The 71,845-nt window shown below is 35.5% G+C and overlaps 5 protein-coding genes and 1 long non-coding RNA gene across 22 annotated transcripts; 1 reads left to right on the top strand and 5 right to left on the bottom strand.

The window, feature by feature from the left end:
* Positions 1–6,209: 6,209 nt before the first annotated feature.
* LOC147547623 (uncharacterized) lies at positions 6,210–8,867 on the bottom strand. The gene is made up of 3 exons (XM_086665896.1): positions 8,763–8,867; positions 6,660–6,730; positions 6,210–6,462 (listed from the first exon to the last, which is right to left on the bottom strand). Exons 1-3 carry the CDS (start codon positions 8,865–8,867, stop codon positions 6,210–6,212), a joined length of 429 nt encoding a protein of 142 aa, XP_086522022.1.
* Positions 8,868–14,985: 6,118 nt separating this feature from the next.
* On the bottom strand, positions 14,986–16,026 carry LOC147547622 (uncharacterized). Its single transcript, XM_086665882.1, has one exon. It carries the CDS (start codon positions 16,024–16,026, stop codon positions 14,986–14,988), a length of 1,041 nt encoding a protein of 346 aa, XP_086522008.1.
* Positions 16,027–20,339: 4,313 nt separating this feature from the next.
* On the bottom strand, positions 20,340–26,722 carry LOC147547621 (uncharacterized). 17 transcript variants are annotated; one of them, XM_086670451.1, is made up of 10 exons: positions 23,573–26,722; positions 23,385–23,444; positions 22,532–22,713; positions 22,217–22,446; positions 22,011–22,130; positions 21,646–21,681; positions 21,359–21,599; positions 21,106–21,254; positions 20,872–20,990; positions 20,340–20,793 (listed from the first exon to the last, which is right to left on the bottom strand). In XM_086670451.1, the coding sequence occupies exon 1, from the start codon at positions 26,698–26,700 to the stop codon at positions 23,638–23,640; it is 3,063 nt and encodes a 1,020-aa protein (XP_086526577.1). In that variant the 5' UTR covers positions 26,701–26,722; the 3' UTR covers positions 20,340–20,793; positions 20,872–20,990; positions 21,106–21,254; positions 21,359–21,599; positions 21,646–21,681; positions 22,011–22,130; positions 22,217–22,446; positions 22,532–22,713; positions 23,385–23,444; positions 23,573–23,637. The 17 variants fall into 17 exon arrangements, with proteins under 17 accessions (XP_086526577.1, XP_086526578.1, XP_086526582.1 ...); XM_086670452.1 differs by having other exon boundaries at positions 22,067–22,130; XM_086670456.1 differs by having other exon boundaries at positions 21,359–21,538; positions 21,638–21,681; positions 22,011–22,066.
* A 692-nt stretch (positions 26,723–27,414) lies between these two features.
* Positions 27,415–39,271, bottom strand: RST1 (ARM repeat superfamily protein). The gene is made up of 24 exons (XM_086666691.1): positions 38,364–39,271; positions 38,164–38,247; positions 37,377–37,653; positions 36,988–37,229; positions 36,413–36,590; positions 36,125–36,312; positions 35,945–36,045; positions 35,660–35,735; positions 35,055–35,186; positions 34,880–34,961; positions 34,498–34,570; positions 34,027–34,195; positions 33,725–33,855; positions 33,542–33,633; positions 33,075–33,169; positions 32,740–32,955; positions 32,493–32,570; positions 31,159–31,341; positions 30,179–31,072; positions 29,804–30,100; positions 28,703–29,365; positions 28,449–28,596; positions 28,222–28,340; positions 27,415–28,049 (listed from the first exon to the last, which is right to left on the bottom strand). Exons 1-24 carry the CDS (start codon positions 39,042–39,044, stop codon positions 27,672–27,674), a joined length of 5,577 nt encoding a protein of 1,858 aa, XP_086522817.1. The 5' UTR covers positions 39,045–39,271; the 3' UTR covers positions 27,415–27,671.
* A 4,519-nt stretch (positions 39,272–43,790) lies between these two features.
* Positions 43,791–45,023, bottom strand: LOC147547619 (uncharacterized). The gene is made up of 2 exons (XR_015237692.1): positions 44,944–45,023; positions 43,791–44,637 (listed from the first exon to the last, which is right to left on the bottom strand). It is a non-coding gene; the product is annotated as an uncharacterized LOC147547619 (long non-coding RNA).
* A 17,222-nt stretch (positions 45,024–62,245) lies between these two features.
* LOC147547618 (pescadillo-like protein) lies at positions 62,246–66,704 on the top strand. The gene is made up of 13 exons (XM_086667498.1): positions 62,246–62,406; positions 62,516–62,601; positions 62,983–63,231; positions 63,317–63,442; positions 63,643–63,727; positions 63,814–63,924; positions 64,239–64,332; positions 64,485–64,753; positions 65,226–65,333; positions 65,434–65,555; positions 65,642–65,861; positions 65,973–66,161; positions 66,372–66,704. Exons 1-13 carry the CDS (start codon positions 62,383–62,385, stop codon positions 66,453–66,455), a joined length of 1,767 nt encoding a protein of 588 aa, XP_086523624.1. The 5' UTR covers positions 62,246–62,382; the 3' UTR covers positions 66,456–66,704.
* The last annotated feature ends 5,141 nt before the right edge of the window (positions 66,705–71,845 follow it).

Here is a 71,845-nt window from a genome sequence, read left to right as displayed (position 1 = left end):
AATTGTCACAATATGGTCGTGGTCGCTTGTTTCTTTGTTTATCCGATCCATCAACACGATTGTGATTATATGAGTTTGAACCAACGGCAAGGGCAGCAGTATTTGAGTCAATATTCATGAGAGTAACAAGGTTTTGTTGAACTTCTTCCTGTTTGATAAGTGAATGAATACGAAGGATAGATGGGAAGGGTTCGATCAACAAAATTTGACTCCGAATAGAGGAGAATCTATCATTGAGACCTTGAAGAAATTCCATAGCTCTATCTTGGTTGGTTCTCTCAATCAAGGAACGAGCATGGCCACATATACAAGGTTCAGTTATTAACAAAGAATTGAGTTCATCTTAAAGAGCCTTGAGATTTGTGAAGTATGTAGAAACATCCGAATCTACACATCACAGAAAGTGTGTCCACAAAATTTGATTGTATGCATTCATCCATTCGTCATACACAAATTGATCTAAAAATTAATACATCCATTAATATTCATTTGTTCATAAATATTAAAGTATCTTAATGTTAAAAAATAAAATCTATTAATATTCAAATAGCTTAGTGTTGTTCAAAAAAATCAAAAGATTTTAGATTTAGGACGATGAGTTGGGAAATACCATGTTGTATCAGGATAATCCAAATTTTGGGTAAGAAAATCCTAGATGGATGCTACCACTGCTCTCTGTTCTCATTGTCCCGACAAAATAAGGAAGGGTTCCCTTCTTAGTAACCTGCATGGAGAGTTTTAAGATTTCAAGTGAACCCCTTCTCCTTCATTAAAATATTTAAAAGATAGAAAGTGACAGATTTATGGAGTAACCTCGATAGTTTTAGGTTTCACCTAAGACCATTTTCCTTCATCTAAGACTAAGGAGGGTTTTCGACGACGAAGAAAATTCTTTCTTCGCTGAAACAGTGAGTGGGAGAGAGAAAGAAAAAGAGAAAAAGAAAGAAAGGGATAGCAAGAGAGAGAGAAAGAGAGAAAGAGAGAGAGAGAGAGATGATGGTGGTCAGCAAAGAAATTGTGAGTTTGTCGGTTTATGTAAATATATTTTACAGATATAATTAGATTTTAAATTTAGGTTTGCATTTCTCAAAAGAAATTGCAACAATAGTGTTAGGGGCACCTGAATTTGAAAAAATGATCCATGGGTATAAGGCCCAAAATAATGTTAAAAAATGGTTTAGGGTCCAATCTTCTCAACAAATGGGTTTTTAGTCCTTTTGCAATTTGGACATAAAGGCCCTTGCTATATAAAACCAAATCCCGTCCATATCCTCGTACAGATTTCACCCTTATTTTTAATTGGGGTCGGACCAAAATTGAAACGACATTTTTGTTGCGTGATTGGGGGGATTAAATAGGAAATAACGGATATGTCCAAATCAATTTTCTCTATCTTCTTTACAGATTTGGAAATCAAATCAATTTTTTCTCTCTTACTATGTAATTTTTTTTCGATTCAAATCAATTTTCTCTCACTTAACTTTCAGATTTAGAAAGAGTATATTTTCTGGGATCAATTTAGCGTGATTTGGGGGTTAATATACAAAACGTATATATAACTTTCTCTCACTTAACTTTTAGATTTGGAAAGATTATATTTTTCTGGGATCAATTTAGCGTGATTTGGGGGTTAATATACATAACGTATATTTCATTTTCTCTCATTTAATTTTCGTTTTTACTTATACATAACCGAACATCCCTTACAAATTATGAAACATGTTCATAAATTAGGTACAATTTACGAAAATTACAGCAGCATTTATTTTCGTTTTTACTCATACATAACCACACATCAAATACAAATTATGAAACAAGTTCGTAATATGTGTTATTTTATTACGAGGAAACCATCATTTGCCATGTATACAACGTAATTTATCTAATATTTCACATTATTTATACCAGAACTTAATGTTTTTCACACAGGTACACTGCAGTATCTTCTCAACTATCTGAGTCATTCAACAAACAGCAGTTACACGCTTTAAATCATTCTTGACAAACGAACTGAATCTTCTCTGATGGAAATCGAAACAACTGATCGACTTCAGTAAATATTTTATCCCAACCATCAGATTTTAGTATCGTGGTCTTACTTAGGTTGGATGATACTGTAGGAAATTCCACCAGTAACAACAAAACTACAAAAGGAAAACATATACATTAGTCAACAAAACATATAATTTACTACAAACGACATGTATAATATAGTAAATTATGTATAATGTTTTATAAAATTCATCATGTGTTGGAGACAACAGAACTTTAGTTAACAAGGCTACTGTTATGTAAAAACAATATATGTAAAGTGCAATAAATTACATATAATTTTTGGAACACTACACACTGCTTACCTTCTGTTACAAAAAAATTGTACGGAATCTTCACTGGTTCAATGTGTAAAGCGCAATAAAGTACATATCATTGTTTGAACAATACACATTGTTTACATTCTGTTAAAACAATATTGTACAGAATGTTCTCTTGTTAAAATCTGTCATGTTCAATAAAGTACACATAATTTCGTATAAATTCACATCGTTTACATTCGTTACAAAAAAACGTACGGAAATCGAGAAATGTGTCATGTTAAAATGTGTCATGTTAAAATGGTATCGTTACCGGACATGATATCAAGAAATGTTCTAAACATCAAGATCTGTAACCTAAATCTAATGAAGATACAAACATAACATAATCGAAGATAATGAATTAGTAAACAAGGCTTAACATTAACATCATAAATCGGTTATGAAGATCTTAGAGAGAGGAAATCATGAATAATGATGAATATTTGAAAAAGATGATACAAAGATGAAATCGATTACAATGAAAATCATAAATATCTCTAAAGAAGATGATGAAAAACATTAAAAAGAAGGATTAAACTTGTTACTTTCACCTCATAAGCAATTGTAGATCCTAACAATGGTACGAGCCTGAATCTTTGATGATGGAAATCGAAATAAACAATGGAGTTTTTAGTTGGTCTAAGTAAGACGAAGCAGATTTCCGTTTTGGAGAAGAATGAAGATAAAGTTTCTTTTAATATGAACGTGATTGGAGAAAGAAGGTGAGAGATAAAAATGGAAAACGGATATTTGGGGATTTTGAAGGAAAATCAATTTTTGTTTATATAGAAGGTTAGATTTGGTATTATGATTTAATATAAATTCGAGGGGTTTGTGTTTTCTCTAGAGATGAATACAAATGGACTAGATATCCATTTATGTTAATATTTTGGTTTATAAACCTATTTTAGGATTAGAAAGGATTAAATCTGTGTTTAATTGTAGATTTTTGGACCATAAGCCCAAAAATTATTTGAAAAATTAGTGTTTGAAGCATCAAAAGTTAAATAAAACTGTTGTTTGGGGCATCTTAAGTTTTTTTACTAACGAAATACTTAACTAACGTTAATGGTTGTTTGACGTCGTTACTTTTATACGGTAAAGTTAGTCCATGTCCCAAACTGAAAAAAAAAAAAACATCTTCATGCCGCAAACTCATCATCCGGTACTTATGTTTGCGCCTTTCACAAAATAACTCTAATAAGTAAGAAGAAAATGAAGCTATCCACACTACACAATATTGAACAAAATGATTGAAGATAAACTAAAAAATCATCTGGAACAAACAAAAAAAATATAAAGAAAATACCAAATTAGTCAAGAGTGAGTAACATCTTGATCTACATAAAAAAATAACCACTAAATCCTAAAATAAGTAGTACTAAATACTTTCAAGGAAAGTAACTGTCATCATAATTTTTCTTTCTTTCTGATTAATAATTGGTTGTCCAAGTGGTCCAATGTGTTGACATAAACTCCAAAATTCTGGAGGTCTCGGGTCTGATTCCCAGAGGAGGTGGTTTCCATGGTTTATTGTTTATTGGACTTAGGTTATAAAAGGTATAAACATTGTTGTTGGACTTTAGGTCACAGTTTAGTTGGGCTATAGGCCTGTTCTTTGTAAAAGTTTGAATTCGGCAGTTGTCGTGTTGATCACATCTTTGATGTATCAATGTCATTGTAATGACTATTGTAGATCACTAGGGTATAGCCCGTGCCCGTAGGGCACGAAATTTTCTATATTTATGGTATACAAAATTATCAAATATTTTGGTCTTTTACCGATATTGAAGTAATAAAAATAATAACTGAGATTATATTGAGTTGTTTGAAGGGAGAAAAGAGGAAAGAAAGAAAAATAGTGAGAGAGTTTATAGGGAGTGGGTAGTTATTTTGACGGTTAAATATCTATCTTTTCTAAGACTCTTTAAAAGGAAGAGTCATGATTTACAAAAGAAAATTGGACGACCGAGATTTATAAACCAAAGTTATGACATGGCACAAAAACCTATGTCATTTGTTATATAGATAGTCAATTTCCAAAAAACAAACTTTTTTCTTTCTGATTATAGGAGAAAATATTTAGACGTGGTTAGAAACAGAAATGAAACAAATTGAAATAAAAACAAAAAAGTATTGGAGTTAGAACTAAAAACCGTAAAAGATAAAATTAAGAGATTTATTGGGAACAACAAAAAGAAGTTAGGAATAGAACACAGAGATTTACTTTGAGAAAATCAAGGAAAATATATTCTATGAATTATATTTCTTTTTTACTCTTGTGATGCTATGCCTAATTCAAAAGGTTATGAAAATTCTCATATTGATACTGTTACTACAAATCTTGGGTTAGGTTTGGACACGAGGAACCTTGGTATGATGGATTTTTTTTTGTCTTCTCCGTACTCTTGAAGAGCAAATCAATTGTTTGAGGAATTACAATATGTGATGGATAGAAGGGAAGAAGATAGTGATCCCAATAGGCAATAGAGACTCGTTCGTTATATCAGACGGAATAATTTTGATAGAAGAAGGGCACTCTGAGTTAGAAGTACAAGAAGGTATTGTAGAAAAATCAAGGTGAGATTCAACAAAATAATTTTACGTAGGGTTTTGAAAAAGAAGAATACTAGACGGATAGAAGAGATGGAGGTGAACTTCACTGGGTGCTTATAGTTATAGAGAGGTCAGGTCAATAGTCATTGATCCGAGTAAAAAAAAAACTACGCCCCCTTATAGATTTTCGAGCAGGTGCTTTAAGCATTCCCATACGTGGAAAGTGGGAAGAAATAGAGTTCAATGGGTGGTTCCTAACTGCTTCTCTAAAAACGTGGAACGTATTAGATAAGCAAAGTTTAGATTAAATCAAACGAGCATGAACATTTAAGAGATAAATCAACATCTGAGATCAGAAAAGGTCATTGCGTTATATGTTATATTATATATATACATATATGTCTATATAATAAAACAGGTGGATGGGTGCTGACTGGGACAAACCAAAAGATAAATCAAGCCGTCCGTTCCACATCAACATTAGTATAGACCGTCGGGTCAAGCAAAATCGTTTATGTGGCACCCGGACGCCTGTAGTCTCTGTTACTCCTTCCTCTCCTTTCTCCACGCTGATTTCATGTTTGCTCACAGACGCATCTTCTCGACGCATCTTCTCGGTTCACTGGAAACACCTCCTCTCCCTCACTAAAAGCCACTTTGAGATTATATTTCCTCCATCTCTTTTCTTCAACCATTTTTGTTGGATCGACCAATTTAGGGTTTGTGTGTTTTTATTTTGACTAACAATTTAGGGTTTGTTAACACAATCCATCGTCTCTCTTTTCTTCACCTATTTTATATTGGACCGACAAATTTAGGGTTTGTTAAGGTATGTTAGATTTCGCCTTTTCTATTGAAATCAATGAAGACGTGCTCATCCAGGGTCACATTAATTTGAGATTCCATTAGTCGTGAAATTATGCTCAATAGATTGGATGCTTCATTCGATTCCAGTAAATTAAGGTATTTTCTTTCTTTTCACTTTTCACTTTAATTTGTTGTTCAGTTTGATCCACCTCAATTGAATTCTATAGGTATTTCTTATTTGGGTTATTTCCCTAGTAGCCCCTAACTTTGTGACCAGCTTCCTGCCTAGCCCCTAACTTTATCAAAAATTCTCAGATGACCCCTTTTTCAGTTACCGTTATAACACCGTTAACCAGTCATCAACTCTCTCTCCTACATCTCTTCCTCTTTCTCTACTACCTCATCTTCTCGCCACTCATCATCTTCTCCGGCTAAGGTCGTCGGCCGGCCAATTTTCCGGTCGGCGACCTTCAAACATTAAATTTTTTTTTTTTAATGTAATATCGAAGCTTCTTGTTCAACTTGAATGTCACTTGATACAATCCCATCAAATTGTTTTACAGCAGCAAATTTGGAGTTCCATTTCTGAAGATGTAGGCCATCTGTTAGAGGTAAATTAGGTTGATCTTCTTCGGGGACGTAAAGGCTAACGACAAAAGAGGAATCGGAGACATGAGTTAGTAATGGAGCTATCATCTCTACGTCCTTTTCAGAAGTTTTATTCCCTTGAAAGTAATCGAGTAACCTGTGTAAGAATTTTGTTTAAGTTATGTAGTAAGATAAACTCTCTTAGAGTACAAAATATTTATTTAAATTAAAATGATAAAAAGAATTTAAATGAATGTAAAGTTTTTTTGAAGGTGATTGAATTACTTACTGTTCAAATCCTTTTTTAGTGGACTCAACAAAAGTGAAATTTTTATTGGAGAAGTGTTGACAAACATGGAATTGGAATTGTTCAATCGACGAATTTCAAAACCCCTTCCAGCAAGAATGACTTCGAACTTTGGACACTGCATATGAAAGCAAGTAAGATGGACATCATATTCATACATATTACTTGCTCAGACATGATTAAGAGTTGAAAGGAGAACGAATAGACACACGAACAATCTCAAGAAATTAGTTTCAACCATTTTGATAGATAATGATCGATTGAGAGCGAATGAATATCGGTAGAATTGTAACAACTGGGTGTCTCTATTTATAGATCAAACATTGAGGATTTACAACATATTTGAGATATTCTGAACCTACGATAGATTATATAAAATAACTTTTGAATTTATACATTTGCTTGTTTTTCTTACAAAATTTTCTATAAAATGAAACCTAATCTAAATTTAACCACCAAAAAAATTGAGACAAAATAAGAATGAGATAGAATGGCCAGCGTTTTGGGGAAAGCAAAATAGTTTCCAGGGTGTGAAGACTTGGTCAAAATTGGTCAATTTTGTTTGACAATTTTATTTTGTAAGTTATTATAACTTAACAAAAACAGAAAAATCTATTACTTAGTGTTTGCCCAAAGAAAGCCCAATTAACAAAAACAAAAGGAGAGATCTCCTTTAATACTTAATATAGAAAATTGAGTAACAAAAAAACCTACTATATTAGAGCGAGTTATTTGAACTTTGTCTACACTATTATGCAAAATTAGAGTCGTGATTGGATGAGCTCAAACTTGTACCCGGATGTATGAGCTCGAGTCATCAATAGCGAGAATGAGGTGAGAATCTGTGAGATCTTTTTCTCACTCGAAGTATGAAAACTGGATGACAACTCACGTTCATTAATTTTATCCAAATTTTAAGACTATTAAATATAATCCATTGAAACTCAACTGTTCACGGGAATTGCTAATGCAACGTCTGATTTCTTTCACGACTGGTTTGTTTCTTATTTTTCCCGACTTTATTGCAATAACCAAATAAAGCCCAAATTATTTACATAATTTCCACCCAAGTAAATCCATGTCACACTTTTTGTTTATATTTTGCAAAAAAATGGGTGTAGTTTTAACCAAAACAACATGATCGCCTGGTTTTTCTCCAAATTATTCGACATGTTCAGAGGAAAGAGACACTCTTTTAGTCTTTTTCCTTTTCCCTTCATTTGAAAAACAATTATGTATTTTCCTTCTTCTCTCTTGCTGATCAGAAACCAGTCGCCAACAACAATCAGCCATTGGCCGGTCAATTGGTTTCACGTAAAATTTTTCTTTCTTTTTCTTACTCCTCCCCCTTCTCCTTCCACTACCACTTCTACCATAGACCGAACACCATTACCAGCTACCACCATCATCCACTTGTTTCTCTCTCACTTAAAAGGAAGGGCCACCAATTTGGATTCAACTCGTTTTAGCCTCCATAAGTGATGCAGGCGCATCTGGGCCGGGCCCGCGAACCCGCACATCCATGGCCTAATCGGCCAAGCTAGTAGTTTAGAAAGAGTCCTAGTTTAGAAGGATTCATAATGAATCTAGGTTTAGGAAGTTTCATTATTTTAGTATTTCTATTATTTAGGAAAGTCCAGTTTGAGTCTATCTAGGAAAGTTTAATATCCTACAAAAGGATGTCCAGTCTGTCTTTATATTTTCATATTGAAGAGAAAAACCCCTTGAAGTTTAATAAAGTTTAGTTTATTTACAGTTATTTACCGTTATTCGTTTATTTATATTGTTCTTCTTTTAATTCCGCTGCGACTACATCATGTGGTATTCAGAGCCACCAAAATTTTGGGCTAGTGATTCTGGAAAAAAATTTCCAGACTAGTTAAATCCGTATCAATCGTATTCTATTCGTCAAGATGATTATATTCAATCAGATTATACTCATCAAGGGATAACGAATCGATGTTTATGTGCATCATGTTTGTATGAGAATAAGAATTCGTACGATTATCATTGGAATTCGGGAGAAACCGTACGAGAAAACTCATCACAACCTCCACGCTCTTATTATCCGACCAAAACCGAACCATCACCACCACCTCCGTACTCTTATACACCACCTTCGTACTCGTATACACCACCACCGTACTCACCATCGTATTCACCACCTCTACCATCTTCGGCAACACCACCGCCACAACCGTCGCCTTTTTCAGAAAAGCTTCAATTAAACTATTATACACCACAACCGGCTCCATGTCAATACAAACCGTCACCACCACCAGTGTTTTATACACCATCACCTCCATCTTTTTCTTTTCCTACACCATATTTCCCATCACCTCCATCTTCTTATTATTCTACATCTAAACAAGTTACTACAACTTTCGAAGAACGGGAAAACATTGAAAGAGACCTCTTCCCCGTGCCACAGTTGGAACAGTCCATCCACAACACAGTTCAACAACTTTCAGAGCTCAACAACAAATTATATTTCTTTTTTACTCCCACATTATACAAAGATGATGAACTCATTTCCCCTAATGATCCCTACTATTGTATGAATTATATTTCTTTTTTACTCTTATGATGCTATATTGCTATGCCTGATTCAAAAAATCATGAAAATTCTCATATTGATAATATTGGGTTAGGGTTTGGGCATGAGGAACCTTGGTATGATGATTTTTATTTTGTCTTTTCCTTACTCTTTAAGAGCAAATCAATTGTTTCAGGACCCCAAAGAGACTGGTTCATTATATCAGACGAGATAATTTTGATCGAAGAAGATCACTGTGATTCAGAAGCACAAGAAGGTATTGTAGAAAAATGAAGGTGAGATTCAAGAAAATAATTCTAACATTAGTAGGGTAATAGACTAATAGTAATTTTACAAAGGGTTTTGAAAAAGAAGAATATTTTGAAGAATAAGATAGAAGACATGGAGGTGAACTTTTACGCAGTTAGTTGACTCGGTGCTGTTAGAGAGGTCGGGTCAATAATCATAGCATTTCGAGCACGTGTTTTAAGCATCCCCATACGTGGAAAGTGGGAAGAAATAGAGTTTTTTTTTTTTGATGAAAGGGAGGAAATAGAGTTTAATGGCTAGTCTCTAACTACTTCTCTAAAAACGTGCAACGTATTAAATAAGCAAAGTTCAGATTAAATCAAACGAACTTGAATATTTAAGAGATATATCAACATCTGAGATAAAAAAAGGTCATTACGTTATATGTTATATAATATGTCATGATGCATTATATCACAACATAATAATAATATATGTAAAGGGACTACTGACTACATAATTCAATATAAACTTGTGTTTATTTAATCTTGATTTATGTAGCTACTAAATAAGAATGTTCTATTCTAGTTTTACGCATCGAACAAAATCCAAACCTCATGAACTCCCTTTTCAGTATCGAAAGAATTATACTGTGCCACAGTATATTTAGTCTTGGTAGGATCCTTAGCCCGACTTCGGTCAATATAACGTAACCACTTAGAACCAAAATCTGCTAGAGTAGCATGTAATATTGAAGCTTCTTGTTCAACTTGATTGTCACTTGATACAATCCCATCAAATTGTTTTACAGCAGCAAATTTGGACTTCCATGTCTGAAGATGTAGGCCGTCTGTTAGAGGTAAATTAGGTTGATCTTCTTCGGGGACGTAAAGGCTAACGACGAGACATGGGTTAGTAATGGAGCTGTCATCTCCACGTCCTTTTCAGAAGTGTTATCCCCTTGAAAGTAATCTAGTAACCTGTGTAAGAATTTTGTTTAAGTTAGATAAACTCTCTTAGATTACAATATATTTATTTAAATTAAAATAATAAAAAGAATTTAAATGAATGTAAAGTTTTTTGAAGGTTATTGAATTACTTACTGTTGAAATCCTGCTTTAGTGGACTCAACAAAAGTGGAATTTATTGGAGAAGTGATCACAAACATGGAGCTGGAAGTGTTGAATCCACGAATTTCAAAACCCTTTCCGGCCCAAATGCGGGTGAACTTTGGACACTGTAAACTAGTACAAATCGGTGGGACATCAGAGGCTGTATTATTACTTGCCCAGACATGGTTAAGAGCTGAAATGAGACCGAATAGACACACGAAAAATCTCAAGAATGTAGTTTTAACCATTTTGATAGATAATGGTCGATGAAGAAACTAGTCACTTCCCTCCTAAATTATTTATGGTGACAATAGATTGAGAGCGAATGAATTATCGATAGAATTGCAACAACTGGGTGCCTCTATTTATAGATCAAACATTGAGGATTTACAACATATTTGAGATATTCTGAACCTATGGCAGATTATATAAAATATCTTTTGGTTTTTATACATTTACTTGTTTTCTATAAGAACTAAACCTAATCTAAATTTAACCATCAAAAAGATTGAGACGAAATAAGAATGGAATAGAATACCTATATTTGTAAAAATATCTACAAAATTAAAAAGTTTGTCAAAATAAAAGTATATATTTTCATTGATTGATCAGAAATTTCTATGGACTTGTACTTAATGAAAAAAGAACAATCTATTACTTAATGTTTGCCCAAAGAAAGTTTAACAAAAATAAAAGGAGAGATATCTATTAATACTTAATCTAGAAATTGAGTAATAGAAACCAACTATATTAGAGCAAGTTATTTGACCTTTGTCTACACTATTATTCAAATTTAGATCCGTGATTGGATGAGCTCGAACTTGTACCCGGATGTATGAGCTCGAGTCATCAACAATGAGAATGAGGTGAGAATCCGTGAGATAAACTTTTTCTCGCTCGAAGGATGAGAACTGGATGACCACTTATGTCCATTAATTTTCTCATTTCAGGCTATTAAATATAATCCATTAAAACTCAACTGGTCACAAAAATCGCTAATGAAACGTCTGATTTCCTTCACAACTGAAAAACTTCAATACTTTGAAGTTGTAATTGAATTTTATTAAGCTTGAATCCATCAATACAACATATCATATATCTCTCCTTTTATAGTATTACAAATCTAACAGTTTAGAAAGAGAGAGATTAGAGAGAGAAAAACAAGAATTAACATAATTTAGTTGTAACTGACTGAATTAGTTATAAACTAATTCATCTCAGTTATCTCACACGTGTGGGGTAAGTGCCTCTAGATTCTTGAACCATAGTGTGAAGTACTCGTGCGACCTCTTTCACTTGGCCTTTTTGATTGGTCGTTATTTCTGTTATCTTCATCTTCCCTATCTCTTCTTCTTCAGCTTTGTCTGACTCTCTCTTACATCCCCCCTCAAACGAATGGTTCACAGCAGGAAGAAACATAAGTTTGCTTCTTATAGAATCAAATTGAGAAGAGAGAAGTCCATTAGTGAATTTGTCAGACAAATTTGCTTTAGAAGGAACAAATCGAATTTCCAGAGTAGCATTCAGGACCAAGTCCTTGATGAAATGAAAATCGATTTCAATGTGTTTTGTCCTGGCATGAAACACAGGATTAAAAGCAAGAAATTTAGCCCCCATGTTGTCACAAGAAAGCACCATAGGCAATTGAACTGAGACATCCAATTCTTCAAACATATATGTAAGCCAAAGCAATTCTGATGCAGCTAGAGAGAGTGCTCGATATTCAACCTCTGTAGAGGATCTGGATACAGTTGTTTGCTTCTTTGACGACCAAGAGACAAAGGAGGAGCCCAGAAAAACACAATAACCATTAGTAGACCTCTTGGTGTCAGGACATCCTCCCTAATCAGAGTCACTGAAACATGAAAGCAAGGAACAATCTCCTGGCTTGATTAGAATACCAGCTCCAAGAGTTCCCTTAAGATATCTCATCACTTTCTTTAACAAAATAAGATGACTCGATCTGGGTTGATGCATAAATTGGGACGAATAGTTAACACTGAAGGTTAGATCAGGTCTAGTCATGGTAGCATATTGTAAGCCTCCTACCATACTTCTATAGAAGAGAGAGTTCTCAATAGATCACCATCTAATTTGGATAATCTTTTTCCTACTGAAACTGGAGTGAGACTAGGTTTAGAATTTGTGAGCCCAGCTTTTTCGAGAAGTTCATGTAGATACTTAGTCAGAGAGCAGTTGAGTGAGAAGAGAAAGATGGGAACCTGTGAGGATTATGTCATCCACATAGAGCAATAGGATCATCCTATACTTGTCACAGTGATACACAAACATAGAAGTGTAAGAAGCACTCTTTTGAAAACCCCACTTTTTAAGTTTTTTTTTTTGTTGAACTACCCCACTTTTTAAGATACTTAGCAAATCTATAGAACCAGGCTCTTGGAGCCTGTTTAAGGCCATAAAGAGCTTTGTAGAGGTGACAAATATGATCAGGATATTGAGGGCCTATAAACCCTGGTGGCTGCTTCATGTAGACTGTCTCATAGAGCTCTCCATGAAGGAAAGCATTTGAAACATCCAGCTGATGAATAAGCCATTTCTTTGTTATGGCCAAAGTGAGAATAACCCTGATTGTCTGAATTTTAACAACAGGGCTAAATGTCTCCATGTAATCAATCCCTTCTTGTTGGTTGAATCCCTGAGCAACTAACCTAGCCTTGTACCTCTGTAAAAACCCATCTGAGTTATACTTGACCTTAAAGACCCACTTACAGCCAAGTACATTCATATCTGGTAATCTAGGTGTAAGGACCTAAGTTTTATTTTTCATAAGAGCCTCAAATTCTTATTCCATTGCTCTCTTCCAATGAGCATCTTTAATAGCAGCTTTATAGCTGGTAGGTTCAACAATCTGGATTGTTGGTGAAGTTGTGGATGTGGGCAAAGCATGAGGGACTGAAAAATGTGCCACATGACCTGGTATACTCTTAGGTTTTTGGATACCACTCTTGAGCCTTGTTTGCATAAAATGTGCATTCAAAACTGCAAGAGGAGGAGTGGGAATAGAAGATGAATGAGGAAGTGACTCAGAAGAAGTGAGTGGAAGTGACTCAGAAGAAGTGGGTGGAAGTGGACAAGTAGATGAAGATAAGGAAGGAGAAGAATATTGTTGGAGATGAATCAGTGGGTGGTGGAAAGACTTGATCATCTATAGAATAGGTATTGCGGTAAGATGGTACTGGGTTATTTGAATTGCTAGGTAAAGGGGGTAAATGAAAAATTTGATAAGCTGGAAGGATTTCATTTTCCACAGAGGGAGAAGATGGAGCAACGGTTTGAGTTGAGAAGGGAAAGGATGATTCGTCAAAAATGACATGCCTTGACACATATTCTTTGTGAGTACTAATGTCAAGACACTTATATCCCTTATGAATAGGGTTGTACCCAATAAAAACAGACTGAGCTTACTTGGGACTCAACTTATCAGCTTTAACAGTTCCCAAATAAGGATAACATAGAGATCCAAAGACCTTAATCATGGCATAATCAGGGATGGTCTGAAACAGAACTTCATAAGGTGATTTGTAAGAGAGTAACTTACTTGGTGTTTTGTTGATCAAGTAACTAGCTGTGATAAAACCAGGACTTTTTTGGCATAGATGCCTGAAATAGCAAAGTGTTGCCCACTGAAGTAATCTGTATGTTCTTTCTTTCTGCCCTTCCATTTTGTTCTGGGATATAGGGACAGGAGCTTCTAATGATAATACCATGTTTGTCAAGACGGGACTTAAAGTCTCCCTTTTGTAATTCCAAAGCTCCATCACTCTGAAAGAACTTAATAGGTAGAGAAAATAACTTCTCATTTTGGGTCTGAAAGTGTTGAAAGCATTGCAAGCTTTCTGATCTTAGCTTCATAGGGTATATCCAGAAGAACCTACTATAGTCATCAAGAAATAAGATGTAATATCTAATCCTGGACTTAGTCGACACAGGTGCTGGACCCCATATATCACAGTGAATCAGTTGTAAAGGCATTGAGGAGGTGTTAGCTGATAAAGGAAAGGGTAATCTCTGACTCTTACCCATTTGACAAGATGAGCAGACATCTTTGAAATTCTTAGAAGTAATTTGAATCTTGTTATCTCTTGCAAGAGAGAGAATGATCTCCTTTGAAGCATGCCCAAGTCTATTGTGCCAAATTTCAGTTGTGGCCTTTGCTATGTATGCTTGTTGAGGCTCCTCAGTTTCTGAACTATATGGATCCAACTGAAAATTTATGCTATAAAGATTGTTAACCATAGGTCCCTATGCTAAGACATCTTTTGACCATAGATCTTTGATAAAAAATCGTCAGGGGAGGAACTCAACACTACAAAAGTTCTCTCTAGTAAATTTTGAAAAAGATAAGAGATACTTCTGAATTTGGGGAACATGTAAGACCTTCTTCAATTTGAATGTGGTTGTCCTAGAAGTCAATGTAGTGGATCCTGTACCAGCTATGTCTAGACACTTACCATCTCAAATCATAACCCCATTTGAACCTTTGTAGAGGGTATTAGAGACCAAATTGGTTTTGGTATGTGTCATATGGCTTGTTGCTCCAGTGTCTGCTATCCATCTTTCATCTTTATTGATAGAAGAGGATAAACATGAGCTTTCAATATTTGTAGGATCATTCTCAACTACAACACGAAAATGGGCTTGTTCTTCCTCATTGTCTTGGTGTATCTCTAATTCCTCATCTTCATCATCTTCTTCATCTTCATGCAAATGAAGATTAGCAAAGTTTCTTTGAATAGGCCTAGAAGACTCAGAGAAATCTCTAAATCTCATTCTACACTGTCTTGTTGTATGCCCCCATTTATAACAAATTCCACATGAAACAGTGGTGAAATCAAAGAAATTGTTTCTTGTTTGAGTTGAGGGTTGTCTTGAATTTGGTCTGGATTGTGTTTTCTGACTTGATTCTTGGTTTGTGAATCTTGAATTTGGTGTTCTTGAGAGACCCTTGTTTGGAATTTTCTTAACAAAGTAACTTTCACTAGAATCATCAATTGATTCTTGCTCTTTTAACCATTGTTCGTGGTGGATTAGTCTGCTTCTGAGTTCAGCAAAACTAAGTGCACCATCTCTATTTTGTATAGTAATAACAAACTGAGAGTATTCTCTGCCTAAACCTTGTAAAGCCATTCGACTCAATTCTGCATCACTAACTCTATCACTAACAGCTACCAATGAATCAGCAATAGCTTTAATCTTGCTCAAAAAATCAGATACAGACATTGATCCTTTCTTAATGTTTTGAAGCTTATTTCTTAAGGAAGATTTTTGTGCTTCAAATTCTTGAAGAAAGATAGTTTTTAAGTAACACCAAATATCTTTAGATGTTTTAAGACCTAGAATATCGGAGGCAATGGAATGGGTGATGGTGACTTTAATACAAGCCTTAACAAAACTATCATTTTTCTGCCCTTGGAGATAAGCTGGATTAGCTACATCTCTTCCTTCCACAACAATTAATTGAGGGGGTTCAGTATAGGTGCCATCAATGTAGCACATCTAACCATTTCCTATCAAAGCATTTTCTACTTGATCTTTCAAAAAAAGAAAATTGAAACCATCTAACCTAGTAAATATAAGATTCGTAAGATTTTGATTATACGAAATCTGACCTTGATTAGTATTCATCTTCAATGGTGGAGAACTAGCTTGTGATGAAGACTGTATCTCTGATTCGTTGATGACAGAAGATCAGCTCCTTCTTCGAGTTGCTTGAATCCAAATGATTTTGGAATTCGATAAAGAAAATTAGGGTTCTTGAGAGATTCTTGGTGGCTCTGGTACCATGAAAAACTTCAATACTTTGAAGTTGTAATTGAATTTTATTAAGCTTGAATCCATCAATACAACATATCATTTATCTCTTCTTTTATAGTATTACAAATCTAACAGTTTAGAAATAGAGATTAAAGAGAGAAGAACAAGAATTAACAGAACTTAGTTGTAACTGACTGAATTAGTTATAAACTAATTCATCTCAGTTATCTCACATGTGTGGGGTAAGTGCCTCTAGATTCTTGAACCATCGTGTGAAGTACTCGTGCGGCCTCTTTCTCTTGGGAGTGCCTTTAGCCTTTTTGATTGGTCGTTATTTCTGTTATCTTCATCTTCCCTATCTCCTCTTCTTCAGCTTTGTCTGACTCTCTCTTACAACAACTCGTTTGTTTCTTATTTTTTCCAACTTTATTGCAATAACCAATAAAGGCCAAATTATTTACATAATTTCCACCCAAGTAAATTTATGTCACACTTTTTGTTTATATTTTGCAAAAAGATGATTATAGTCTTTTATGGAACCTTGAGATTTTATTTTCCCTTTAATTATAGAGTTTTTTTTAATTAGTTTAGAGAGTTTTTAACCAAAACAACATGATCACCTGGTTTTTCTCCAAATTATTCGACATGTTCAAAGGAATGAGACACACTCTTTCTGTTTTTTCCTTTTCCCTTCATTTGAAAAGCAATTCTATATTTTCTTTATCCTCTCTTGCTGATCAGAAACCAGTCGCCAACAACAACCAGCCATTGACCGGTCTACTAGTTTCAAGTAAAATTGTTCTTTCTTTTTCTTCCTCTCCCTTCTCCTTCCACTACCACTTCCACCATAGTCCGAACACCATTACCAGCTACCACCATCATCCACTTTTCCCTCTCTCTGTCTCTCTGTCTCTCTCTCTCTCTCTCTCTCGCTCTCTCACTTAGAAAGAAGGGTCATTTCCGTTTTGACCACCAATTTGTGATCAACTCGTTGTTTTAGCCTCCATAAGTGTCTGACAGTTCGATTTACCCCAAGGGTAACGAAAAATTTAACTCTTTCTTAAAGTACTCTTGGGGACCAAATGGAATTAATGCTCAACAACTTAAAAACATTAAAGCCACCTCATATCTCCCTCTCTCTTACATTTCATCACATCTATTATCCACTTCATCTCTCTCGCCACTTCATCATCTTCTCCTTGAAAGACCCGGCCAACCAAATTTTCAGGCGGCCTTGAAACTTAACAAATTAATTATTTTTTTTTCTTGTTACCTCACTCTTATTCCTTCTTACCTATATACTCTCTCTCTCTCTCTCTACATCGTCGGCGAAGGGGTTGCTCCCTTTCACCGGAGAAAAGAGAGAGAGAGAGAATAAAGAAGAGATTGGGAAGAAGAGATAAAGAAGAAATTATTTTTTTTAACTTTGAAGGTCACTGGAAAATTTGACCAGCTATCTATTAACAAGATATAATCGACTTGTGAGTGCGTAAAATACCATGGAGAATGTTATGACAATTGGGGTTTAATATGATTGAAAACAAGTAATCAAGCAGAAGCAATAAGAAATAAAGAACAATCAAGAACAGAACACAAGAGATTTACGTGTTTCGGTTAGTGAGACCTACTCTCCGGCGATAAAGGCGCGATGATTTATACTATGATAAGCAAATAAGTTACACAAGAGATTCGTGAGATTAGACTACTGATATCTCCTAGGGTTTTAGTTTATATAGCCACTAAAATCCTAATCTCACCGCCTCATCGACTCTCTCTTTCTAAATCTGAAATACACATAGATACGCTAACACTAATAACCGACATAAGTCTAGCTCCACATTCCAGCTCTGTCTCGGAGTGTGGCTCTGCCTCAGAGCCCTGCTTCGCATACCAGCCCTGTCTCAGTAATTAGCTCTGCTAACGGGTCCAAAATTCGGCGCCGGAACCTTGTAAGCGGGTTGGCGGTTCGTAAACCGGGTTCAATATCAACCATATTCAAGACACTTTCAACAAATCTCCACCTTGACTTGAATATGCTCCTCTTGACTTAAATCTGCCACCATTATAGCTCAACGTCTCTGAGTCATCATCGTTCCAGCCCTGCTAGGGCTCAACATCTGGAAATCCCAATCAAGTCTAAGCAATGCTTAAAATTGAAAGTTGTAACTTCCTTGATCAACATATCTGCTGGATTATCTGCCGTAGACACCTTCTTCATCATGATCTTCCCTTCTTCAATCACGTCCTTGATAAAGTGATACTTGACGTTAATGTGTTTAGTTCTCTCATGATACATTTAATTTTTGGTCAAATGAACCACACTCTAGTTGTCGCAGTAGACTTCCGCAACCTCCTGCTTCAGGCCCAAATCACCAACTAAACCACTCAGTCATATTGCCTCCTTCACCGCCTTTGTTGCTGCCATGTACTCAGCTTCCGTTGTAGACAGGGCTACCACCGACTGTAGCACTGCTATCCAACTAATGGCACTCCCGCAGAATGTGAACGTATAGCCCGTCAGCGATCTCTTCCTATCAAGATCCCCTGAAAAATTCGAATCCACAAATCCAACTAACGAACCAGAGCCCTTCTGTCGTAAACCAAACCAACTTTCGAAGTTCCTCCCAGATACCGCAGTATCCATTTCACAGCCTACCAATGACCCCTCTCAGATCTGCCCATGTATCTACTTACTACACTAACAGCGTGTAAAATATCAGGCCTTGTGCACACCATAGCATACATAATGCTACCTACTGCACTTGCATAAGGCACCTGAGACATGTACTATGTCTCTTCATCAGTTGTTCGTGATAGTTCCCCTGAAAGCTTGAAGTGTGCTGTCAATGGAGTACCGATAGGTTTTGCCTCAGTCATACCAAAACGTTTCAACACCTTCTCGATTTACGTTTTCTGAGACAAGAACAGTTTTCCAGCAGATCCTTCTCTCTGTAATAACCAATTAAAGCCCAAATTATTTCTTTCACGACTGGTTTGCTAATGCAACGTCTGATTTCTTTCACGACTGGTTTGTTTCTTATTTTTCCTGACTTTATTGCAATAACCAATTAAAGCCCAAATTATTTACATAATTTCCACCCAAGTAAATCCATGTCACACTTTTTGTTTATATTTTGCAAAAAAATGGGTGTAGTTTTAACTAAAACAACATGATCGTCTGGTTTTTCTCCAAATTATTCGACATGTTCAGAGGAAAGAGACACTCTTTTAGTTTTTTTTCCTTTTCCCTTCATTTGAAAAGCAATTCTGTCTTTTCCTTCTTCTCTCTCGCTGATCAGAAACCAGTCGCCAACAACAATCAGCCATTGACCGGTCAATTGGTTTCACGTAAAAAATTTCTTTCTTTTTCTTCCTCCCCCTTCTCCTTCCACTACCACTTCTACCATAGTCCGAACACCATTACCAGCTACCACCATCATCCACTTGTTTCTCTCTCACTTAAAAGGAAGGGGCCACCAATTTGGATTCAACTCGTTTTAGCCTCCATAAGTGTCTGACAGTTTGATTTGCCCCAAGGGTAACGAAAAATTTAATTTTTTCTTAAAGTACCCTTGGGGTCCAAAATGAAATTAATGCTCAACAACTTAAAAACATTAAAGCCATCTCATCTCTCCCTCTCTCCTTCATTTCATCGCATCTCTTATCCACTTCATCATCTTCTCCGACGAAAGTCGTCGGCCAGCCAAATTTTCAGGCTGCATTGGAACTTAACAAATTAATTATTTCTTCTTCTTCTTACCTCTCTTATTCCTTCTTACCTCTCTTATTCCTTCTTACCTCTATACTTTCCCTCTCTCTACATCGTCGGCAAAGGGGTTGCTCCCCTTCGTCGGAGAAGAACGAGAGAGAGAGATAGAGAGAGAGAGAGAGAGAGAGAGAGAGAGAGAGAGAAAGAAAGAAAGAGAAGAAAGAAGAGATAGGTAAGAAGAAGAGAGAAAGAAGAAATTATTTTTTTTAAGTTTGAAGGTCGCTGTAAAATTTGACCAACTATGTGTTAACAAGATATAACCGGCCTGTGAGTGCCTAAAATACCATGGAGAACCTAGTCGCTATTGATTCAACATACACGCAAGTGTTTGTTTACACCGCATGTCATTAAGTACCTGAAACCCGTTGCATTTTTATTGATCTATGCTTGGCAAAAACTACATTTCTCCTACGATCCTACTTGCCAACGTACCGTCAGAAAATAAATGTTCAGCTTCAATTGCTTATCAAGAGGCAAGTAGTCTTTCAGAGACATGTATGTCGAGTGCAACAACTTCGTCAGAGAAACACCCATTGCAGTCTCACTTCTGTCAACTGGATGTTGGTGCTATTCATACTATTGCTGTTGGCTGATCGTATTATTACCAATGCCACGGGTTTCTGAACATTTCGCCAATTCATAGACACACTCCGTCATTGTCCATAAATTGAATACCTCCGGCTCTTGCAACAACCTCCCAGCTTCGGGTCAACTTTCTCTCTCTAAGATGGCCAAAAATCCTGGCCATTCATGACCGATTTAGCTCCATCTTTATATAGAGTTCATATATAGTTCTCGAACTGAAAAGAGAAGCGTACCGTAGAAGGACGTATTGTGATGCAGCTAATCTCTGTTGGATCAATAAGCTACTGTCTTCTGGTACTTCTGTCGGCACATTGAAGAGCTGCAACAACTTCGAACAATGCATCGCAAATACCTACAATTTTGAGTAATCCAGAATCTATATTATGAGGGTAAGGCAGCTATGGTTTGCCTACAGGTAAGTAGGCATTCAAGTATATTATGTGAATGAGACGGTTATGTATACTGACCATCTAACTCTGTATTTAGGATATATATGATTTAAGCTTTCCTAGCTATATCAATGCAATGCGACCAGTCATAACTAATTTAGCTTATGCTTGAATCCTTTTTATGATATCATTCGAGCAGCCCCCTTGTATTTGACTCCACCCGAGACCTGCCCAATTCACAACAAAAAGTTCATGACTTGAGAAGTTGATAAAAAGGAAAAAAGCGTTACTTACTGTGAGATGTTGTGTTTAGGCAGATATGCATAACTACCTCCAACATATCTTTAACTAATCCCGTCGAGCTCTCCCCATCCATCTAATAGCCTCCAACCACTCTTTCAGAGAGTTTGCTTGACCCTCTGTTTGACTGGAATTGAAGTGAAGAGCAGGTAGAAAAAAATGACCCCATGCACTTTTCCATGTTTGCTATATAAAGTCTTAAGAGCTCGATCTGGAGACAGGTTTTCACAAACATGATCGTCATATCTCATGCAACATCTAATGATGGCTCCCTAATCCAGAAATGGCAACCCGGGAACTACGGAAGCACCTTAGTACAGTCTCCACTGTATTCACACGAGCGCATGCACCTTCCTGAATTTCAGAAAACATGGAAATGGATGTCTAATCAGCATCGAGTGTGAAGCTAAGATATGCGTAAAAGAGTAAAAGTAACAAGTTAATTAAGTGATCCTAATAAGACGTCTTTTGACAGGTTGATTAAATACCAGGTGGCATAAAAGCAAGCAAATTTCTCAGGTTTGCACCAAGTAAACATGACTGGAGAGATCTCTAGTACATTAACACATGCATCACTGGTAAGCTAAGGTATAAATTTGTAAAAGAGTTCTTCCTTCAAATGTAGATATTGGTATTATATTCTTAACAAAGTTTTATTTTATATGTGGGACAGCAATCATGACCTTGTAAATAAACAAGAAGATGCAGATTAATTTGGGTTGTAGGGCAATTTCGCCACCTGCGTTGAGAAATCAGATAGACGTCTTATAAAATCGTGTATTCGAAAGGAAGAGGACCAATGTCTGCAGGAAAGCGAGAACAAGTAAAAAACAGCTCATGCATCAAAGCTGTCGAGAGTGGTTCACAAACAGGGTTGAAAGTATTGAACCTCTGATATAAGATGCTTCCTGTGAATAGGAGCACACAGTTGAATCCAAAAATTATAGAACGTAAAACAAGGTAATGTAGCAACTCATTCGCTATCTCTCCGTAACCGATTCACAATGTGGAAGATATGGGAGAAAAATGTATGAGAGCCCTTGCACTGGCACCTAATGCAAAACCAAGGGCAACCATACAAACTCCCTTGACAAGAGAACTTCTGCTATCACAGGGTACCTGAAAGCAGATATCATCAATCAGTTTCTTCTTCTTATGCTTAGAATAACTGTGTATCTGATAGTTATACCGAAATTAGATTTACCTTTAGAAGTAACGATCTGATTTTTTTTTTTGCTTGTGATCAGTTGCACGTAAGCAACTTGAGACAGACCCCAATCCAATTGCTGAAGAGCATCGCCCATATTCATGTTCATGCTTATACAACCATTTGAGTAGGAATTTTGAGGCACTAGTTGCTGTTGTGTGGGCAGATAAAGGGAAAACCTGAACATATCCAAGTAAAATGAGATAAGAAGAGGCACCTGGAAGGCTGGAAATGACAAAAATGTACTTTAAGTCAGTTTGTACTTGGACTTGACTAAATTATCCAGATTCTTGGTAACTGTTTGGATACTTTAAGGAGAAAAGAAAATGATCTTAAACTTTTGAATGTTAATATACCAGGCAGATTCCACAATTGATATACTCGAAAAAGTTCTTAAGAATGTTTAACAGTAAACACTATATATACTTCGTAAATCATATCAGAGAACTATTCTTACTTCACTCTAGCCTTTTGAAATTTTGGCTTCTAAAGCAGATTTGGAATTGAAGTTGGCTTCTAGAAGCCTCAAAATAATTGATTCAGGTTTGCTCTATATACTCCAAGACCTATCAAGAATCCTACCGCGAAGAAGAATATAAGATATCATTTAAGATTCTAGTGAAGTAGAAGTCGAGAGTTCACTGGTTAGCTTTTCAAAACACATGATAGCAACTAGCCAACTAGCAATGCACAAAATCAAATTATCGAATTATGACAATATGTCAACTAAGGGTCTAACTGATGTAACGATGTATAACAACTAATACAATATAGCCACAATAAGATCTACGAGAACCATGTGGTCAAAAACACGGATGCAAAATAGATTAGGAGTTGGATTGGAAAACACCTGTAGTTTTAAGCTGCAGATGATGTAATTTTTCGATAGTTGAAGAAGTCCATTCTTTTACTGATAGAAAAAGCAAGGAGGAATCAGCAGTTTATAAATAAGTAAATATCCAAACAGTGATAAGTCATTGGGGAGGAGAAGAAAAAGTAGTTATAAAATTATATGGTATCGAGGATTGATTAGGTTACCTGGTCAGAGACGAGGATATCCCACAAGACCAAGTATAAATAATGCTCGGCACTGACGGATTTAATCACTCATGTTCATAGACGAGTATGTTTTTCTTCAGCATAAAGGCTAACTCAAATTCTCCTTGTTCTAAACATGCTTTCACCACTTGTCTTTTTATTGCATCATCTGGAAACTTTCCTCTCTTAAGCATCATATCAATCAATTTGTGTGATTCCAATAGTTTTTCTTGCCCAGATAGAACACGAAGAACTCTATTGTAATTAGAATTGCAAGGTACATAACCATAATGAAGCATTTCCTCACATATCTTGAAGGCAGAACTACTTAAGCAAATATGATATTGCAACCTTTCATTACAATGGCAAGGTTGATGACCGTGAAGCATCTCCCCACACGCCCTAAACTGAAGATTGTGACAAATATCACAAATAGATTTAAGTAGTCTTTCATAAGAAGCCTTACTTGGGTATAAGCCCCTTTTATTCATTGCCTGTATAAGTGATAAAGCATCAACTATTCTTCTGTTTTGACACAGACCTTTTATTAATGTGTCGTACGTTACTCTATCCGGAACACAACCACGTGAATGCATTTCGTTGAACAACTCTATTGCATGGTCAGCTTCACCACATCTTGTACATCCATCAAGAAGAATGGTGTACGTCACGTGATTGGGAACCAAACCTTCTTTACACATCGACTCAACATATTCACATGCATCTCTTATCCACCCTAATCTACAATATCCATTGATTATAGCATTATGGATATGCAAATCAGGGACTAGTCCATTTTCTTTTGCATCTTGCATCAGCTCCCTTGCACAATCAATCATTTCTTCGGAAGAATACCAAAGAGGTCTGTGATTGTGGTTGGTTGGCATCTGACTGAGTAAGGTGGCAAGTTTGCCTTTCGCTCTCCCAGACCACTTCCTATTGAGATGGTATCCTCGTGTGAAACACGAGCCATTAACATTTCTACAAACACCACTAATTAATGACCCATAAGTTATCAAATTAGGGTAAATTTCTTCTTTGCGCATCAGATAATATAAATTCAAGGCGAACATGATATCTCCCTTTCTGCAAAACTGATTAATGAAGATAGTGTAAAGCACAGTATCTGGTTTATACCCATCACTCAACATACTTCTGAGATAGTAGTATCCTTTCTCAGGCATGTTCCTCTTGATTAGCCCATTTAGCAGTGCAGCGTAAGTATGAGAACTCGGCTTAATCCCAGACTTCATCATCTTATGGAAAAGGTGAATAGCATTAAAAGGTTTATCACTCTTGGAGTACCCATTGATCAATGTCGTGTAGATAACTTCATCTGCAGCAACACCAGCCTTTAGCATGTCATAAAACAAATATTCTGCTTCAACCAATCTTCCTTTGCTGCAGAAAGCATCTATAATGGAGTCATAAATCGCAACACTAGGTTTCAAACCCCTCTCACACATTTCGTGGTAGACCTTCAATGCTGAAAACAAGTCTCCTCGCTTGCAATGCTCATTTGTCAATATTAAGTATGTAGCTAGGTTTGGAAGCATGCCTTGTTCCTTCAGAAGATCAATGAGTTCATTAGCAACCTCGAGAGAGCCTTCGCGGCAAAGACACTTGATCAGAGAGTTGTACATTGAAAGAGAAGGTTTTAATCCATGAGCTCTCATTTTGTCGATAAAACAACATGCACTGTCAGTTTTGCCACCCGCGCACAAAGCACTTACGAAAATGCTGAAAATCTCACTAGGTAAACACACTTTGCTTCCCAAAACTTTATCAAACAAATTATTGTCATCTTCCTGAACAGCTTCACCCGAAAGACTTCTCTCGAAACTAGATACAAGTGAGCTGTCAATCTTAGCTACTACTGACTGCAAAAGCTTTTTCGCTAAATCAAGTTCGTGTCCCTTTGGGTACCTCTTGATTAAAGACAAATACATAACATGATCAGGAGCAACACCACTATCCAACATCTTATTCAACAAATCATCCACTTTGCTCTTTGTCTTTTCCTTCAAGAGTGTGTCGATTAAGACGGTGTAAATATGCACGGTTGGAACAATATTGGAATCATACATACGTTGAAGAAATTTTTCAGCTTCATCCACCTTCTTCTCTTTGCAATATTTACTAAACATTATGCTATAAGTCACAACATTAGGTTCAAAGCCGTTCTCCAACATCCGGTCAAATAACTCCCGTCCTTGTTTAACATTACCCAACTCAAAAAAACCATGAATCAACGTAGTATAAGTGTAAGCATCGGGTCGACAACCCATTTTCATCATTCTACCAAAAACACCTGTAGCACTTCTCATGTCTCCTACTTTACAATAACCATAAATAATTGAAGTATATATAACGTGATCGGGAAAGAGAAACTGCAATTCCATTTCCTTACACAACATTTCGGCTTCTGCAATTTGAAGTCTCTTACACAACTCATTAATTAACAAACTATAACAATAAAAACTTGGAAAAACTTCATTATCAGCCATTACATTATAAAAATCTAATGCCTCTGTTATTTTTCCTAATATACAAAACCCACGAAGCAATTCGATATAAGCAATTCTACAAGGTAAAGAACGAATTCTATCTAGTTGATACAAATGATCAATGGCTACCCTAAATTTCCCTAATTTACAGTAACAAATTATCATAGAATTCAAAATTGAAGAGTTGGGTATTATATCTCTAGCAATAATAGTATCAGTATAAAGCTCTTCTGATAAATGGGTATGACCTGAATAAATGAGTTTCCGGAGGAAGCATCCATAGTTATCAGAGTTAATATCAATACCACGAGAAATTGCGAAATGGACGGTTGAGATGATCTCTGAGATAGAAGAAGAGTGTTTGATGATGCGGTCGATAATACCTTGAGCAGAAGAGATAAGACCACGAGTGAGGAGATTATCAGCTAAGGAGAAGCAGAAGGTTTTGTGGTCGTAAATGGCGGTTGTGGTGGTGGTAGAGGAGGAGGGTGACCTACCTGCCGGCGGAGGTGGTGGTGGTGATGGTGATTCTAGAGAGAGAGGAGATGATGTTAATGATCTAGAGAGAGAAAGTGAGTAGAATCGATTAAATGGTTTCTGCACCAAAACAACCGCATGCATATCTCAATTAGGGAAGAGAGTGAAATCGAATTGGGAGGGTTTTGGGGGTTTATTTGATTAGGTTTTAATCTGAACCGTCAATATCGTTCAACGGTCAAGATTAAATATGGATTGGAGGGACAGATGGACAATATTTAAAAACTCTAGGGACCTAAAATTAAAAAAAAAAAAGGAAAACATCCCTTTCCGCGTATCGAAAGATGACGTGTCCGGACGTATCTGGCCGTGTCATCTTCAAGTCAGGGGTTGCTTTGTATTTGGGGGTTAGCAGGGGTTGGTTGGCGATAATCCGGGTTAGGCCGAAGTTAAACCAATAATAAGCAGTTTAGCTAAACCGTTAACAAAAATTGATCTGATTAGAGGGCGCACCAACTACATTTGGTCCAACTCTGTTTGATCCAATTGAGTTCAATTGATCAGTCCACTCGAAATACTTACCAATTCAAACACGAAAAAAAAAAAAAAAAAAAAAACAATTATAACTTCTACTTTGATTGCAGATTTTTTTATTTTTGTAATTTAAAAACGGAGCGAAATTTTGAGTGATTCAAACAAACCAGTTTGTTCACCTGCTAGGGTTTTTAGGATCCAGTTGATTTGGAGTTTATTGTTCGCTTTTTATCTGGACTGTTGATCTGGTTCAATGATCTAATCTGCAGATTCTCCAGGGACCTAAAACTACCACAGCAGAGGACAGGAAACTTACTCCAGACCTAAACGATATCAAAGATCTTCATTGATCAACTCTTTCTTTTCCTCTCAATATAAATATGTTTAATTTACAAAATGATGTAACTAATTTAACATAAATAGTTACATTTTACAACAAACGACAGAGACGAAGCTCTATCTCTCTCTATCTGCTAGTTGATCAAGCATTGGGTCAATGAGATTGTATCTCGACGTTGATCAAGAATCAGCTAGCAGTCCTTGATGCAGAAAAGCCTGGAGAAATTGAAAATGGAATTCGTTCAAGGAACCACCATATTGGCGAGCTTCAATTGCTTATCAAGAGGCAAGTGGTCTTTCAGAGACATTGATGTCGCGTGCAACAACCTAGTCATGAAAGCAGCCATTGCACTTTCACTTCTATCAATTGGATGTTGCTGCTGGCCAATCGTGTCATTGCCAGCGCCACTGGTTTCTAAACATTTTGCCCATTCGTAGACACGCTCCGTCGATGTCCATAAATTTTGAACCACGGGTTCTGCTACAACCTTCCAGCTACTGTTGGATAAAAGAGAAGGAAGGGTGACAGGTAAATCGTTCAACACTGTGGCGCGATCAATTATCAGCAGAGGCATATATTTACAGCAAGAACTCGATAGCAAACCAATAAACTGCAGTGCCTGCGGAAGAAAGAGAGTAACAAACACAAACATTCAATTTGGACAAGAGAAAAAAGGAAAAGGAAATCAAGATTCGAGATGATATCTCCCTTTCCACACCAACATCTAGGCCAAGCATTGGATTTCATCACATATATATAGTATAATTCTTGAACTGATAAAAGAAGCATACCGTGGAAGGATATCTTGTAATGCAGCTAATCTCTGTTGCATCAATAAGCCACTGTCTTCTAGTACTTCCATTTGCACATTGAAGAGCTGCAACAACTTCGACTAGCGCATCCCATATACCTGCAATTTTCAGTACTCCCGAATCTAGGTTATGAGGATAAGGAACTATAATATGCAGACAAGTAGGAATTCAATATACTATGAAAAGAGATGGTGAGGTATGCTGACCATCTAAATCTGTATTCAGCATATAGGATTTCAGCTTTCCTAGCTCTATTAATGGAATGCAACCAGTCATAACTAATTTAGCTTTTGCTTGAATCCTTTTTACGATATCATTCGAGCAGCCTCCTTGTATTTGACTCCACTCCGAAACCTGTCCAATTCACAACAAAAAGATCAGATGTCTTGAGCAGTTGATAAAAAAGAAAAATATGGCAGTCACTGTGAGATGTTGTGTTTAGGCGGATATATGTGAATACCTCCAACATATCCATTAACCAATCTCGTCGAGCCCTCCCCATGCATCTAATAGCATCCGACCACTCTTTCACAGAGTTTGCTTGGTCCTCTCTTTGGCTGGAATTGAAGTGAAGAGCAGGTAGCAAACTGAATAATGACTCCATGCACTTCTCCATGTTTTCTGTATACTCTGAGGAGTCGTTAGAAGCTTCATAGAGGCACCCATGCATACCTTTCCAAAATGAAACTCGTAACATGCTTTTCTGATTTGAATCATAAATATGGTAGGAAGAGCTTGATGAACTGAAATAGTCAGTTACGTCATCAAATAGCTTTTCCAGCCTAGAACCTGAGAATATTTTAATCAGATTCTCCAGATGACAAAGCAGATGAGTCTGTAGGTTTAACTCGAGAGTCCTGAATCTGGATAGATCAGAGAGCTCGTCCAAGAAATATAAGAGAGGATCAATTTGGTTTGCATGAGCGAAGGCAAACTGCAGGCTCTCTTCTCTAAGGGTTCCCGTCTTAAGAGCTTGATCTGGAGATAGGTTTGCAGAAACTTGGTCCTCATATCTCATGCAACGTCTAATGATTGCTCCCCAATCCAAAGATGGCAACCTGGGAGCTAACGACAAACACCTTAGTACAGTCTCAACTGTACTCACATGAGCATTCGAACCTTCCTGAGAAAACATAAAAATGAACGTCTAATCAGCACTTGCTATCAAGCTAAGACATGCGTAAAAATGTAAATGTAAGTTAATCAAGTGATCCTAATGAGACGCCTTTTGACAGGTAGAGACTACAAATTTTGAAATGAATTCTTCCTTCAAGAGGCAGAATATCAGATATTTTTCTCTTGATTAATTCCATTTCACATGCGGGCACAAGCGGGACCTCGTTAATAGACAATAAGATGCAGCTTATTTTGTGTAATAGGTCAATCGTGCCACCTATCTAGAGAAATCATATAGAAGAGTCCTCTAAAATCGTGTATTTGAAGGGAATAGAACCAATATATGTGGGGATGCGGCACGTAACAAGAATCAGTATGCTACAAAAGCAAATCATATTCTCATCTCATCTCACATTAATAAAAGCTACTCAGAGAGAAAGCTAACCTCTAAGTAGCAAATATCCCTTAGCCACGTGGAAAGTTGCCAGACAACAGTATCCTCTGAAAAGCTTTGTGACACAGGTTTGGATTGCATTTCTTTGTTCCCAGAACTATCCTTCACAAAGTTAAGTTCCCTGGAGCACCACCGTTGTCTAAGAAATGAAATCGCCCATGATGCATATTTTTGCAATTGCTGATCTTTAGAATCTTGAGCAACTAAAAACATCTCTTGCATCAAGGCTGTGGAGAGTGGTTCACAGACAGGATTTGAGAGTATTGGGCCTCTGATATAAGATGCTTCCTGTGAATAAAAAAACACACAGTTAGATATGAAAAATTACAAATTTTGAAACAAGGTAACACCGCAAAGTATTCTTACCATCTCTCTATGACCAGTCGGCAACGTGGAAGGCTTGGAAGAGATCTGCATGAGAGACCCTGCACCCGCACCCAATGCATTAACAACTCCAAGCATCCCACCGAAATGCACAGTGGAAGGGTAGGGATTTGAATAGCATTTTTGGAATAGTTCAAGTACACTTTTCACATCATTGGTACTGATAGAGTGAACCCCTTCGTCCAAAATGCATGATAGTAGGCTTCCAGCTCCGATGCATGAAGCCATCAATAAACTCTGATGGAAAATACCAGATTTCTTTACAGATACAAGTTCAGAAATTAGTTCCCTGTAACCTGTAACTAGATGATTTATTTCATCTTTATCGATAAGCTCTACTTTCTGACAGAATGATACAACAGTGGGCAGTGCAAGGCATGAGCCAACAGATAACAGTGTCTCAGATTCTGTACGAACAGAAAAACTCTGAACGGCAGGATTCACATGTGGAATCCACGAAGTAAGCAAAGCTTTCATCTTGATCACAGAGTCCTGACCCCCAGCTCGGTATATTGCAGTAACGGAATTCCCTAGACCCACAATAACTCCTGCAGCACCCCAGACATCTTCTTCCAAGTAAGTGCTATCATCGCATGGAAACAGAGAACCTATCTCTGTGTCCACATCATCTGTATCCATTGATACGTATTTACAAAGGCTTTTGAGGGCATTTGCCGAAGACGGACTCAGTTGGCTTAGCCTGAGGGAGAATGCCCTTATGATTTTGCCTAGTAAATTGATTTCCGTTAAATCGCCAGTTTCTTCAGTATTATGACTATCAGAAGCTTCAATTCTGGTAAGAAGATCTTGAGAAGCAAAACCGAGGCCAACCATACAAGCTCCCTTGACAAGAGAACTTTTGCTATCACAGGCGACCTGAAAGCAGATATCATCAGTAAGTTTCTGCTTCTTATGCTTACAGAGTAACTGAGTATCAGATAGTTCTACCGAAATAGATTTACCTTTAGAAGTCCAGTAACAATCTGAATTTTTTGCTTGCGATCAGTTGCATGTAAGCAACTCGAGACCAACCCCAACACAATTGCTGAAGACCATTGCCTGTATTCATGCTCGTGCTGATACAACCATTTCAGTAGGAATTTTGAGGCACTAGTTGTTGTTGTGTGGGCAGATGGAGGCAAAACCTGAACATAGCCAAGTACAATGAAATGAGCAGAAGCACAGAACCGACAAAAATGTAGCTGAAACCCAAAACTCAGTTTGAACTTGACTTTAGTATATTATCCAGATTTTATGCAACCGCTTCCACACTAAAAGAAAATGACCTAAAACAACTGATATACTCAAAAAACTTAACAGCGCCCTAAATCATATCAGAGAAATAGTACTTGCTTTGTACTACCATTGTGAAGATATTGGCTTCTAGAGCAGAACTGTGATTGCAGCTAGAGTGCTTAACAACAATTACATGATATACATACTTGAATTCCAAAGGAATTTAACTCAATATACAAAATAACTACTTCGCAGTTCCTACGATATGATCTATATAGTTATATATGTGTATATCTCTGTATCTTTCTGACGAAAAAATGGCATATGTGTATGTTCATGCTCACCACTGAATACATGTAGTTTGAGAAGTAGATCCAACTAGGGGTGGGAAAAAGATCCGGAAGACCGCTATCCGACCCGTTCGACCGAGATAAAAAGTGTCCATGGACACCCGATGGTCATAACGGTCAGTGTCCGACCGGCCCGAAAGAATTGGCGGACGGTCACGGTCAAAATTCTATGTCGAAGGACCGACCGCTGACCGACCGGTACGAGTGACCGAATAGGTTGACCGACTAAACTGTCCTCATTTTTAGAAGTTGATCGTTGAATTTTATAGACATATGAATATATGATGATCGTTGGCTATAGTCATATAGTCCTCTGGAAGACCAAACATTAGTGCATGGCTTAATTATATCTTGTCAAATGATGATCCACTGTGTTTTTTCTTTTTTATATTTACTTTTGATTTCTTGGCTAAACATCTTCATTTGTAAGTAATTTTGTTTGTGGTAATAAAAATAAAGTTCTGAATTAAGTAAATTTATTGGAAAGTCCGGACCGAGACCGTCCGGTGTCCGACTGGACCGGTAAAATAAACGGTCTTGGACGGTTAATGGACAAAGAATTCTTGAGAGTGACCGTCCGAGTCCGCCCGAGTAAATAGGTGGTCACCAACAGTTTATGTCCGAGTCGACCGGTTCGATGAAGTTAGAGTCCGATACCGACCGGTCCGGACCGATTCCCACCCCTAGATCCAACATATTCAGATTCTTACCATACACAAAGCACCAATGGCAAGTGCTATATTCTCAGCAGACCGCGGAAGTAACCCTTCAGCATTTCTTCTCATTATCTACATTTACAAGTAAATGTCATACAACTTAGAATATTAGGCTTTTGTTAAATACAAGAATATATATATAGCAATACCAAAAAGCTAGTTCCACGACTTGAAACAACTTTTTGGTGAAAAATGAGCTAATTTGAAAAGTGCAAGTTAAAGATATAAGAGGAGACCAAACCTTAAGAATGTCGTCAGCAGCATTTGCAGATTTATCCAACACAGAGGAAGGACTTTTGCCATCATGGTACATTAAGGCTGACCTCATCCAACGTTGCAAAAATTGTTTCCATGATTGCAATGAGAGCAGAGCAACAAGAATATTTCTTGACAGTTGGAGAGAGTCAGCAATTTCTACTAGAGCATTTTCATATGCAGCATGCAGTTTTGGTAATTCCTGAGTAGTAGATAAGAAAATCAACTAAAAAGTAAAAACTAAAGTAAAAGTGATTCAACTCCCAGGTGAAACTTTATTGTTCCACTTATGCATCTCCTTAAAGTTTGTTTAACAAATACCTCAGCTTTCCCCATGCTACTTAGTTCTTTAGGATTGAAGGCACGGCATAATAGAGATGCACCAGGTAACTCATTGGCTTTACGGGTTCGTATTCCTGCAATTGAAAAGTTATTGAGTACACAAAGAGATATTTATGTAGATGGTCTGTTGAATTGAGCCATCAAGAAGTTGTTACAAGTAGAGTGGCAATTTGATCCGAGGACCAAACCCAACCCTTGGCCAAGTGGTGAAGTCTAAGAAAATTTGTCTAAAGTGCACAGACTGGTTTCCTCATTCTAGAAGGTTGGACTCATCCAAACAAAACCAGGGATTTGTTGGCCTAGGCTTCTTCCATAAACGTCTATCTCTGTTTGTTATGACCTCCAAGGAGATCTCTATATCACGGAAGAAGCCGCAGTTTCATTCCCTCTAGATAGAATGTGAAAGACCATCATAAGAATTATTGAAACTACATACACTTCCATACCTGATCGAAATATAAGCTGAGGAAAGACATCCAGCAACTTCTCAACCTTGTTTACCGCAACTCTTTTCTCCTTTAACAGTCTTCGCCGATTGCTGTGCGAATGACAATGGCTAACTAGTAAAAATCCCTAGGCTTTTGGAAAGCTTTAAACAAAATGAGCAATAGAAAATTTTTGAAGTTTACATGTGCTCAAATGTAATTATCTTGGCTTGAAGTTGCTCCATAGCTCTGAGCACATCAGGATTAACCTCAGAAATAAGCATCTCCAAATTCCTTTCGCTAAAATCGGAAATATTCTTTTTAATATGCTCTACCTAGAAATATTACCACAGTCAGAAATTAAGAACATATATTAAACTCTTGAGGCCTTCTCAATAGAAGGAAATACATGGAATTCCCGCAAAAGATGTTAGCAGAAGTGGTTGTTTAGTAAGAAGAATTTGCAAAGAAGATAAATCGCATAACAAACTAAGCAACAGATGTACCTCGTATTGGGTCAAAGAATCGAAGGCCGAAGTTCGTGCCTTCGTCCATTTACATCCGAGTGTGGGGTGGCTAGAGGTTCCAACTTCCCACAAGATCTGCAGAGTACGCTTTGAAGCTTCTGCATATGCTTCAGCATCCAACGCACCCCATCTTAAGAGAATACATAAGCTGCACAGAGGGTAATGATAGTCATTACGAATAAAATTTGTCTCAGATGGTTACGAGACTCCAAACATGTGTCCACTCCTAACCACAAGTGTACAGACAAGTAGATGCTGATCAGGAAACCCAACAGTCACATAACTTGTAACTTAGAGAGTATTTCAGCTGCTCAGTATGACATATTAAGATATCTTGAAGATGGTTTTAACCAGGTATAACGAAATGACGTGTAAATTTAGTAAATTACTAAACAATGGAAAGGAAGCCTTTTACCAAACTCAGATAGAAAAATAGTACTCAAGTCTTACCTATGTGCAACAATAGGGTCTGTAGAGTAATCCATCACATGCTTTGCAATCACATCCCATGCAGTGTAAAAATCTGGAAGGGACATTATTTCCAACAAAATATCAGAAAGCTCGTTATAAAGGACTTACTGGAGGGGAATACATGACATGTGTCACCACTTATAGATGATTAATGACTTCTTAAAGTTTATGTAGCATATATTTTGAGAGATGAATTTGTTGATGCAGATTGAAGGATAAGGAAACATATCATAGTAGCAGACAGATGAGATGAGGTAAAGTATTATAGCAGGAGAGATGAATTTCTATTGACCGTTTAGTATAGTACAAAGTAGATAACCACACATAAGGAAAAAAGCTGATAAGAATATCTAATAGTTACCAACTACATCAGCTTCACAGAGGTGTGCCAAGCTTTGCAATCCTAGAGCTTTAACAGTAGGATCTTGGCTCTCGATGCATGCCTGTTAATCCATTACAGAAAAGGCGGTAAAAAGAAGAAATACAGGTGTTGGTAAAGGAAAGGAAAAAAACATAAAATTTTGAAATATAATTACCGACACAGAAAGGATAAGGTCCACACCCCGATCAGGATTTTTTCTGCAAACATCATGAACGGAAGCAGCCATACTTATACAGATGTCTTTTTCATATACAAATTCCTGAAAGGCCTTTTGTTGCAGAATTCCCTAAGCACAAAAGAAAGAAAACCCCGATAAGAAGGATCTCTTGAAGAGATTGACAAATATATCGATGAGTTTTACTGTTTACTATTTACTGTCCCACGAGAATGGCATTAATTTTATAGCAAATAACCTAGTATCCTCTACCAAAGTAATGAGGAGCATATAACGCTCAAATGAATCTCATCATATTCCTCACTTTACTATTCGCTACTGCTAGGGTGATCCAGTTTCTTGGTTAACCTCTGATTATATTTCATTTATCTATTTTTGGTTTATTCAGCTTCGAGAAGATAGACAAGATTCACAAGAAAGAATTGCATGCTCAATACATACAGTAAAAATCATCCAGAAAATAATAGATTGCCTTACTATCTAAACTTTATATAAGTTTTGTATTTCTCTTCACTATTTATATCTCCAAATTACATCTAACAAGAAGATTGTCATTTCTCTAAGCTAGAAGATCAATTTTTTACCTGCAAACTCCCAAAGACACGATCTGTAACCTCCCATGTCTTACAAAGGATACGAGTTGCTGTAGCACGCAACACCCTGAAATATCAACGGCACAAAATTAGATTGCCTATAAAATGTTCCTTACTACGAGAAAAAGAAGGGTCACCTGATCAACAATAATGAAATAGAAAAAAGTTACCAGGAAGATCTCTTAGCAAGAATTTTGTTTATTATAAGCCGAAATTCTGATGAAATTAAGAACAACATTAGTTCACTGGTACTGAAGAAATGAATTAAACACTCACGGTTTTGTGTCCCTTTGAAGCATCGGCACAATAGTCTGAACAACAAATGGTATCATAGCAGAATGTGAGGCCAGTGAAGGAAGCATTTCCAGGAGTTCCAGCTGCAAAATACGTATGAAGTAAAACACTTCCTCCAAACAAAGTTGAAACTGTCGCATCATATACACAACTATAACTTACCACTATTTCTTGTGAATTTCTCTGATGGCTCAAGAATATTTTGTTGTAGAAAAGGACGGAAAACAACATAGGAAGGGCCAGTTTAGGATCCATAAGACCAACAGCTGCTAAAGAACGTATAGCATTTCTAGCCTCTGAATGGTGCATGACCAAGATGGAAACTACAGATGCAAGTAAGAATGGAATATCTGCAAATTACTTAGCAAAATAGATTTAATTAGTTTAATATTTTAAAATTAATTCATAATATAAGGTACTTGTGAAGTTAAACTACAGGACAGAATGAACCTGTTACATGATTTTCCTGCGACAGGGACATCGGAGATTTTTGTCCGTCAACCAGCATGAAACTGTATTCTTTAAGTTGAGACATCCATGACTTTTGATCGCTATTTATCTCTTCAATGTCAGATTTACCGGTAGCAGCAACATGGAGAAAGTAAGAAAATGATGGTGAAGTTTGATCCTGGATATGAGATTGAAGAAAAAAATATAAGATAATTTCGATGGCAAACTATTCCAATAAGCCATTAACTTCCAATCACACTCTTTCTAAAGACCGAAAGAAAGAATTGCACTTAGCAACTATTCATTGATTCAAAAATATGATAGGAGTCAAGGATCTTATAATAAGCAACTTATTTAATAGGAAAAGTTTAAAGTATGCAATGCATAACCGCTAAGTGCAGTCATTTTGTTAGTCTAAGCTCAACTTTAATGTGTATGAGCCTGGTTCACTTAAAGGGCCAATTTTAGTAAGCATGTGAATTACTCTTACACACATGGGTGACGAACCCATTTTCTGATGACTATATCATCATTGTAAAATATGAATGATGAGGATGCATTAATAGTAAACAAACCTGGGACCAGAGATATTGCAGAAGCCTAGATGCAATTGATTCAGGTTTGCTGATCGACTGAGATAGCTCTTGGAAATTAGGCATTCTTTTTGGGACAAACATTAAGATCTTCTCCAGGATGGAAAGCAAATCAATAGCAGTAGCTTTAACAGATCTTGAAGGAGATGAGACATGGTTCATGACTGGGAAAATCAAGAGAAGCTCTTCACTAAACGCACAATTGGATTCTACCACAAAACGTGCTGCAGCAAAAGGGTACAAAGATGATTTTGTTTAATGCCAGTAAAGATAGACGCATTATATAATAACCCATCCAGATAAAGATTATGTTACACGGTAAAAGTAGTTTCTTTAGCCAATTAGTCAGAAAAGTAACTAAATCAACGTACCATTTTCTCTTTTCCACTGCAATACAAACAATGAGAGTTTCAGTATGCATAATTGCTCATGTTCAAAGTCGGCTTGACTGAGAATAAGAGAGAGGTATATCAAAACTGAGGACAACTCAGGTAGGAATTGCAAACCCAGCTCTCTTTGGACGACCAATATTCGCTTTGACAGTTCAACAATGGATGCCTTGGCACTGAGGTGCTTGTTAATATCAGTACAAAGTGACAGAAGAGATCCCAACAGTTCCACTCCACATAATTGAATCTCATTTGTCATCTGTTAACAAATTGCAACAGAATAAATCAACTCAACTGTTCCACAAAATAAGTTACATGAACCATTATCATCCACATACAATGATTCGATTCGTCACTATCAGTATATTCTATCTCCACACCAAATCATTATAACCAGGGATCAAGACCACTTCTATCATATCATAAGTATAACTTCACCACCAACCCATTTATTAGTTCCATAATTCCATCTAATGAATAGACACACGAATATCGTGATACATACATATGTGGTGCTCACGGAGCTAAACATCCGGTCTATTAGTAGCAACTACATTTCTATAGCTCAAATTCGATTAAATTGCAGTAATTAAGTAATACTTTCATTATGAGCTAATGAAAAAGAGACCTAATAAGCAATCTTTCAAAGAAAAAGAAGAAACAATCCAACCCATTTCATGAGCATTAATCCAAAATTTAACTACATTAACAGGTGATAATTTTTTAACAAATCAAAATTGCTCTTTTTGATTGAAATTGAAGCACATACCAGACCAGTCTCCGCCACCTTCTTCACGACAACAATATATGCATCCACCATATATTCAGCCACATAAACAACATCTTTACAATCCTAAAAGAAGTCCCAAATTATGAATTAGATAATATTACTAGATGATGAGTTTCACTCAAGGTAAAAAAGGGGCAACTTTTAGTAATAAGAAAACAGCATTCTCAAAGTTCACTTACTATTGCATTCTTGCAAGGAAATAACTTCAAGCATCCCATCAGCAATTTGAAAATGGGCAAAGCTTCAGATGGAAAAGAGCAACATAATGATGCTATAGATGACACCAATTGCTTGGCAAACGACGAAGAAGAAGAAGAATGATCTGAGAAGGGTATTCTCAAAATCGAAAAATTCAAAAAGGGTTTTAAGAATTCACAAACTTGAACAAATCCAACTACTACCCTATTCCTAACAATAAACAACAATACTTGTTGAACTAACTCAGACTGAACTTCAATTCGACAAGAAAGAACCCTAATAAAAGGATGATGACTTTCATAAGACCCACCCACAATCAAAATCTTCTTCTGAAAAGCAAAATTAACTAGAAAAGAAATTCCTTTAACAAAAAGATCAACAAATTTAGAATCACAGCCCTCAAGAGCTGATTGAAGTTCTAATAAACCGCGGGAAAAATCCATAAAACCATCTTTAACATGACGACAAATTTCACGAACAGTTTGATCAACTACATGAGTTGAATCTGAGTGAAGACATTGAGAAATTGCGGTTAAACCAGGATCAGAATCAGAATTTGATGATGATTGGATCTTTTGGAATATGGAAATAACTGCAAATCTTTGTATTGAAGGTTGAGGAAGTAGGGTTCTTTGGAGGAGAGAGGAGTAGATGGAGTCCATTGATGTGCAGCGATTAGAGAGAGAGAGAGAGAAGAAAGGGGGGAAGATGAAGAAGTAAAGGGAGGGAAAGATTATATCTTTGGGAGAAGTTTAATTTGTGGCATAAAAGGATTCGGATTCGCGCGAAGTGTACTGAAAATAGAATGTGCGTTTCAGATCTGCCCATGTAACTTGGCCGTGTCAGATACGTGCTGTCCATGTTAGAGCATTCCAATGAAACACTCAATATTAGAAACTGTGAGAGGGTGTTTGATTTTGGCCAGCCCTTTGGGGAAAACTAAATAGTCTCCGGGCTGTGAAATTTTAAAGGGAATATGTAGAATTTTAGAGATTTTCTGGGGAAATAAATTTTAAGGGGAAATAAAAAAAAAACACTCCACCTCACCTCAATCTATTTCCACCTCATCTCACTCTCTCTCCACCTCACCTCACTCTCTCTCCACCTCACCTCTTTGTCTTCTCCGATTTGGTCGCCGGCCGGAAAATTTTCCGCCGGCGACCATGAAGAAAAAAAAAAAAAAATTCACTCTCTCTCTCTCTCTCTCTAGAAACTCCGGCGAAGGGGTTTCCCTTCGCCGGAGTTCCGGTCTGTTGAAGAACAGACCGGAACTGGTCTGTTCTTCAACAGACCGATCTGGCCTGTTGAAGAACAGACCGGATCTGTTGAAGAACAGACCGGATCTGTTGAAGAACAGACCGGATCTGTTGAAGAACAGACCGGATCTGTTGAAGAACAGACCGGATCTGTTGAAGAACAGACCGGAACTCCGGCGAAGGGAAACCCCTTCGCCGGAGTTTCTTGAGAGAGAGAGAATGAAAAAAAAAAAAAAAAATTTTTAATGGTCGCCGGCCGGAAATTTTTCCGGCCAGCGACCTAATTGGAGAAGATAGAGGTGAGGTGGAGAGAGAGTGAGGTGAGGTGGAGAGAGAGTGAGGTGAGGTGGAAAGAGAGTGAGGTGAGGTGGAGAAGTATTTTGCTTTCCCCTAAATAAATTTGTCAAATAAAATTGACTAATTTTTTACCAAGTCTTCACACCCCGGAAACTATTTAGCTTTCCCCAAAGCGCTGGCCTTGATTTTTTAGCACTTATAACTGCTACCACTTACTAAGTGATTAGTAAGTGATATACTTGTAAGTGATATGGCGTTTGTTTTCCATCACTCCTAAGTGTTTGATTTTTATTTTTATAAGTATTATTTTTAAATGTCATAAAAATGAGAAATTGTCTGTTTTGACCTTAAAGTATTTACATATTAGCATTTCATACTAGTTCATTATGCTCGCAAGTTTGTATACAAGAGAATTACGGTTTATGAATACTTTGTGTTGGAAATATGAATCTCAAATAATTAAAAATTATGAAGGAGAAATAACTTACGTTGCATGATGGAGTTTGAGTGCTTCCGTGATTGATGAAGGAAGATGATATGTGAAAAAATTTAGGAGAAAAGCTTAGGTGAAGGATGAGTGGAGAAGGAAAAAAGTCACCGCTAAAGTCATAAAAAGAGTTTTTACTTATTAATCGTTTAAGATTTTCTTTTTAGTTATAATTATATTGGTAATATTCTGAGAAGGATAAAAATGTCTTTCTTAGCACTTAGAAAGTAAGTGCAAAAAAATAAGCTACTTTTTTGCACTTACTTTGGCCCCACTTACAAGTGATATTCACTTATTAAGTGGAAAAACAAACGACCTAAAATAGTCGGCCGCACTTATTAAGTGAAAATCACTTAATAAGTGCAAAAATCAAACACCCTCTGAGTGTCACTTGTCATTTTTAGAGTTTTTTCTTAAAAATTTTGTCCAATGCAACACTCTATTTTAATCTCTAAAACGATGTGTTAAGCGTGGAATAGAGATATCTCAAGTGGGCACTCTATTTCTTGTCCAACTCAAAAAGTATTTGATTTTCAACCAATAAAAATCGAGTCTTCTATATTTTCTAAATAATTAATCTTTTATTTACGAAAAAAAACTACGCCACATAAGTAAATAAGATAAGTTTAAAGTTTTTGAAATGGAGACGAAAAAAAAATGAGGATCTCAATTATCGCCAACTGGGAGTGAGAATCTCAATTAGAACTTGACACCTAAGATAAAAGTAGATTTTTTTGAGTTTTGCATTAGAAACGCTCTTAGGTCATGCTCAAAATTTCAATGAAGATACAAAGGGTCGGAATTCCCGGAGGCTCGAACCTGTCAACTATAACTTGAGCACATAAAAGACTGCGGGCAGACCGGTTGTCGGTCGCCCACTATGCCTTGTGGGAAGTACTCGTCACGGATTTAGACTCCTACATGTCCTCTCGTCCATACGGCCAAATCCACTTCGATTTACACTTATGTAAACAATGGTTAGGCAAAAAAAAAAAAAAATCTGCTACCTTGACTACAATACTTAAATTTGGAAGTAGTAACTGTCTTGGTTAACATATCAACTGGATTTTGTTCTTTGATTATGTTTTTCGCTATGATTTTGCTTCTTCCATCATATCTTAATAAAATGAGACTGAACACCAATGTATTTAGTCGCAAATGGATACATGTGAAATAGAGTGAAAAACTTGTTTTTCCTACAAAATTTGATTTTCTACTGTTTGATTAGATAGAAAATGTGAGAAAGTCAATTTCTCATTGGAAAAAAGGTATGAATTGATTTCACACCAAAAAGGTGGTAAAATAATTTTCTTACTCATTCCCAATCTTGCGCTCTCTCTCCTCACCATCACGCTCCATCTCTTCTTCTCGTTCCCCTTCCCTACACGTCTTTCTCTCCCTCTTTACTCTTCTCTTAGTATGCAAAACTCACATTAAATTTTTATGATGATTCGCTCACTATAGATTCTTCATAGTCAGCTCTTATTTCCATACAAATCAACAACAAGAGAAGAAACTTATGATTTTAGAGATAATTAGATTCAAAATCCACAAGTATAGATATCCAAGCAAAATGGTTCATCTTCATCTCTAATTCCTACACAAATGGAAACTAGAACCTACTAGGATTTTAAAGAAAGAAAAACAACAAGAAAGAAAGGAAGATTGTGGAGAAATTAATTGGAATCTTGCGCCTAAACCTAAGGCATGGAGGTTGAGGAATCTTAAGAGAGAGAAGAGAAAGCAGTAAGAGAGGAAAACTATGTTTCCATGAACCGTAATTTATTTTATAGATTTTGATTTGCTTCCCATGAACCCTAATTACAAAAATGAGTGCAAAAACTTGTGATTTGCTTCCCATGGACCGGATTTGCTTTGCTTTCATAAAATCCTAATCGGTTGAATGAAATAGATAGTTGTAAACTTAATTTGAGATATTCTAAAGCGCCCCAATTTTGGTCATCGCCCTGGATTAGTGTAAAAAAGGCTACTAGCTAAAAATTCGTGCGCCTTTAGAATATGCCCCAAGACTTTCTCGCACTTATCAAATAGTAAACAACTAGGGTATATCTCGTGCCTTAGGGCACGGACACTTGTATCAATCAAATGTTACGAAATTTATTGTTGTATTTTATTGAGAGAGAGAGAGAGATTTTTATTAGTAGTTATTATTTTTTGTTTCTTTTCTCTTAAATTAGTTATTATTTTATTGAGAGAGAGATTTTAATTTCTTTTTTTAACCCTTGAAATTTATTTTGTTTCTATTTTTCTTAAATTATATATTTTATTTCTAAGAAGGAAAGGATTATTGTTTTTAAATAGGTAACTTTATTTCTACGAAGGACTATATTTTAAATTTTGAGAAGGGCTTCTAGACAATATCCCTTATTAAAAAAGGATGTTTGTCCCAGTCATCGTTTTCCCTTCTGTTTTATATAATAGATTATTTTCTGATATGAAAAAAAATATGTTTCTTCTCACAGGAATACAATGTTTTCTCATCCCATTGTCTTTTTCTGATATGAAAAAAAAAATATGTTTCTTCTCACAGTAATTTTTTATTTCTAAGCAACCTAAGTGAGAATTGATCAAAAATAAAATGTATATATCACAGGATCGGTTAGATTTCTACCCATATTTAATGAGGGTGCTAAGAACATCTCGCCTAGACATTCAAAAGGTAAAACTAGAGTCTCACTTCAGTTTTCTTGGATTTCCACCCATTTTGTCAAAAAATATTTTCTAATATGACACTTTAGAGAGTCTTCTTGGATTTCTATAATTGCCATCTCAACAATTAAAATTTAAACGAGCAAAAAGCTTTACTACTTTTAACCATTGTTTTCCTATTAAATTTTGAGAGTGATATTTGTAACTATTTAGAAATCTCCATTGCATACACAAAAGTTTAGTGTGTTTCTATTTCGATACTTAAGAAAGAGAATTTTAAAGGAAAATGTTAAGTCTACAAAACATTTTGACTTAAGTTCTGACAAACTGACTCACCTATGTAAAAGAACGGTCCAAATCGTAGTCAAACTATGAATTCTATTGTTTTTTAGTTAAATTGAGTCATTAAATCACGAATTAAGTCAAATTTTTTTGTGCATGTAATACTCCTGAATTTTAATAAACACTTGACAAGTTTGACAACTAAATTTTTTAAAGTTTTTGTGAAGTGATTCAATGGAGATGATCTAACTGGAAGCCTCTGAAACACTACAACTTCACATTTTCTTTTTGAAATACTATAATTCGAAATCTAGTCTCCTTAACACATAAATATCATCGATCCTCATTTTTTAAAAAAAAAACTATACAATATTTTTCTTGTTAATTAGTAGTATTAATGAACAAAGCATGAATTTGGGAGTAGAGGAATTTATTAATCATATTTCCTCATAATGGATCTTAAGTAGCCCATATGATCATCTAAACAACCTCAAATGAAAAAAAAAAATACTCCTCCAGTTATTTTTACATGAAAGAAAAACACAACATTTAAAACCTAGAAATTAAGTTCTCCTTTCTCCATATTTCCTCTCTTCCTTCATTTAGAAAGAAAAAGAAGATGAGTATGATAGTTCATCATATTCATCAATTATATTCACAAATTCCTTTCTTCACCATCTCTACCCCCTCTCAATATTCCATCTGATTCTTCATTGTCAAGCCATGGAAGGGGAAAATCATATGGTAAAGGTGAGAACTCTGCTGAAACCTGAGAGCCAAAAGAACTTTCACCTTGTTGATAATCAAAATCCAATATCATTCTATTCAACTCATCCATAGATGATGATAATGACCTACTCATTATACTTGAAGGCAATAACCCAACCCCATTCTCACTGCAAGTGGAGCAAATAAAATTAGCTTTAGCATAGTCTAGTTCTTCTTGAAGCATATGAACTTGTTTTTGCAAGATCAAAATCGTTCCATAAGATCCGAAGACCGGATCTTTAATACGAGCTTCGGCTTCATAAGCTAGAGATAAAACTGCATCTTCTCTTTGATGAATGGGTATATCGTTGAGAAGTTTTGTCACGTTACTTGCACCGAAGATTCTATGAACGTTTGCGAATTTATGAGGTTCTTCCGGTGGGAAATAGGGTGCAAAAGCACAATTTTGAATGCACTTTCTTCTCAAGAACTTACAAGCAGCACAAGGATAGTTTGAAGAACTTGATGAAGATGCCATTAATTAGAGTTTCCCCACTGCAACAACAAAATATACTAAAAACCATCCTTTTGAAAAAAAAAGTTCATTTCATAATTTATTTGAAGCAGACGAAAGTGATCGATTAGTCTTTTAAACAGAAGGGCAAGAATTAAAATCATTTTTTCACCTTAATTATGGAGTTGTTCTTGAAGATATTAGGGTTGTGTTCTTTTGTGAAGGAAATTAGGGTTAGGGTTAATTAGTTACAAGTAATTAAACACCAACTACAAGTACTAGATCCGTACAACACAACCAAGGTTTTACAAGAATATACTAATTAATTAGGGTAGATAATTACTTACATGCATGTTTCTCTCTAGTTATTAGACTTCCTTTCTCTTGATCTACCATCTTTTTCATCAAGATATGTCTAAAATCCTCTATCTCTCTCTCTACTACTACTACTTATAGAGTTGCTCTTCAGCATGATGAACGTATAATTGGTATGATACTCTCACCTATTATCATGAACATATAATTGGTGAAACCTCACCAATTATACATCATGTTTTCCCATAAAAATCCAGTGAGATTAATTACATAAACACATGATTATTAACTTAATAAACAACTACCCTTACTCTAAATCAGTGAGATTAACTAACACTAGAAATTAGTGAAAAACCAGTAGAATACTAGAATAGTAGTTTATATACCTGTTTATGATCTTGAACTTCTCTGGTCTGACTAGAAAGAACCCTAATTTCTCTGATCTTACAAGAAAGAACCCTAAACACTCTGATCTGAAAAAAGAGAAACCCAACTCTCTGATCTAAACTTACCCACTTGAGCTAATAATCTGTTACAGATGAGTACATATATACACATAATTTTGATAACCTTTTTCTTTTTAAAGAACTAAGATAAGAAAACCCTAATTGGAGATGAGTATGTGAATTAGGTTAGAAAAGAATAAAAAAGAAAACAAATCAAGATCAACTAGCTAGTGATATAATTTAGTTTAATAAACTAGTTAATAAGAAAGAATGACAACAAATGGGCCATTGAAGAAGGGAAAGGACAATTTATAAAATTGAGACATTGAGTATTTGATTTGAATGGTACACTAAAAAGAAAGAAAACACTATTACTCTAGCTGCACCCAAAGAAAAGTAGATATAAATTTCACGCGCATTTACACACTAATACTACACGCTCAAACCCTAGACTTTTCTTTCTGATGCGACTCTTTATATGTATTTCTCAATGAAATAAATTTTTAGATTAAGTTCGATTAACCATGAAGTTTGATAGTACGAGAACAGTCCCACACGGGCAAAAAAAATACTTAGTACGAGAACAGTCCCACACGGGCAAAAAAATACTTACTCTGTGTCCTTAGTACATTGTTTATTATACCCGCTCATCGCTAGTTGGAGTTAAGTTAGATGTCGACAAATTTAACATGGTGCAAGATCTGGTATGTAACATACACCTAGTAACATAAACCTATCAACATGCACTTATATTGTTAGGCCCTCTCTGCCCGGCATGCGCTTCAAGTCACTTTTAGTAAAAGACATACTATAATCTATAAACTCAAATATTATCACACTTGAAAATACATGTAAGAATAGTCCAACATAAACAAACGATACTCTCTTACTATATTATTTCGAGTTGGATATCCAAAATCTTAACAAATTGCCCCCGTTAGCGCAATGCAACTAGCGTGATGAAAAATACGTCTACATTGGTATCTTAATTTGCAACTTTGTAGACTTTTTCTCGTTAAAAAAATCTTGTATTGGCCGAAGGAATCCAAACCCATTTAAGCGGATAGGTAAGATTTAGAAAGAGAAGTGATGAGATCAAAATTTCTTGCTCCGAATTCTGCTAGTCGGCCTGGATTCATCGATCCACTCTAGAGTAAATAGCCAAGATATCACCATTGTTCTTTGCTTGGCCTCCTCTTTTGAAATATAAAAAATGTAATGGTTTCCTTAGCTTAAGAGAAAATAGTTAAGTTGAAGAATGATGTATAAACAAAGTGTTGTTGGAGTGTATTATTAGGTATAATTATCAGCATACTTGAAATTTGGTAGGCCACTCAATGGCATGTCGGCTGCCGGCTGCAGCTGAGTGCAGGTGAGTGAGAGAGTCGGCATTCTATTCTTTTGATGTTTTCATAAAAGAGTACTTTTGTATTTGACTTCTTTTGTCTATGGTTTGAATCTTTTCCGAGCAAGTGAAGCTGTGAAGAGAGAAGGTTGAGTTAATTTTATGTGTTTTTGTAATATCAAGAGTAATGAGATATGAAAATTGTAGCAGGGAGATTATGGGAAGAAATTCTATGTGTATTGATGTGATTCTCTCTTCCGATGATTTTGATTCACTAAAACACGAAACACGGCAAAACACATATAATTTTTACTCAGAGTCACCCGCTTTCTCTTATTTCCTAGCATTACTCATCAGATATTATGATAATGTGACGGATCGATAACCAGAGTCTAAGATATTTGAAATCTAAAATATGTAATATATTTAAGATATCTTTTGCAATTATATAATACATAGATATTATCTGGATTAATTAGAAAACTTAAATAACCTTAATTCTCTTTATAAATATGAATTGGGTCGCGAAGTTGTATTAATTCAATGTAACGGCTTATCTCATAACTCACAATTATAGAGATCCATATAATAAATTTATTATTGGTTTGTCGTACACCCGACTAGACTACATTAAATATTAGATATCACCTAATTGTTTTATGTTCGTCTTTCTGATATTTGCTAATCTAATTGTGAAATTTCACGCATCTCTCGGTGGCAAGACATTAAGTGTGCAGACATGTCTCACACGCGTTAACATCAAAATCTTCATTGTTGATTTCCAATAAAATTCATATTGATATTTATTTTTTGGACGTTCCATTTAAAAAAAGAAAATGAAGAGTGCCAAATGGGACCTAAAATGATGAGCTACTCATCAAATACTGAGTACATGCATTATGTGAAATGATCTTAGATTGTATTTCCATCAATAGTGTATAAAATAATTGATGGGCCTGCCATAATCAATCATTTTGGTTTTGATCATCAAAATTTCTTAGATTGAGATGTGGGGAATGGGGAATATCACTTTAATTTAGGCACAAGCTTGTGACCAACACCTTATCTTCCATTAATTACTTGGTGATAATAAAAAGGAGAATTATATTCTATTTTCCAATTATATAATACCAATTATATGATGACCCAATTACAACATATTAATAATTAGATGATATTATATAACTTCTTCATTCCAATATCTTATTGTCTTATAACATAATAATACGTAAGTATACGATCTTATAATTTTCCATTGTTTCTAATTTTTTTCAATCATTCTAAAATGTGAATACAAAATCAGTCACACATACTGTAAAAGTCATACATTCTTTTTAACTCTAACGATATATTTTAACATACATTAAACTACTATGTATTTCAACCAAAATCCGTAATATATATAAGGAAAATGGTTGTTTGGATTCAAAAAAATATCATAATAACAAAAAAAAATTTGATCTTTTCCTATTAGGTAGAACTTACAAAAATATTATGTATAATAACTTGCAAAGTTTAAAATAATATTAGTAATTACTATTAAGGTCATTTTCTATTTTTTCTATTTCTAAAATACCCTCACCAACTAAAACTTTCTCTCTCTAAATTAAATTCAAATTTTTTTTTGGACTTATTCTCATTCTTCTTCTTCCCGAAACTTCATCTTCTTGATTCTTCTTTGAATCCGATCCTCTTCTGATCCAATCTTCTTCTTACCCCATTCGTCATCTTCACGAGTTCTTCAGCTTCGAGAGATTTTCATATTTATTTAACCCTAAAGTTAAAATACAAAATTTGAAAGAACCCAACAATTTTATCAAAATCATAATCAGATAATACAATCATACCCACCATGAACCTTAAATTTCACTAAATATAACAAAAACCCAATTTGATTCAAACCCCATGACTCAATCCCCAGTTTGATTCAAACTCCAGAACAGATTGTTGCAAACACATTTGCATAACAATTTCTGCAAACACGTTTGCAGAACAGATTGATGCAAACACGTTTGCAGAACAGATTGATGCAAACACGTTTGCAGAACAGATTGATGCAAACACGTTTGCATAACAGATTGTTGCAAACACGTTTGCATAACAGATTGTTGCAAACACGTTTGCATAAAAGATTGTTGCAAACATGTTTGCAGAAAAACGTAAAGAAAAAAAACGTCGTTTTTTCTGGGTTTTTAGAATAGATTGATGCAAACACGTTTGCATAACAGATTGTTGCAAACACGTTTGCAGAAAAACGTAAAGAAAAAAAACGCCCGTTTTTGCTGTGTTTTTTTTTTTAAACAAAAGTATTGAAAGTGGATCTTGTTACGAACCTAATGAAAAATCATTTCTAAATATATAATTTTTTTAGAAATCCGACATCTCAAATAAAAGTTATATCGATTTAAAATTTAAAGAAAAACAAAAGAATTTAGTTACACAAAATGACAAAAAAAGAGTATTTTAGTATTTGCACACTTGTTGACCTGAATAATAATTTTCAAGTGTTTTGTGCTTTTCTACTCATTTTCAATATTATTTTGACCTTTCTAGAAATTATCCCATATATATATATATATTCCTAAATGACTGCTTGACTCGTTGAAATGAAATTTGGGTTTGATTTGGGTTCGTATAATATACCCTAAAAGCATTCTAAGTAACTTTTTCTCATTATTGTACTATTTTTGGAATGATTTGATTGTGAAGCCATAGACTGCCAATGATACATGAATAAAATAAGAACAAAGGATATGGGCATGTGAAGTTTAAGGCACATGTAACAAGAGACATTGATTCGTTTCACATTAGCAACATCATTTCTACTGTATCTGTTTTTTTTTCTTATAATGTACATATGTGATACTGTGATAGTGGTTATCACATTTTCATGTCAAGCCATATAATAAGTTCCACTATAATTGATATAAAGAGGAATTAACAATTTTGATTGCAAGAATAGAGGATCTTTAAGCAAGCAAGTTGTAATACCTAAACCAGACATAAACAAGTAGCAATCTGATTGATTTTTGGAGTATTTTCGAAAGATATATATTATTGTCCGAAGAAAAAGAAAATGAGATTGAGATTTTTTCTTTTGTTGTATTGATGAGCAGGGTTTAAAGGGCCCAGACCCAGAACAAGGGAACAAGCAAAAAAGCAACCAAAAATACAAAAGGGAACACTATACAATCAGTCCCAAAATTTCTTAAGTCTCACTCTGCCTCTACAATCATCTCTCACAATAACAGACAACTCAGGAGACAAGCTTGAAGGATCTAGCTCAACCTCACCATCAGGCTTCATCTTGGCCAAAAAATCAGTTGTTTGATTTACTTCACGACCCACATGCTTCACCTTGCAATGACTGAAGGAATGCCACAACTTTTTGATGCGCAACCATACTAACCAAGCATTCCAAGGAGGAAATTGTTTTAGAGAGGGCATATTGTTGCATAAAGAAAAAGATTAGTCGAGATTCAAAATTCAATAACACAAAGCTCTGGAGAAACATGCATTCACTAAATAGAATTTTTTGTAAGGAAAATGTTAAGTGTACAAAAGATTTTTATCAAAATCCTTGACTCGATGAGTCACACAGATAAAAGAACGGGAAAAAAAACGGTCCGAATCAAACTTTGAAATTTTTTGTCTTTTAGTGAAAATGAGTCATTAAGTTAAGGATTTTGTCAAGATTTTTGTCATTGTAGCACTCCCTAAAAAATAATAAATGTCATCAAGAAACAGGGATTCATAAACTTGATATGCCTAAGCCATTACAACCAAAATAGGCTTTTACATTGTTTAAGAAGCAAGATATTGCAGTGACACGATTCATTATTCAATGACAATAATACTAACAATAATTCAATAACAAGAAACCATGAAACATGTTTGCAAATGGAAAACAAAGAAATAGTTAAGGCAGCTACAGCTCATTTGCCTTAAGTTCTCTTTCAGAATCAAGTTACAACGGTAGAATTGTCTAAAGTTTATTTAGTTTGCAAATTCTAATGTTCCATATAATATGGACTAATGCTAATATCGCCCCCCAATACCAGGGTTATGATGGAGACCATCTTCCTATTGGGCCTCACGGCCATGGTGATAGTGGGCCTCACGGTCAAGAAGCTACATTAGCGTAGTTTCTATAATTAAGTATTTAGGGTTTCCATAATTATGAGTCTTAGCAATCAAGGAAAGTATTATTAGTAGTTATCTTATATTCCTTATTTGAGTCTATCTAGGAAAGTATAATCTCTATATAAGAGAAGTCTAGTCTGTCTTTGTTAACCAGATCAGAGAATATTATCAACCAAGTTTATTATTAATCAAGTTTATTGTTTATCGTTATTTTATCAGTTTTATTTCGTTAGTTTAGTTTATTAACAATGGTGGACTCCATTACTTTTACGCTTCCGCAACAATCTACATCAGCTGGTATTCAGAGCTTTAAGAATCTGGGAACAGATAATTTTTTTTTAAATACTTCTCATCTTGAATGTTGGAATAATCTTCCGCGTTTAGGTTGGGATCCTTTAAGAGATGCACAACAACTCTATGTTGATCGAAAAGATCAAAACAAAATTAATGTCAATTCCAAAATTCCTATGTTTGATTATCAATATCATATAGATTTTTGGATTCAACAGATGGAAGATTTGTTTATAAACCAAGAGGTTCGTGATGAAGATAAGGTTTTTATTCTTGAACAACACTTGTCTACAAGAGTGTATGAAAAATACAACGAGATGCAATGGAGACTCGTTAATGAAGGAAAATCGTTCGTAGATGATTGGAATAAAGTGAAAAGTATTTTTCGATATGCTTTTCTCCCTTTACATGAATACTTATCTTTTATAGAGTCTCAAATCCAATCGAACAAATTATTATCCGAAATTCCTTCGACTACCATGGTCAATATTATTGAAGGAGAGGTTTTTGATAAAAAAATCCTAGTTTTTCAATAATGGAGGAAGAAAATTTCGATGAGACAGATCAAGAAGAAGAAATTCAACTGACTAACACAAGCTCGAATAAGTTGTTTGATCCATATATATATGATTCCGGGAGACGAATTAGTTGTGTCGAATCATAAAATACTTTCTCCTCCATTGATTTCTTCATGGCTTTCAACTTCAAAGAATCATACAAACCAATCTTCATGGCCATCCATTGTTTTTCCAAGAACAAGACAGGTTGTATATGTGATCTCTTCCGTCAAACTAAAAGACGACGGGCGATGTCGCAATTTACTAGACGTATCTACGTTGGTATTGCTTTTGCGAGTATCTTGGCAATATATGTTTCACATTATAATTGGTGATATTGTCAATATTTTTCTTCTTCGGATTTTCGACAATTTTCGTGAAAAGTGGGAACTAAGGATTGCCTTCAAACTCGTCGCCGAAGTTACCTTCAACATCACTGATATATATCCTCATTACTTGGACGTTCCGCTTTATGAAAACACCAACTTGGGGGCAAGTTGTTCCGCAGCGGGGGAGTATGATGGAGACCATCTTCCTATCGGGCCTCACGGCCATGGTGATAGTGGGCCTCACGGTTAAGAAGCTACATTAGCGTAGTTTCTATAATTAAGTATTTAGGGTTTCCATAATTATGAGTCTTAGCAATCAAGGAAAGTATTATTAGTAGTTATCTTATATTCCTTATTTGAGTCTATCTAGGAAAGTACAATCTCTATATAAGAGAAGTCTAGTCTGTCTTTGTTAACCAGATCAGAGAATATTATCAACCAAGTTTATTATTAATCAAGTTTATTGTTTATCGTTATTTTATCAGTTTTATTTCGTTAGTTTAGTTTATTAACAATGGTGGATTCCATTACTTTTACGCTTCCGCAACAATCTACATCAGTTGGAGTTACTTAGGGTTAAGGTTGCTAGATCCTGACCCATCTCTAACACATTAGTTCGGATATCATGTTAGAACTTATTAAGCATACCTTTTATTTGAAAACTGACTTGCAAGAAAAAGATATTGTCCAAAGTTTATATATTTTGCAAATAGAAAATGGTTGTTTAAGTAAGGGTTATTTCCCAAATAGCCCCCAACTTCGTGATCAACTTCCTGCCTAGCCCCAAGCTTTATAAAAAATACCCAGGTGGCTTATTTTTTCAATTACCGTTATAACTCCGTTAACTAGTCATCACCTCTCTCTCCTCCATCTCATCACCTCTCTGCCACCTCATCGTCTTCACCGGTGAAAGTCGTCGACCGACCAATTTTCCGACCGGCGACTTTCAAATATTTTAAAAAATAAAAATTTCTTTTCTTTCTCCTCTCTCTCTCTCTCTAAAAAAGATTTTTTTTTCCTCTCTCTTTCTTTCTCTAAATACTCTGGCGAAGGGGTATCCCTTCGCCGGAGATCTGCTCGGATAGACCTTGAAGGTCTGCTTCGACAGAGGTTGAAGACGATGAGGTGGAACTTTGATGGATTCCGGTACTGAATGCGGTCCATCTCAACCCTTCAAATGTGCTCGAATCACTAGATCTCTTCACGTGACGATCCAAACCGCTTTTCTCATTGAAACCCTAACATCGACTCAAGATCACGCCGCTACTGCCATTGCTCGTGACATTCAACTAAAAGCTAACGTTTTCCTTCCATGTGAGGATGTAAATCTAAAGTTAAAAAAAAAACGGGGTTGTAGTCCTAATATCGATATAAAAGTGGGGGTCAATGTCAAAATTTCCCTTAACTATACTGTAATTTATTTCTTGAATCATTATATGGTATAGTGGATAATACATATACTCATTTCGAGTTTTTCCACTTTTGTATCTTTATTTTGAAATGCATTCAAATTCTGATCATACCCCTTCATTTATCTCAAAGAAATTATTTCTCTCTCCCTTTCCTCATCTCCGCTTCTCCCATTAATTCATCTTTAGAAATCAATGAAAAATGAAGATGATGCAAATTTCAAAAATGAAACTACATGTCTTCCTCCCCCCCCCCCCCTATTGAAATACATTTGGATTTTAATCCTACCTGTTCATTCATCTCAATGAAACTACTTTTCTCTCCCTCTCCTCATGTCCTCTTCTCCCATTAATTCATCTTTGGAAATGAATGAAAAATAAAGAGGATGCAAATTTTAAAAATGAAATTGCATGTCTTCCTTTCCCCCCCATTAATTGAATGTTCTTGATCTCTACATTTTTACAATGCACTCTCATGAAATTGTAGGTATTTTTCTCTTTAAACTTTTTTCCGATCTCTCTTTCGTTCTCTATTTGGAAGATGGTTACATTGATGGGAAGTGTAATTTTATTCACTATCTATTTATAAGTTTCACGTATCATATATTGCTAAATTTATTTTGTAACTTGTGATGAATTAAGGAAAATTTAGTACCGATATGACTTTTTATTAACTATTATCAGTTTCGAATTTGTTTTCTTATGGGTATTGAAGATTGAGTTCTTAGTTTATTTTGTTTTTCCTAATTGGATTTATCATTTCATGAACAAAATATAAAATTTACAGATTGGTGATGAACTAGAAAAAATGCTCACCTTAGATAAAAAATCTGGAAAAATTGTAAAAATTTGGTTAGATACTTGTTGAGATATATATATTACTATTAAAAAAATGATTGACAATATTTTGAGCTAATAGACGTAATTTAGAAAGGATCCAAAATTTTCATTCAAAAGGAAGAAGAAGAAAGGATTCAAATTCCTTTGTAGGAAAATATGGTCGGATGCATTTCTTGATTTTTGTGTAGTTCTTTCTACTTGCTAAAATATAAAAATATGGTATGTTTGGACCAACTAAGGTTGTTCAATATTCAATATGTAAATAGGGAATTACAATGGTTTGGAAACTCCTTGGAGTGAAAAATACCTAACATGGACCAAATGACTTTAAAAAAAAGTAAGTTATTTTCGCCTTTCACGATATTGTGATGCACAATGCACTTTACAAAATTGTTAGTTGGCACGGATCATGCCTAGTGTGTTACATATGAAATAAAAGGATGTGAAAAACTTAAAGTAAATAAAAATATAGTTCTTATAGGTGGTGGTTGTTTCGTAGAATAGGTTAAAAATAGGATTTTGTGCTAAGTTTTGTGGATCTAAGGAAGAACAACATGAAAATAAAAGAAAACGATGATACTTGTATTATTTTAATCTTAGTTTTTATCCCAATAAAAACTAATTTATTCGATTTAAATCCCTAAAAACAAAGTCTCTTTTCTAATTGGTAAATGGCCTTAAAATCTAAAAATATGAAAATTTGACCATGTCCCAATACCATTTAACCGGATCCCTATACTAAACACCTTTTCTATTTACCAAATATTATGTTAATGATACATTAAATTTAAAATAAGGGAAGTTTTATAGGGGCCTCCCACAAGTATTATAGGTGCCTCCTTCCTTCACAAACTTCTTCTCAAATTTGCCTCGAGGGAGGCATCTATAACACTTACATGGGGCGTCTGTAAACCACTCTTAAAAGAATATGGGTAATTACTAACCGGGTCGTTCTTTTTTTCCAAATATATTCTCATTAAAACTCACTTTTTCTCTTATCTCCTTGTTTTTCTTCTTCATTGTTGAATCATAGTAAACCTATAGCAAATTATCCTTTAAATTTTTCATGTGTTCGCAATTTTTTTTCTCTCTCTAACTAACCGATCAAATCTGTAGAATTGTAAAATGAATCGATTTTCAGAAACCCACTTCGTTTGAGATTAATATGATTGATAATCACTTTCAGATGTATTCAATGATTTCTTCTCATGTCGTTTTGATTTTTCAATGATTTGATTCGAAAAAGATCAATCTATATCTATTTCTACAGATTTTTGTCAAGATCATAGAGATAGAGAGTGTGTAAAATAAATAAAAAAAGAAGAAGAAAATAAAGCTTTGAAACTTTGCCCGGTTGGGGTTGAGTTATGTTTTCTATAGAATGTTGAAGAGTAATTGGTAGAATCCAGGTAAAAAAGAGGAACGAAAGGAAAGGAAAAAAATTTGGAATTTTGATTACGGGTTATGGTTCAGTTATTGAATTCAATGAAGTGAGATGTTTAATAAAATTATAAAACATGGGCATCGTAATAACGATCCTAAATCACGCTTATGTTTTAGGGTTCATTAGCAATTGATGATGAATATCTGAAACATCTTTTGTTTCGGACTCCCAATAATGAATGAATCTGATGTTGATGATGATTAATCTAATGTTCGTGTTCTCTGTCTTCTTCTTATGATTCCTGCTCATTAAGAGATTCTGGGGATTAGAAGTCCGTGTTATTTATTAGATGATAATGAATCTGATGTTTGTGCTCTTCATTTGATGATGTTGAATCTGTTCGTGTTCTTCGAATCTTGTTTCTGACTCCCGCTGATTAATCGAGGTTCATGTGTTTTTATCTGATGATGACGATGATAAATCCTAAAAAACCGAAATCCTAATTTTGATGTTGATGATGAATCTAATGTTGACGATGAAGAACTTTTCTTTGTTCTCGATTTGCAAATCGAGTTTGCAAAATCTCGAACTCGAGATTACATTCTGCAAAGCTTGCAAATCAAGATTACAATTTACATTTTTCAAATCTTGTTTGTAATTTACATTTTGCAAACTCAGTTTTCAGAAAAACAGAAAGAAAATACGTAGGTTTTCTTTTTAAAACAAAAGTAATAAAATTGCATCTTGTTAGAAAACTAATGAAATTTTCTTTCTAAATATAGAAGTTTATCGAAATCCAACATTTAACGAAAAAGTTATACTCCCTCCGTCTCATATTCATAGTCCATTATCAAAAATCACCCGATATATTTTCGTTATGTATGTTCCAGTATAACCCTTATTAAATAAGAATGTTAACATTTATTGTCATTCACTCCACTAAAAAATATTAGCATCAATCTTCCTACATTGTATTTTTAGTTCCAAATTTGATAGACTAATTTTTAGTAAAAGTCAAATCGTTCTAATTGTGTTGCTTTTTTTTTCACACGTAATTAGTGATTACCACTAACAAAATCTGGTTTACCTAATCTAGCTCCATAAAATTTGCCAAATTTTCAAATTTATTTGAATTCTAATTGGCTCCAAAAATTTCCAATTTTAACAAAATCTCGTTTAGCTAATTCGCCTCTATAAAATTTGGCAAACATTCAAATTTAACTCAAATCTAATTGGCTCCAAAGATTTTCAGTTTTAACAAAATTAATTTTCAGTGATAGTGGAAAACGGAGGAAAGATACCATTAATGAAGTTGCCGAGGTAAGATCTCTCAATAGAAAAATAGTTCAAAGGATTTGGAAACTGTATCGGGAATGCATCGCTAATGGAAAAATTCTTAATGTATTGAACAAACTCGTTGGTAATGTTGGTCATAAAAGAATTCAGATTGATCGTTGCAGAATTTTAGCATTTATTAAACAAAATCGAACGAATCTTCGAACAATGGGTAGCGGTTTATTTGTTCAAAAGATACTCTTCAGAGATGTGTTAAAGAAGGTATGATAAGATCACATTCAAATGCTTTGAAACAATTTTTAACTAACGAAAATAAAAAGGGAAAACTTCGATTTTGTTTATCGATGCTTAATCATAATAGTCCTAATAATAATCCACGTTTTCAGAATATGTACAACTATATACACATCGATGAAAAATGATTTTATATGACCAATAAAACACAAAAGTAATATCGTCTCCTTGGAGAAGAAGATCTGTATCGTACTTGTACAAGCAAGAGATTTATCACGAAAGTTATGTTCATAATGGTTGTTGGAAAACCAAGAATTGATGATGAAGGTAATGAAGAATTTAATAGGAAAATTGGAGTTTTTCCTTTTGTAACTAAAGAAGCAGCAAAGAGAAACAGTAAAAATCGAGAAGAACGCTACCTGATCCGTTCGACCGAGACAAAAGTGTCCATGGGCACCCAATGGTCATAAGGGTCAGAGTTCACCGACCCGAAAGAATTGATGGACGGTCACGATTAAAATTCTGTGTCGAAGGACCGCCCGCTAACTGACCGGTACGAGTGACCGAATAACCTATCCTCGTTTTTAGAGGTAATAGACGTCGGATTTTGTAGACATATGATGGTCGTGGGGCTAACTTTGAATCAGAAACATATTGTTCAAGGAGGTACTTTGTTTTTGCCCTTGTAGTGTCAGACAATGATTGTTATCAGAAATATGAGGGTAGATTCAAGGATTAGCGCATGTCTTAATTATATCTTGCTAAATGATGATCAACTTTTTTTATGGAGTAATTACTTGTGTTTTCCTGGTCAAACACTTTCATTTGTAATTTGTAAATTGTAATTTTATTTCCGATAATGAAAAAAAGGTATAAGTTTATGTAAATTTTATTTGAAACTCTGGACCGAGATCGTCCAGTGTCCCACTGGACCGATAAAATAAACGGTCACAAACAAATCTTGAAAGTGACCGTCCGAGACTTTCCGATTAAATAGGTGGTCACCAACATTTTATGTCTGAGTCGACCAATACGATGAAGTTAGAGACCGGTATCGACCGGCCCGGACAGATTCCCATCCCTGGCCATGCTATCCGTTACTAAAGAGACTATTCGACAATTTCTTATCGAAAAAGTGTTACCGACAATTAAAGAAAAATGGTCGTTTGATGGTATCACACACAATTTTTGTCCGACAAGATAACGCTAAACCTCACATAAAATCAAATAATGATGAATTTCTTCAAGATGTATCAAGTACCGGACTCGATATTCGGTTGTGTTGCCAACCACCAAATAGTCCAGAATCAAATGTGTTGGACCTTGGATTTTTTCGAACATTCCAGTCCTTGCAACATCGAGAAGCGCCTGAAACTATTGATCAATTAATTCAAGCAGTTGAAAAAGCATTTTATGAGTTGTCGACAAATTCTCTTAATCGCAATTTTCTAATGATGCAACAGTGTATGATTGAAATATTTCAAAGTAATTGAGGAAATAATTAGTACATAATCTCTAACATGAATAAGGATCGTTTGGAAAGAGAAGGTAATCTTCCTTCTCAATTAGAATGCGATCATGTTTTGATAGATAACGTATTACGACTTTCGCAAGAGTAGTAACTTTCACAATGGTAGGTTGTTTTTATTGTGTTTGGTTTAGTAGATTTTGTACAACTTATCTATGGAGGGTTATTCGTGTGTTCGTTGTCTATGATATGGTAAGGTAAAAATATTGTTTTGGGTACCTAGCTCTTCTGATTATACAAAAACAAGGATGCTACTTTTATCTTCTTTACTTAAAAGATAATGTCACTTCAATATGTCCAAATGACAAATACAAAAACTGTATTAGCAAGAGAACCATTTGTTGAATTAAAATAAGTGAATTTTATTGGAAGATGTAGTACATGCATCATCTTTCCAAAAATTGCACTTTATATTGATAGAATTAAGGAATGGTATATTTGACAAAGTATTAGATGTTATAGTCTATGTATAGTATAGGACTTTCATTTTGAGACAACCCAAAAAGGAATAATGGACGTTCATTTTGAAACGGAGGGAGCATGTATTTAAAGTTTTTGAAAAAAAATAAAAGAATTCGTTACATAAAAGGGTAATTTAGTCTTTATAAATTTTTAGACTTAGATTATAATTATGAAATGTTATGTGTTTTTTTCCACTTATTTTCAAATTTATTTTGATCTATTTGATTAAAACGTGCTTTGCAAATTCTAATGCCCGGAAGATAATGTTGATAAAGGCAACTCTAAGTTGTCGCTTAAAAATGACACTAAAAAGAAAGAGAGACATTCAAGAAAATATATATCTTTGTTCGAAAATGAATATTCCTTATTTAGAGTGTGAATGTAGTTTGATATTCAGAAAGTGCCTATAAAACTTTCGCGATAAAAATGAAGCCCAAAATGAGATCATAACTGTTGGGATTTCCAACGGCACCGCTGGAAACCCAATTCCTCTAGGGCTAATGAAATTTTATAAAGGCGTCCCTTATAAGTTTGAGTGGAGGCACCTTCAAATTTGTATTTATTTATTTTTGTTTTCACATTCTTTTCAAGTCCATCTTTTAAGAAGAAGAGAAGTAGAAGAAGAAAATAGATCGTGAAATTTGTAGAGAAAATAAGTTAGGTTTGTCAAGTAAGAAACTTGACCATACTAAATTATTCTTGAACAAATGTATAAACTTTGGTTTGGTACACTGTATTATCCACCTATCAACAACACAAGAAATACTCACACCATGGATGGTTAAGAGGGATCATTTTTTTTTTTGTTGAAAGAGGTTAAGAGGGAGTTGATCTTGTGTGGCATGTACTTTACAAACCGATTTCTTACCATTATGAATCTCACAAAATAAGTCCGTAAAAATATGTATATGCAAATACAAAATCGCTCTAAAAAACAAAAGAACGCTGAGTATCGGGTTATTCGTCATTCACAAGACCCCTATAGCTTTGTCAATTGGGGAAAACTTTATTTTGGGTAAGCAAATTAAATTTAATATGTGAACCAGTTTAGGGTTTGCCTCACCAACTGGGGCTACTCATTTTAACCATTGAGATCCGACTCTTGCCCGTGCTGTGCTAGTGCTAGTGCTCCGCCAATATAAGGGTCAATTCTATCGTGGTAATCTTTAATAGCCCTCTAAAGATGACCAACTTCGAAAATAGACCCCTAAATATCACTTTAGGACCTATATTTTTTGTTCCCATTTTGTCCTTTTTTTGTCAAATTTTATTTTTGTTAAGACAAAAATATTATAGAGAGAAAATTTTATCATCATCTTTTCATTCAACTGGTCTTTTTATTTTCATCTTTCTTTCACTACCGTCTCTTTTTCTTCATATTTCTTCATCCACTGTCTCTTCTTCTACTACTTCTTCTTCTTCATTTCATCTTCATATCCACTACATTCCTTTTTTTTCCAGCTTGAAATAGTGGTTCCGACCCGATATGCCCGTCCGTAATGTTCGCCCGATCATCCGCTCGTTACCCGAACCAATATACCCGCCCGATCATTAACCCTACACTAATTTTAAGATTCAACAGCTGAGGAATCGAGAGAGACCTCAACCGTTGGATCAGAAGGGTGTCAGTTTAAATACCCAGAAACCCTAATTCCTCTCATTCTCTAACAGACTCTCCTTTCTCCTCTCTAAACATCCAACCGAACCCTCATTTCTTTCATTCTATCTCGGTCCCTCCCTTCTCCTTTCTAAACAATCCAATCGAAATCCTATTTTTTCTCATTCTCTCTAAGTCTCTCGGTCTCCCCCTTCTCAAATTTAAATAAACCAACCGAAACCCTAAAATTTTAAACTCTTAAACCCTCAGCTTTGGTAACTGAATACTTACCTTTCTCTTCATCTCTCTTCATGTCTTTTCTACATAACGATATTTCGAGCTTGCTGTTCTGTAATGGTTGGTGACGAAACCTTCTGAAGCCCTAAAGTTCTTTGATGGTTGGTAACGAAGTAGTTGATCAATGTTCGGTTGACTGTATGATCTACTGGTTTTCTGTTTTTTTATTTTTTGACGATTTGAAGTTATAAACCTTCTCCAGATCTAATGTTTGGAATTGGGAATTCACTGATCACGAGTAAAGCTCAGAAACAGATCCATGTACTCTATAAAATGTATGTTTCAGAGATGAATCCTATTGATGTAATTTTTGTTTTCTTTTTTATGTTGATATTGTTATATTTGATGTAAGTTGTAGTTAATGATGTTGATAATGTCATAGTTGATGATGATGAAGGTTGTAGTTGAAATGTGTTAGAAATCAGTTTGACCTTCACTGTAAACTTCAAAAACTAGGTTTTTATTTATTTATTTTTTGTTGAAAGGAGGTTTTTTTACTTATAAATGAACTTTGAATATAGGGTTGTTTAAAAATACTTTTTTTAATAAAATTATCCGAGCCCGTCCGTCCCGAGTCCGATGGAGCCCGCTCGGGCAGGCGGGCTCAGACGGGCTACGAGTCCTGAATTGGTTACTTCTGTCCGACTCGATCTGCCCGGCAACTAGTCGCGGACTAGGTAATGTAGTGTCTGAATCCGGCTATATTGTGCCCGAACCCGTCTGAACCCTCCCGATTCCCACCCCTAGTTAGGGTATATTGTTCGACCTTTCAAAAAGTGAGTTGAGGGTGATGACATGAAATGTCCCAATATTTCTGCAAGATGAACCCGATGTTCTACCACATGTAAGCCAGAATCACTAACGAATGTAAGCCTTCCCAAACTTGATTAGACGGTTTTTGCTTCCTCAAATTCCATTTTAAATATTAACTTTTGTTTTTAAAAAAAGTAAAAGAGGTAAAGCAATGAAGAGATGGTAGTGATGATGATAAAATGGTGGTGAAAAGAGAGAGGGAGATGAATATATAGGGTTGGAAAAGAGATGAAGATAACAGTTTTCTCTCTAATATTTTTCTAGACATAATTCAAAATTTGGGAAAAAAATATATATAATAATAATAATAAAAATTACACCTCATCAAAAATATAAGACAAAATAGGGTTTAGAGGGCTGGACGGGAAGCTGGTTATCTTTAGGGAGTTGTACTGGTGAGTTGGATCTTTGGAGGACCAAAATAGAATTAACCTCTGTATAAATACACTAGCCTGATAACTGAAATTAGGTTTTCTTCTTCCGCTTTCAACACAGACGCCATGCCGAAGCATTATAGACCTCCGGTAATCCCTCTTTCTTCTCTATCATGATCTCTGACTATCGAATCTGATCTGAAAACTATAGAATCAAACTCTATACGAAATCATAAATTTCTTGTTTTCACTCTTTCAGGGGAAGAAGAAGGAAGGTAATGCCGCCAAATACCTCCCTAGGTCAAAAGCGACTAAGCAGTTACAAGTCGGCTTACCACTCTTCAGGTAAAAAAAAAACCCTTTTCACATGTCTACTTGGGGTTTATATGATTTGGGTTTTATTTGGTTTAGCTCTGGAATTCAAATTATTTTTGTACCTATTGTTAGGGTTTAGGGTTGAGGGTTTAAGCTTTCATTTCCATTGATAAGTTAACAAGTTGGGAAATTTAATCTTTGTTATGAAATTTAAAACCTCGGTAGAAAATCATATTTTCTCTAGGGTTTAGGGTTTAACAAGTAGGTGAAAGTGTTAGTTTTTAGGGTTTAACAAGTAGGCTAAAGTGTTATCTGCTCGTCATGGTTTAGTGTTTTGAAATGGATATTCATTTTTAACGGAATGGACAAATTTCTGTTTGTCAAGTTAATTGCTGTATTCAAATTTTGTAGGAAATTATGTATTTTAAAGGGAATATTTCCAAGAGAGCCAAAGAAGAAGTTTGAAGGAAACCATAAGTCGTATTATCATGTAAAAGACATTGCTTTCCTCGCTCATGAACCCTTATTGAAGAAGTTCAGAGAAATTAAGGCTTATGATAAAAAGGTTAATAAAGCAGTGGCTAAGAAGAACAATCCTCTTGCTGATCGTTTACTGTCTCGAAAGCCAGATTATACTCTCGACAGACTTATTCTTGAAAGGTAGATTGATATTTGCAATTGGTGCTAAACAATCCAACCTTATTGGCTTTCATTTTGTTGACATTTCATGTGGTTATGTGTTTAGGTATCCAAGTGCCATTGATGCGCTCAGGGATTTAGATGATTGTCTTACGATGGTGCACCTATTCGCAGCATTACCTGCTGTCGAAAGTGAGCATATCGAAGTGAAACGTATTCACAACTGTCGAAGGTTGGTTGAGTTCTTACTAACTGCAAAAGTAAACTACTTTTTCCATGTTGTGGTCAGAGTTACGTTTGGTTTATGTAATATATGATCTTAGTTTCTCATACTTGTAAACTTATTTGATTTTCAGTGTTACTATTGTCCTATACTTCTAGGATTACCATGTGTAGTTTCTTCTCATTAGTTGCTTCTGGTTACTTATCTAGGTTGAGCCATGAATGGCAGGCGTATATCTCTCGAACTCATAGGTTACGAAAAACATTTATTTCTGTGAAAGGAATCTACTATCAGGTACCTTGCCACATTTTCTTTGAACTATTCTTGTACACTGAAATAAAATTCATTTCGCGAGTAATTAATTTGTGTTTCTTTCACAGGTTGAAGTTCAGGGACAAAAGATCACCTGGTTGACACCCCATGCCTTGCAACAAGTTTTGACCGACGATGTTGATTTTAGGGTTATGTTAACCTTTTTAGAATTTTACGAGGTCACATTTCTACTGTCGCTTTTTTCCTCTTTCTTTGCAGTTTCGGGTTGATTCATGTGGAAATTGTGATGTACATTAGTTTTTGGTGGTCAGTTAGAGTTGGTTGTTTTTGTCCCAAATTTGTTTAAATGTGGAAAGGCAGATATAAGCATGTTACAGTGAAGTTTCATCTGCGTAGTTACACGCAAAAAGACAACGATTTTTTTCGACCACTGCTTCACTTTTATAGCAAACTTTCCAACTTGAGTCGTGTACTTTATTCATTCCTTCAAGTTATTGCATTCGTTTAATTTTGCTCAAATTTCTGTGTGCAGACTCTTCTTAAATTTGTCAATGGAAGACTGTATCACATGATGAATGTGAAGTATCCACCCATTCTCGATCCTCGCCTGGAAAGTTTAGCTGCAGGTAAGATTTTTTTTGTAGCCTCATCTACTTTTGATCACGAATTCACCATCTCTGATTGATTTAATAAATTTAATCCAAGCAATGCAACCGAGACATCTTGTGTTATGGTTTATATATTCCCTGTAACTTAATTCAAGGTTAACTTTATGCAGATCAGTATGCATTACTGAGGTACCTTGAGTCAAGGGCTTCCCAAGCTGCCAGTTCATCAGAGACGGAAAATTCTGATGTTGGGAAAAAAGGACTGCAAACTGAGGAGTCTGAACTTAGATTGGCTCAGCTTCAACATCAACTTCCCGCAAATGAACCTGGTGCATTGATGCAACTTGTCGATGATGCGACTGGAGAGGATAATGACGACGAAGACACAAAAGAGTGTAAAACTCTCTTTAAAGATTTGAAGTTCTTCTTAAGCCGTGAGGTTAGTATTACTTTGTTCAGAGCAATATTGTCCGATAACTAATTTTAATCACTCTGTTTGTCTCCCTCTGCCATTTACTTCTTTAAGTAAATTCTTTGTTTAACTTCTTTGAAATCTTGATCAATCAAAGGAAAAGCAATTACCAGGTTAATTGTTGACCCGTGACAGTAAATGAACAGCTTAGAGCCTTTCGGTTCACAATAATTTAGTTTGAAATGTAACGTGTAATTTTAGGTGCTCCTTGGATATTAAATTTTATAGAGAAAAAGAAGCCAGGCAGTCCAGTGCAAAATAATTGATTATGAGAACATGTAAGGACCGATCATTAAACAACTAAGCACACATAATATATATATATATATATATATATATATATATATATATATCTTAACAATGAATATTCTATTATTCTAGTATTGTATGCATTTTGTTTTGTAATTCTGTACTGATGAACTTTCTTGCTTGGTTTAAGGTTCCAAGAGAGTCTTTGCTTTTCGTTATTCCTGCCTTTGGAGGACAAGTTTCTTGGGAAGGAGAAGGTGCTCCGTTTAAGGAAACTGATGAGGGTATCACTCACCAGGTCTGTGTCGAATACAATTATTCTGGCTTATCTGTCAATGCTCAATACGCTGGTTATTCTGTTTCATTACTGATAGATTGATCATTTATAATTTGTACAGATTGTTGATAGACCAACACAAGGTCACATGTTTCTTTCTCGAGAATATGTTCAACCTCAGTGGGTTTATGACTCTGTAAATGCACGAATCATCTTGCCAACAGATGCCTACACAGTTGGAAGGTATCAATGCAGCTTATTTTGTTTTGATCTCCCTTTCCTCTCTCATTTTGTGCCAATTCTCTGATCTTGGTTTCATGATATAATAGGGTACCTCCCCCACATTTGTCACCTTTTGTCGATAATGAGTCAGAAGGGTATGTTCCCGAGTACGCAGAGACCATTAAGCGCCTGAAAGCTGCAAAAAGAAAAGAGTTCTTACCAATGCCAGGTACTGATACTCAAGATCTGGATGATCCCCAAAGTCTACTGGCTGAAGGAATTATCAATCGAACAGAAGCTAACGAAGTTGCCGAGAAGAAGCGAAAAGTAATTCATGAACTCAGCCTCATTAACTTTCTAATAATCTTTCCTGCAAGGACTATAGTCATTGATCTATCTAAGTTGAGGTTCTTTAATATGTACTATTGATGTTTGCAGATTAAAGTCCTTCAGAAGCAGTATCATGATGAATTGGAAAAGGAGCTTCGTGGGGTTTCTTATTCTTCTAAGGAAAGTGCCACTCCAGTGGATAAAGAAGAGTCTCAACCAGAGGCAGATCCAATTCAAGATGACTTGTCTATCCCGTTTATGTCGCGCAAAAATAAGGGACTTTACAAAGCAATGCAGGTAAGCACTATCTTCCTTCACAATATCGTCCACTGAAACCTGAATCCGTGAACTCTGATATTCGTTGTAGTACAGTCTAGTACACCGATATCGACATTTTGGGATGAGCATATTCGTTTCTCGATATAAAAACAAGTTGACAAGTAAATGTAGACTTCCAAGTTGAGTATGCATCATGTGATCTGATCGTCGTTATTTTTTTATTTTCAGATGGGCAATCAGAAGAAGAAAGATGGTGTTGAGCTTCTCAGGAGAAGGAAAAAGAATGCTGCATCCGCTAGCAAATCTGAATGATCAGATGTGTTTTTCTACTCTATGCCCTTACTTTAGTTGTAGTTTTCTTATCCAGTTCAGTATTCGACAAATATTAATTGTAGTTCAAGTTTTGTTTGAAATTTTGCTTAGTAAACAAATATATATTGTGAAACTTTTAAGTTATCTTCACCTCAAAGTGAGCTTTAAACATGAACGCGGTTTTGACTGGTTAAACATTTCTTTATTATGCCTTTTAGATTCATTAATATTAAATGTTTATTCTATAAAGTTGTTGCTTTATGTTCGTCCTTTGACCTAAAACCCTTATTTAACACCAATAATTGTGACTTTGTATTCCTATCCTCTCTCTCTTTCTCTCTCTCTCTCTCTCTCTCTCTCTCTCCCTCTCGCTCCCTCGATGAAGTTTGTTTTAGGTTTCCTTGTTCTTTTCTTTGTCTCTATTGTTCTTGCAAGACCGGCGGACATAACCACTGGTGAAAGGAGAGTTGTTCTGACGAAAGTTAAGGGTGTTGAAGCAGGCAAAAGGGCGGTCTTACCGGCAGGAGGTGTTGAAGCAGGCAAAAGGATGGTCTTACCGGCAGGAAGACTTGGTGGTGGTGGTGGTAGTTGGAGTGTTCCTCAGCCGCCCAAACCTAGGCAAATGAGGATTTATCAGACCCCTCCATCACCTCCTCCTCCCTGTGTTATTTCATAGATATGGAAAGTCACTTTGGTGAAGTAGAATTTCTTATCCTGAGTATCTTTTGAGGGTACAATCAAATCAATATTCTCAACTTGTATTATGATGCAGTACTTTGTATTTTCTAAGTCTAAAAGAAAAGAAGGAAATGAACAAGTTGGTGTTTGTAATGGACCAATTACTATCCCTTCCTATTGTCAAGTGGGCATACACACACATTATATATATATATATATAGTCGGGCCCAAATGTGAAAGCTCTTATATTTAGATTCAATTGAATAAAGTCAAGCCCATTTCAGTTTTTCTTATTCTGTTTGCTTCTAAAAGAGGCTAACCCTCTACAAAAATAATGCGTCCGACGAGAACTTGATGTGTACTAGGTCACGACAACTCTCGACTACGCTTAGCCAGCGGAAAGGAAAAAAAGTTATTCTAGAAATTTATTGTTTTGTTTGGTCCGAAATAGGATTGGTGAGAATGCAGATGATTTAGTTATGTAAAGAAAATCTCAAAATCATTTACGGTTTGGGATTGGAGTTTCCTCTGTTATTTTGTTGAGAATTTGATTCTTATATCTATCATACAACACATAGTCTCATTAGGGTACATATACAGACAATTTGGGGGATTGATTCTTCCAATCTCAAGTATGAAAATTAATTGAAAAATGGTAAGACAAATAACAAATATTTTGAGTTGTAGGAACATTAGATTTTGAAAGATAAATTTTAGAAAAATAGCTCCTCAAGGGAGGAGGAAAATATTTGCTAGAGGGAGATTGTGTCTCCTTTGGCTCAGATTAGAGTGGTATTTTGGCACCTCTCCTATATTCACTTATAAATGAAAGCGCACCAAAAATATCTAAATTGGATTTCAAGGTTATTTGTTAATTTTATTAACAAAAAAAAAGGTTATTTGTTAATTATGGCTTGAAAAGTGGGCTGACCATGACACTGATGACTGACGTTGTCGACCTAGATTAGACAAGCATCTTAAAAAAAAAATGTTTGGTGAACTGGGTCGACCAAATCAACATTTAGGGACAGACCCGACACATTTTGAAGCCCAGTATCATTTTCAAGTCAAATATCACTAAGGGACATGCTCGATCCAATTTGGGCCAAAAGCCCACAATTTACGTGGTCATTTCTAAGCCCAAGCCAAATTCAAGTTGAGGTGAATATTAAAATGGGTATATGAACTCTTCTCAGAGAGAAAGCTAGCCGTTAAACAAGGTTATAGGGTACACGATGAAGGAAAAGAAGAGAGTAAAAAGAGAGAAATGAATATATGAACTCTCCTTGGAGGAGCCCCTTCGCTGGAGTTATAGAGAGAGAGATAGGGTAGAAAGAGATAAAAAAAAAGTTTGGAGGTCGCCGAAAAATTTGACCAGCCGACGACATTCGCCGGAAAAGTTGATGAGGCTGCGAGAGATGATGTGGAGGAGGGAGGTGATGAAATGGAAGTGAGGTGATGTGTCTTTGATGTGTTTTAACATTTTTAAAATTAATTCCATTTTGACCCCCCTATTTTGTTCTAAAAAGGTTGGAACTTTTGGAATTAACCCAAATTTAAAAGGGGGTCAATTTTAAATTTACAAAATCACTTTTAAGAAGTGCAATTAAGGAAACTAAAAAAATTAACTATTAAAGTTAACTGACGGTGTAACATAAGGAGATCAATTTTGAATTTACGAAAAAAAGATGACCAAAAAAAAAGTTGGTCGTAAAGTAGGAGACTAAAAAGGAAATAACAGTTGAGGTTGACTGTAGAAAGCAGTAATATAGTTTTGATCAAGAAGAGAATTAGATTTTGATGTACCTTCAGTCTTTTTCTTAGAAATCCTTGCTTCATGATTGAGTAATCTTGCTTTAATCTTTTCAAGTAATATTGTTAGATTCTCATATTCTTGATCTAAACCATTTGTAATGTGTCTTGTATTCTCCTTCTTCAATCTTAACATTAATGGCAGCCAAAGAATCAAAGACTGATTCAACTTTACTCAAATATACAGACTTTGAGTCTGATCCTTTCTTAGTCTGAAGCTGATTTAGTAGCAAACCTTTCTTAGCAAACGATTTCTGAAAGAAAAGAGTTCGAAGAGCATTCCAGATATCTACTGCTGAATTAGATCCAAGAACTTCTCGAGCAACTGAATCTGTTTAGGTAGGTTTGAGGCAATTTTGCACAAATTGATCTACCTTTCTGCATTTGACGAACTTTAGATTAAGTATACATATAATTTATGATGATTTGTTTATCTGGTTCTGGAATTAAATCTTCCACATAGTCAATTAGATCAGTTGAGATTAAGATTGGACTCAAACTGATCTTTCTAGATAAGATAATTTGACCCATCCAATTTTGCAGAAACAAAACTAGTGATGTTAGAAATTGGTAGTGTTGTAAAATTGAAGTTTTGTGAGGTATTCATGATCTGAGATATTAGATCTGGTTGTGTTCTGTTATTTAAAAAAGAACTCGCCATCTTAGTTGCAGTTTTAATGGGGATTTAGGTTTTACTGAGGTTTAGGTTTTAGTTGAAAAGAAGAAGAAGATGAAGGTTAGCTTGATACCGCGAGGGGCTGAAATCGCGGGTCAAGAAGTCAGCGGGACCATACCGTTGACCGGAAGCCAATCCTTCACTCGTAGTTAAATTTATGGGTACCGACGACGTCCTAGAGCTTTAACCTGTCTAACAAGAAATGAAATACACGTGGCCGTAAGATTTTTGGGACACAGGGATGGTGCCGGCCAAAGGGGGCTCCGACGATCAAGTCGGTAAACTTAACAGATATTGAATACGAATAATAAACCAGAGAAGGAGCTTTGGAATAATGAATGTTATCTTCTGATGGAGTAGTCTTCAAGAGAAAGAAGATCGGTTTCCCTCCTTTGATGAGTAGTCGTCAAGAGAGGGAAAGATAGGTCACTTTCCTTTAATGAGTAGTCGTCAGGAGAGAGAGAGACAGAGGATAGGTCGCCCTCCTTCGATAAGTAGTCGTCAGGAGAGAGGACAATATGTGGTCCTCCCTTTGATCGAGTGATTGTCTGGAGAGAGAAATGTATGTCGTCTTCCCTAGATCAAGTAGTAACAGTCATAGGTTGTCCAGTGGATGATGGATTGATCGATCTCAGAGAGAGAATAAGACCGATAGTAGTATTAGTAGTAGTAGTAGTAGTAGTGTTGTAGACAATTGGATTAATACTATGTATGAGAGAGAAAGTAGTTGGTTGTTTTGTATATGATCGAATGTCCTGTATCATCTGTCCTCGGTCATTATATAGTGTCTTTGGTCGACTACCACCTGACGGTCAGTTGTGCCTTTAATGGGGTAAGGAATGTAGTTGTCACCATAAGTACATATATCGTGATACTGTCATCTTGAATGACGCTAACGTCTCCTTAACGGATATACGGAGGAAGGTCTGCTGAAGAGGTGAGGACTGATATCTTTGTCCAGGGTTGGCTATTATGTCAAGTGCTTGTGTTGTTGATTCAAGTGCTAGAATATGATGGATCAGACCCATTTACCATTTAGTCCATGGACTTGTATTTCGTTGGCCCATTAATCGTGGATTTTTTAGAGACGCTCTTGATGACGGATTTTGGCCCATATAGATACCATATAAGAAAATGAAGAAAACACTTGTGTTGTACTAATCTGATAAAAGAAAGATTACTATATTTATAGGTGTTAACACTAGCAGTCGAATGAAGAAGAAGCTAGGGTTTGAAGAAGTAAAAGAGTTCAAGGTTTCTCTGCTTTAGAAGTATATAAATAGTTGACTAGTCAAGTCAAGATATGTTCTGACTTGACTAGTCAATCCGAGAGTCAAAGCCCAACAGGAAGTCAACAAGTCAGCTCGTCTGAAGGCACTCACAAGGATATCTGAAATAAATCAAGAAGATTAGTGTTAGTTAATTCTGTTAAATAACTAAGTTTGTTATTATAACAGAATCTGTTATAATAACAACTTTAATCTCATCTATTAGTATAAATACTAGTTGTAATAGAACTTATCATTTGATTAAAATAAAATTAGGGTTGGAGAAATTCTTACATGGTATCAGTTTCCAGGCTAGGTCTTCATCAAGTTTTTCTCCCAAAACTCAAGAACAATCATCAACATTTAACATCATCTCGCAAAAATCAAACATTCAATATAGAAGAAGATTAAAATCAGCTACTTCAAGCACTAAAATCATCAAAATTCAACAGTGATTAGATAGAAAACTCACTGTTTTTTTTCGTACTATTCATCAAGCACTTTCATGGCTTCCGCAAATCAAAGTAATCTCCCTCCAATTTCAACAGTCACCAGTTTCATTACTGAAAAGTTGGATGATTCCAACTATCTTATGTGGAGAGACCAGGTTGAAACAATGCTAAATACCTATAAACTCATAGGTTTTGTTAATGGTTCAATTGAAGAACCACCTCAGTTGACATTTATCAATGGAGTTGAGCAAATCAACCCACAATTTCAGCAGTGGAGGAGCAAGGAAAGTTTTGTCAAATCATACATCAAGAGTACTTTATCAAAATCAATTTACATTGATATATATGGCCTTCAATCAGCAAGAGAAATATGGAATTATCTCGACCTAACCAATAATGAAGGTCTAGAAGCAAAGAAAGATCAACTTAGAAGAAAACTTCAAACAATAAAGAAAGGAGATGCTTCTATTGCAGAATATCTAAGGGAAATCAAGGTTATTTCTG

Source organism: Eschscholzia californica, unplaced genomic scaffold, assembly GCF_041429995.1.
Source record: "Eschscholzia californica isolate CP2 unplaced genomic scaffold, dmEscCali1.0.p SCAF_3, whole genome shotgun sequence".
NCBI classification, from domain to species: Eukaryota; Viridiplantae; Streptophyta; class Magnoliopsida; order Ranunculales; family Papaveraceae; genus Eschscholzia; species Eschscholzia californica.
This window is presented reverse-complemented; position numbering and strand designations above follow the sequence as displayed.

Coding starts and splice junctions, on each gene's coding strand:
- LOC147547618 (XM_086667498.1), top strand. CDS start 62,383: ATGCCGAAGCATTATAGACCTCCG. Junction 65,862..65,972: donor TTGCCGAGAAGAAGCGAAAA/GTAATTCATGAA, acceptor TGATGTTTGCAG/ATTAAAGTCCTTCAGAAGCA. Junction 66,162..66,371: donor GACTTTACAAAGCAATGCAG/GTAAGCACTATC, acceptor TTTTATTTTCAG/ATGGGCAATCAGAAGAAGAA.
- RST1 (XM_086666691.1), bottom strand. CDS start 39,044: ATGGACTCCATCTACTCCTCTCTCCTCCAAAGAACCCTACTTCCTCAA. Junction 34,196..34,497: donor GACCCTATTGTTGCACATAG/GTAAGACTTGAG, acceptor CCCTCTGTGCAG/CTTATGTATTCTCTTAAGAT. Junction 32,956..33,074: donor GTAGCATGGGGAAAGCTGAG/GTATTTGTTAAA, acceptor TCTACTACTCAG/GAATTACCAAAACTGCATGC.
- LOC147547621 (XM_086670457.1), bottom strand. CDS start 26,700: ATGCATGCGGTTGTTTTGGTGCAGAAACCATTTAATCGATTCTACTCA.
- LOC147547622 (XM_086665882.1), bottom strand. CDS start 16,026: ATGTGCTACATTGATGGCACCTATACTGAACCCCCTCAATTAATTGTT.
- LOC147547623 (XM_086665896.1), bottom strand. CDS start 8,867: ATGGAGCCGGTTGTGGTGTATAATAGTTTAATTGAAGCTTTTCTGAAA. Junction 6,731..8,762: donor TAGAGGTGGTGAATACGATG/GTGAGTACGGTG, acceptor TTTCATATGCAG/TGTCCAAAGTTCGAAGTCAT. Junction 6,463..6,659: donor TTGAACAATTCCAATTCCAT/GTTTGTCAACAC, acceptor ATTCTTACACAG/GTTACTCGATTACTTTCAAG.